Source organism: Cryptomeria japonica, chromosome 3 (genome assembly GCF_030272615.1).
Source record: "Cryptomeria japonica chromosome 3, Sugi_1.0, whole genome shotgun sequence".
Classification (NCBI taxonomy): domain Eukaryota; kingdom Viridiplantae; phylum Streptophyta; class Pinopsida; order Cupressales; family Cupressaceae; genus Cryptomeria; species Cryptomeria japonica.
Window position 1 is genome coordinate 405,027,019 of NC_081407.1, and position 72,089 is coordinate 405,099,107.

The 72,089-nt window shown below is 36.5% G+C and overlaps 1 protein-coding gene across 1 annotated transcript; it reads right to left on the reverse strand.

Annotated features, from left to right (window-relative positions):
* Positions 1-7,764: 7,764 nt before the first annotated feature.
* LOC131035077 (uncharacterized) lies at positions 7,765-43,704 on the reverse strand. The gene is made up of 7 exons (XM_057966703.2): positions 43,558-43,704; positions 43,121-43,416; positions 22,678-22,760; positions 22,412-22,514; positions 22,065-22,278; positions 8,552-8,646; positions 7,765-8,379 (listed from the first exon to the last, which is right to left on the reverse strand). Exons 2-7 carry the CDS (start codon positions 43,317-43,319, stop codon positions 8,138-8,140), a joined length of 936 nt encoding a protein of 311 aa, XP_057822686.2. The 5' UTR covers positions 43,320-43,416; positions 43,558-43,704; the 3' UTR covers positions 7,765-8,137.
* Between the last annotated feature and the right edge of the window lie 28,385 nt (positions 43,705-72,089).

Genomic DNA, 72,089 nt, shown 5'->3' on the forward strand with positions numbered 1-72,089 from the left:
ATGTATGGATTAAAAAATTAGGGTTTAATTTCTCCTTCTGTAGAATGATTGAGAAAGGTTTATTTATTATTTTTTCAATTATAATAAGTCACAGGTGGAGGTCCTCCAAAAACAATTATGGGTTGTTGGTCAAACCACTTTCAGAGCCCTCAAATGGTCCTTTGATGCGATTAATGAAGAGATTTTGGCTCTCTTGCCCTCATTGGCTCCGAATTAAGAATTTGCCTCCCGTCTTCTAGAATTTCATCCCCTAGATTCTAGAATCCGTCGATAGAGTGATTAGGGTTGATCACTCCTCAAATCTTGTCCCCCACCTAGATGCCAGAGTCCTAGTCTCCATTAACCCTAGCATTGATATTCAAATATTTATTCAGATTAAACTCTAAGGCGACACATTCACATGTGTTATCAAAACCCTAGGAGGCCCGAATTCTTGCTTTCTGTGTAAATGAAAAGGACACATCAGAAAATTATGCCCTATCCTTTCGGCCAAGAATAAAAATGGTGTAAACCCTTCTAAAATCGTATGTAAGTCGAGTGTCGTTGCTTCCCCCAACTCAGCCGCTAAGACTGAAGGATCCCCTCCTATCCTAGATAAATTGGACTCTCTTAGAAAGGCCATTAATAATGCTATGGCTAGCTTTCCAAAAGAACAACTTGTGAACCCCCTGTTATTCAATAAGACTTCGCCTTTGGCTCCTTTAATGTCAACCCCCTCATTCGGCTATATCTGCTACCATCTCCCAAATGGAGGGAGTCAACGGCTCTAGCTTCCAGCTGGTCTCCAGAAAGAATAAGAAGACAAAGAAAAAAAATGCCCAACAATTGGCATTGAAGAAAACTAGGGCTAGAGGGCAACATAAGCCATGCTCTGTTGAGGCACCCATGGATGACGGTGCTAGTAGGCCCCCGCCTGAGATCTTATTAATGAATGATTCAGACAAGGACTCTCATGTTAAATCTATTATTAAGTCTTTTGAAGGGATTGATCGAGGAAGCTGTGATAGTAGAAGAAGGGATGTAACCTCCTCTCCCCCTTGTGATCCTCATTCTGCTCCTAACTCTAATCAATTCCAGGCCTTGGCTGACTTGTCCAATTCGACCATAGTACGGACTGGTTCTGAGGATCCTCGGGGGGATGGAGATTGCCCCCCTCCCTCTCATGCCATTGCCTCTTCGGGCTCTGTCCCTATGAAATCTAACTCCTTGGTTGATGATGATAATGTCTTCTATGAGGTTATCTCCGTTGCTCCAATGATTGAAAATCCTAAACTTAATTGCCCTTTTGAGTTAGGTCTATCTAAGGGTGATACCCCTGAGGAAGCCTCCTCAATAGACATTCAAGAGCCTGAGATTGAGACTGAGTTGAGATCCAACTTTTCGGTTACTTGTTGTGAAGGGACTAGGGAAATGATAATCCAAATGAGGAAATCTCTGAGTCTGAAGCACTCACTAGAAGGAAAAGAGGTAGACCACTAGGCTCTAAAAATAAGCACTCTCCCCTGCACAAAAAGTCTAACCAGAAGGCTAGCTTCCCCAAGTGTTTTAGCAGCTTTAAAGCTAACAAGAATGATAACTAACTACCTAGTTACCATGAAGTGCTTATCTTGGAATATCCGGGGGTTGGAGTCCCTCGATAGGAAATATGTGGTGAGAAGAATGTTTAATCAGCATAAGGATTTGGACTTAGACCTGTTACAGGAAGTTAAAGCCATTAGTTTTTCATTGGAAGTCAATCTTAATTTTGTGTAGAGAGATGCCCTCAAATTTTGCACTAAACATGAGAAAGGCGAAGGGGGGGCTGCTATTCTTATTAATCCTAAGTGGAGAAACTATATCATTTTCTCAGGGGTGTCCCCCTACAATAGGGTTGTATGGATCACCTTTGAGCATGGTGACTCTTCCTTTGGGCTCTGCACTGTGTACGCTCCCAATGATTATAGGGATAGATCTGACCTCTGGCAATGGCTTGCATCCCTTCTAGATATCCCATGGATCCTGGGGGGAGACTTTAACATGGTTGAACACAAGGAAGATAAGTTAGGGGGAGAGAAGTTACATTGGGAAAGACTAAAAAGCATTAAGAGACTCTTTGACCCCTTGGAAGGTTTAAAACAAGCCTATAAGGGCATCTGGTTTACCTGGTGCAATTATCAAAAAGCTGGAAACAGGATTTTCTCTAGATTGGATAGATTCTACACCAACAAGGATGCCTTCTCCTTTGTCCCGGATCAACAAGGGTGCCCGGTGATTGTGAGGCCTTCTTCCCTATCTGACCATCACCCCATTTTTGCCAATATTGTCTTCAAAAGCTCTAACAAAATTGATAACAAAAGTGGTGGCAAATTCATCCTTAACAGTAAATTATTGCAAGACCATGATGTTTTAGTTGCAATTCATATTGTGAGATTGTTCAATAAATGGGATTCTCAAGATATCTCTAATATTACTAGGTGGAATACCTCAGTGTCTAGCTGGCAGAAGGATCTTTGTAGCATTGGCAAGAAGAAGGCCAAGGATGCTAGACAGGTGGAGCTTATCCTCTCCTCTAATTTGCATAAGGCATAGCAAGACATTTAAAGAGACCCCAACAGTTCACATCTTACCCACTTGGTGGCGATGGCTAGAGATAAGCTAAGAAAATTTCAGCATGTTAGAGCCATGGGAGCTAGGACTAGAGCTAGGATGTTGTGGTTGTCTCAAGGAGATAAAGGGTCTAAATTCTTCTTCAACCTTCTAAAGCAGAAACAGTTCAAGGAGAAAATAGACAAGTTGTGGGTGGACGATAGGGAAGTCTCCGAAGAAGAAGAGATCATGGATGAATTCTTTAACTTTTACAAGATGTTGTTCTCCTCGGAGGATTCTCCCTCATCCATGCTTGCTAGAGACAAATGTCGTGCTCTTGTCCCCAAGATTCTATCTCTTGAAGAAGGTAAGACTCTCAGTAGACCTTTCTCGGTTGAGGAGATCAAAGGAGCCATCAACTCTTTGCATAATGATAAAGCCCCCAAGCCGGATGGGCTTACCATTGAATTCTATAAGGCTAATATTAGTTGGATTGCGGATGACTTACTAGAGGTCTATAAGGAAGCTACTAAGACAGGGTCTCTGGGTGTTGGCATTAATAGAGGCCTTATCAAACTTATTCCTAAAGAAGGGGACAAGGCTCTTATCAAAAACTGGCGTCCTATTACACTACTTAATGTATCGTATAAGATCCTTGTGAAGATGCTTGCTATTAGACTTGAAAATATCCTGCCTAAGTTTATTTGTACCACTCAGACTAGATTTATTAAAGGGAGATAAATCTTGGAGAACCTCATTACCAGTTGGGAGGCTACGGAGTGGGCTAGACTTTCGAATCAAAAGGTGGCCATGTTTCTGTTGGACTTTGAAAAGGCTTACAATAGGATTGAATGGAACTTTATTTCGATGATGCTTAAAGCTTTTGGTTTCCCTAAGGTTTTTTGTCAATATGTTCAGGTACTCCTTAGGGATGCTCATGCCCAGGTGGAAGTTAATGGGTTGATCTCGCAACCTTCAAGCTTAGTAGATCTATTCGGCAAGGGTGCCCTCTAGCCCCTGCTCTCTTTGTAATAGCCTTTGACGCTCTGTTTTACCTGCTTAGGGATTACTCTCTCTCCCCTAAGGTTAGAAGGTTCTCCCTTTCGGATAAATCTGAATTGCTTAACATTTAGTTTGCAGATGACACTGCACTTTTCTTTGAACTATCCAAGGAGAACATGAGTGCTTTATCTGCCAAGCTCACCTTGTTTTGTGACGCTTTAGGGGCAAAGATTTCCCAAACCAAATCTACTATGCTCAATTGGTTTGAGAGGCCACCAGATTGGCTCTCCACCTATGGGTTTCAATGGGGAGGACCTAACACAATTGTCAGATACCTGGGGATTCCTTTCGCAATCTCTCCTTGCCTCAAATATATGTGGGTATGGATTAAGGGCAAGATTGACACCAAACTTACCAAATGGAACAAAAACTACCTCTCACTAGCCGGGAGAGTACAAGTTTGTCAGAAGATTTTGTCATCCTACAGTATCTACTATGCCTCTGTATGGATGTTTAGTAATTATCAAATCAATGAGTTGCAAAAGATCATCAGAGATTTTTTGTGGTCGGATGGTAGAGATCATAGAAAAGCACACTCAGTCAAATGGGAGTGGTGTTGTATGGACAAAACTATTAGAGGACTAGGCTTTAAGGATCTTAAAGTGCAAGGGATTGCACTTGCTGCTAAATGGATCTTCCATGCATTGGAAGACAATGAACCTTGGAAAGTGCTCATTTGGAACAACATCAGACTGGGTGTTCCCAAGAAGGCTAAATCCTGGAAATCCCTTCCCATTAGTGACCTTTTAGCTGGAACCTTCTCAGTCTCTACCGCAGGCTTTGTTGTCTTTAAGTCTATTTGGAAGGCATGAGAGAGTGTTAGGTTTAGTATTGGCAATAATTGGATCAACCGAGATAACCAAATCTGTGGGGAAAGATCAATCTGGTGGAACTTAACCCACAATGGTAAACCCCTCGCTCTCACTCGAGGATGTTCGGCCAAGAAATGGGCCAAGAAATGTATTTGTTGTCTTAAAGATATTATTGTTAATGGTGCTCTCATCTCATGGGATGATCTTTCCAGTAAATATCAGGTTCCTTTGTCTAATAAAAGAACATATAATATTATGTACAATGTATGTGATCTCTTGCAGCTTCTTAAAGGATGCGATGTGAATGAAGACAGGTTTGTATCCTTCTCATGGGTTGATGGCAGCCCACTCTGTAATGTGAAATCAATTTCTATCTATAAAACTCTATCATATAATGCTAATATTCTTAATCATGTTAATGCTAACTGGTACTCGAATCTATCACCTGCTCAATGGGGCAAAATGTTTAAGGCTCTTTGGAGCTCTCCTCTGACTCCTAAAAAGAAAACTTTTAGATGGTTGTTAATGCTTGATAAACTACCCATCAGTTTTGATTATAGTAAAGAAGATCTTTGTAATATTTGTAATGTTAAGGACTCTAGTAGACATATCTTCTTCGACTGTATTATTGCTAAGGAAGTTTGGCTCATTTTTTGTTTGATTATACCGATGCATATTAACATAGTTGATGTTGTTACTGGATTTATTGAAGGCATTAAAAAAGACACTAATCTTTTTTGGAATCTATTATCTTGTGAAATTCTTTGGTATCTATGGAGAATTAGGAATATAGAAAGATTTCAAGGGGAAGAAAGGGCCCTTACTAAGTCTTTTCATAGACTCACCTTTCATTTTATCTTCTCGCAAGTTACTATGGTTATCAAGTTGAATAAGGAGAAATTTCGTAGGTTCCTTACTAACGAGCATACAAGAATATTTATCTTTGAGCTCTCTCATGGCTATACCTGAGGGAGAATGAATGCAGAAAGAACTCCCTTTGTCAACACCATGGATGCTCTTATGGAGGAAATGGATAGTTGGTTCGCCAACAAATGGTACACTTTGCCAAAATGTTGGATGATCGGAGGTTGGTTTGGGTGGAAAGCCTCTTAGGATTGATTGCTTGGATCTAGCACAGAGCTGTCTCATGATGGATGTATATAGCTGGATAGCTTCTTGTATATGCCTCTTTAGCTGTATAGGCATGCATATGTTTTTAATATATCTCGATTTAGGACTATATAGGCTTTTTGTATATGTTGACGAGTATTTTGTATAAGCCCATATGTCAATATCCTAATCTTTACACACTCTTTGATGTTGATACCTACTTAGAAGGCTGGCATGAATTGTTGATACAACTTTAACTGTTTAGTAATTCAGTCTACTCTCTATTATCAATATTAAAAAAAAGACGATATATGTAGTGTATTTTTTTATTGTTCATGAAGATAATGACCTTTCTTATTAGTTGTTGCTATTACAAAAATAAAAAATTATTATAAATGATAATTCAAATAATTGACTCATTTTTATTTTTTTATATGCTAGATTGGTCATATATAACAAAACAAAATGTGCTTTAATGTTTCTTTTATTGACATAAAGAACTTTTACAACTTAAAAAATTGCCTTTTGTTTCTTAATAATTTAACTTATACTAGTTTCAACTTCTATCCATGTTATGCTATCTTATTAATCAATATAAAATCCATGTTATGATATCTTATCAATCAATATAAAATTTCAAATAATTTAACTAATAATAATATCAACATTGAATGTGGCATTTATATGCAGATTTGTGTTAATGCCTTAATCATTAGTGTAGTCGAAAAGAATTGTAATTTAAATACTATTTTATGAAATATAAATAACATTTTCTTATTCCCCTTTATCAAAAGTGGTTTTGGACTAAAGTTAGGTTTATCTTTTCTAATTAATTAAAAAAATATTAAATTAAATATGAAAAAAGTTATAAAATAAAATCTTTAAAAATCTGATTTTATGATTAATATTAAGTATATTCCATTTTAAATTATTTAATTTAATTTAAAGATGATTAAATTTATTTGCATAAAACAAAATATAATATATTAATTTTGAATAAATCAAGTTTTTATTTTTTTAATTTCACTCTTCAGCTCATCGTTCCAAATGCTTTTCTATTTTCTACTCTAAACTAACCACACTATTGAGAGGAACCTTGTTTAATTGAGTGGACCCTTGAAAAAGCCTTTGAATTTATAACTTACATAACGGATTCCTTGTAAGTGCATAAAGTGGAATGTGATTAGTTAACATTTTTCCAAATTTTAAGAATTAACAACAAAAAAATATTATAGCAAAAAATGAAAAAATTGGACAAAATAAAATTTTCACGACATTTGTTAGAAAGTTTAAAACAAAATATAATCTTGAGTTACTAAACATTGTATAATACAATTTAATTAACAAGAACAAAGACAGCAAGCAAATGAAATTGACCAAACATAATATCATCAGTGATAGATGTTGATCACAGGATCTCCCTTCCTAATTTTCTCTCAATGTACTTAAAAAGACAGAACTTAAATAGAGCATAACTTGTGTTGTTCAAATATTATTTAACCCCAGATATGGTTATTTTTGGCATGTCGTTTACTTTAGCCGTTTCATGGGTTAACTGACCTTCCAAATCTGTAGGAAGCTCAGCTTTATAAGTAGAATAAGTCTTTAGCAAGCTCACCTTTCTTGTCTGTTCTAATTAGCTCTAACTATTTATTAAGCAGACCCTTCTTTGTTATATGTTATTACAAAAATCCAGATTATAGTATTAAAAGATTTCTTTTAAAGAATTAATAAATTAAAACTCATTTTTCATCAGCAAAATTTACTGTTTTCCATTTAAACCACTGGTGGACATCACAATGTTTGGAGCTGTTGTCAGACCACCAAATTTGTAATCAAGGTATCCAACCCATCAAATGCAAACTGAAACATAAAGAAAGAAGACCTTAACGTCATAAAAATACCTCGACAAATGCCATCGGGAGAAGAAAGATTTAAACTCAAATAGAAGATAAGCATGGACTTCTATTGAATTCCTGACCTTGTGATTTTAAAAACAAACCACGGTTATTGTGATCTAGGATTTAAGACATTAATAATAACTAAAAATAAATCAACAATAAAACCGAATTATCTCAGAAACTGCAAGGATAATATCAGTACATGCTTCTGCTAATATTCATCAGAAATTTATGTATGCTATGAGAGGTAGAATATATGCAGCAGAAAATGTTAATATAATATGCTCTACACCTAGACCTACTTCCCCCTCTCGTGAGCTTACAACACTGGTTTATTAGGTTCATTAGCTGAAAATGTTACACCAAATAGTTCAATGACACATCAACAAGTATACAATCAGCAAGATTCTTGTTAAAATACTTGCTTACACTTCACAAAAAAGGACTGCATAAATGCTATGTTGTGTTCAAAATAATGAAGTAAAGTTGTAACACTGCACCGTTCGTAAGCATGAATTAATTATTTCACAATGGAAGACATGGAAATGCTCAGGTACAAGGACTATAAATATTTTCTATTGCTGCTGACTTATCTATACTACAAAATGCCAAAACATAAAAGGTGAGCGATAAACCACTGACATAAAAATTCAGCACAGAAGACTCTGTTTAAGGTTTAATTAAAATTTAAGCAGCCTCCTCAACTGACCTCACAGTCCGGGGAAGCATAAACTCTGCATATAATGGGTAATGATCAGATGGATAAAAACCATCAATGTTATCATTTACAACTTCACAAGAAACTGGAGCCAATGATCGTCCCCTAAATAGAATCCAATCCATGTGCAAGTCCTGATTTTGGCGATCCCAACACAGGCAAAGAGCTCTGAAAAATAGCTTTAGGAATTCTAGAGTCCCCTGCTTATCCCCTGAAATCAGTCAAAGTGGTTACATGACTCTCCATATGCATTTTCACATGGGAAGGGCATGGATTGTATGCATATAACAGGGAAAGTAAAACAGTAATCAGAAATTGATTCTAGCTAATATGACAGCCATACAATTGACCGAATCCTCCAAACTGAGCCAAAGAACATGTACCTTTAAATCCATGGTATGTATGTATAAGGGAGACATTTTTCCTCATGCGAGCATTTGCCCATGCATCTCTCATATCACCTACGACTCCATGTTCTCTGTAAACAAAAGGAATTATGATAGAGTCGGAGATATCGGAAATAAAATATGTTCTATTAAAATAGTGAACTCGAAATTTTCAAGAGAAAATTTTAACTTTCCTTCAGTGTAACATTGTATGGTGATGCTTAGTTACAAACAAGAAAGAATTCAGTAAGCTAAATAAAACTGAGACTTCAAGAACTCAAAGAAAATGTAAGTTCAATTTGTTGTTTGCTCAACAGAAATGATGTAAACTATTAGAGAAATGAGGAAATATGTTTTGAAGATTTTATTACACTGATCAGAAACACTGCTTAATGCAAGTATCTAACTAAAAAGTGCCACTTGGTTCTAGTACACGAGTAAATAGTAATAAATAACCACAATCTGAGGCATCATAATTTCCATGGAAATTGTTTTTGAAACTTTTATTACATTTATCAGAAGCACTGCATGGTGAAGGTACCTAACTGAAAAGCACCACTTAATTCAAGTACAAGAGTGAATACATAGTCAAAAGATCTGAGGCGTCATAATTTCCATCATAGCTTGTCAAGAATAAATGGTAGTAAGTTTCTTTTATTAATGAGTGAATGCAATTGATGAGGAGAGGAAGGTTCAGGCAATGAAACATGTGAATCTTCTATTACACTGATCAAAATCCCAGATAGTGTGAACACAAGAGCAACAGAAATACACTATATGGTGTGACTACAAAACAAACTGAAAACCATCATGTAGCGTGCATACAAAAGAAACAAAAAAAACTAAGATATAGGCATTATAAGTTATTTCGGTAGTACTACCACCTCTAATGAGGATGTATAATAAATTAAGTATAAATCTGATCTATTATTATGATCAAATGCAATCTTATTGACATTGCTTCTTTGTATGTCTTTATAACAGAATATACAATTACTTGTACTACAATTATATATATAAATGCAGACATAACACAACATAAATGAACAAGTATATGATCATAAGCACAATACAGCATACCAGTCTGCTGCTCTGCTGCTGATAATATTTTAATCCTGATTTCCTCTTTATAGTATTATACAGACTCCACATATTTTATTCTTTTCTCCTTAGATGATCCCTTCAATGGATGATGGGCTGCATATATATCTCCTTAATGTTAATGGAGGGTTATGTCCTTCCCAAACGGTCATCTCCCCTGCAAGGGTGGCGTCCTTTAGTTTAGCAACTTTGCCTTTTTAATTTTGATTAATTGATTGTTATTGCATCTCCTCTAAGCATGGTATTTATCTGTTATCGTTATCGCTTTTAATCCTGGTTAATCCTGGATTAGTAGCCCGTACTAATGTGGGTAATGCATTATTCACTGCATCTCTATTTTGTATGTGGATCGCTGTATCCCCCAAGTGTATGTATCGATGATATTGATAATGCTAGCCTTTTGGGCCTACTTTATGAAGACGTCTATTACTTGAAGCATTAGTTACTTTAGAAAATTGTTAAGTCTCATAAATGAGACAATTTTCTGAATAACAGACTCTCTTGATTTATTTATTTCTGTTTTCTTCCTGCTAGAAGGTGAGTAAGAAGCTGTTGATAGGTGGAGCATAACATTTGACTGTATCTAAACAATAGTAATTGGGCCAAATCTAAGTCTTGAAGATGTCAACTATCTTTGGGTTAAGTTCATAAAGCATGCTAACCAGGATTATTGCAGGTAGATTTTCTATACTAATTAAGAAATGCATTCTCAGGCCCCTAACAGTATTACAAATTTGAATTATTTGTAATGGATAAAACAAACTAAAAGTGAAAACTGAATAGTTGATAGGAAAGTTTCAAAGACTTATTAGAGAGGATTAACCAACACAAAAATGACTAATTTGCTGCTTGACTTAAGCAACCCATCAATAAAATCCACGAGGATGTTTGTTCATTCTATAGTTGGAATGGGTAATGGTTGTAGAGCGCTCATAATCCTAGCAGTTTCTCCTTTGCGGCATTGACACATATCACACTCAACATATTTTTTGACATCTTGTTTCTTGTTTCATGCCAGTCCAGACGAAATTTATTTTCGCTTGTTCATACACCTATAAGAAGCTAGAATTCACAACAAATAATTAAGCATGTAATTCCTATAACAATTTGTCCTGAAGAGTAGAATTCACAAAAACCACAATATGCCCTTTCTTATGCAAGTATTGACCGTTCCAAAGTACCTTGCTTTAGCTATGGGATTGGTTGTTAGCTGATAAATGAATTGTTGAACATATGCATCATGTTGCCACTTTTGTTCGCCTCCTAAAGCTAGGCTTGAGTTGATAAGGATAAAATACATAATGTCCCATGATTTTCTAATTTGTGAAATAAAGAATCTGCCATAACATTCTCTTTCCCCTTCTTGTCGATAATTTTATAATCATAACCTACTAATTTCCAATTTATGTTGTTCAAGCAAAGAGACTCATTCCATGAAATACTTAAGGTTGTGATCATCCATCTCGGTGTAGAAATGTTGCCCAGAAAGCAAGGGTGTCAATGAGTTACAGCATGAAGAATGGCTAACCTTTCCTTCTCATAGGTAAATTTTAATAGACTTTTGCCTGCTAGTGCCTTGCTAGTGAACACCAAGGGTCTTTCTTCTCGCATCAACACTATGACAATTCCTACCCCCCGAAGCATCACTTTCAATGACAAACAGGTTGGATAAATTGGGAATGGCAAGTACAGGTGTGGTAAAAATGGCATGTTTGAAAAGGTGAAGGCATCCTAATAGCCATAAGATTGTGTAAAACTCCATGCCAGGTAAAATGTGTACTTGGTCAAATGTGTAGGAAGAGCCCTATAGAATAAGTGCAATAATGATGGACCAATAGGTCTAGGTGAGGTCCATACCATGAGGTCTTCTAGGCCCAATATACCTTGTAAAGCATTCCTGAGTTGTCATAGGCTTTGAGAAGTTCGTGCAAACCTCGAACAGTAAAATGAATGTTGGAACTGCTAATCTGCTATGCCCAGTAAGGATCAGAAGTGAATTATATGACTCGGTGATGATCAGAAATTGCAGGAAAGTTAGTATGACATCAAAGTATCATCATAGAACATACATCTCCTCGCACAAGGTAAGACATGCAACTGTGGTGAAACACACTTGGATCTATAGTGACTAACTAGTTGCTAGAATGTAAATGAAAACAAGCAATAAAAGTAAATATTTTCAGTTGATGCAAGAATTCTCTTACACCTAGGATGCTCCTACATCACGTGAAACTCACCAAAACACGAGATCTCGGTTTTCAAAGATTTTATATATTGTATTTTGCAATTTCAAGGCCCCTCAAGGTGTTCTTAGGGTTCCAGACCTTTCTAAATGCTTGTCATTTTGCCTGAATAGTTGTATAGCACATCCTAAGCTTTCCAACACACTGGTGAAGATGTTACACCCTAAAAGATGACCTGCTACTTTTTTGGTATTTTAATAAAATTTTGTTTGGACTAGAACTTCAATCAATACATGCTGACTTCACCTTATTGGTGTGTAAAGACGTAAAACGTTCTTGTTGAGACATGGACCAGCTAGGACTTGAACCTAGGACATTCCATACGCTGCTGGAGTGCTCTACCACTGAGCTACTGGCCCCTCTTGGACCAGTCCATCATCAGTCCGGGTGTGGCTTATTTCCAACACCAACACCCCCCCTTAAGCCACACCTCTCGTGTGCTTGGGGCTCCTAGCCTGGACCTGGCTCTGATACCAGTTGAGACATGGACCAGCTAGGACATGAACCTAGGACCTTCCATACGCTGCTGGAGTGCTCTCCCACTGAGCTACTGGCCCCTCTTGGACCAGTCCATCGTCGGTCCGAGTGTGGCTGATTTCCAACACCAACAGTTCTAAATTCAATAATAAAACGAAATACTAAAGAATCTTTACCTCTTTATAGAAATCTCTTGTTTATTGTGATATCATTGGAATGATCATTTAGAGCTAAGGATGGAATAGTGGAAGTAAATAGAATTATTAAGGGAATTACGAGTTTATTTAAGAATAAAGAGTATTTCGTGTTATTATTGAATTTAGAACGTTTTACGTCTTTACATTTTGGTATCAGAGCGCTAGGTTTATAACACTAGGGCCTATGACCATAATGCTAAAGAAACATTCTCTGACACAAGAATTGTTGAATTCCAATTGGTTCTAGAACTACTAGAGCTAGGTCAAGCAACGAGAATGAAAGACTTGACCAGATTCTTGATCTTTTGAATCAGCAGAATGCTAGGATGGATGGAATTGAACAAGAAGTTCGAAGAGTTGGTAAGGTTCAGAATGAACAACCTTGACAGGAAGAGCAACCTAGAAATGAAATTCCTAGAGCTGAGGAACAACTTGATCATCAAGCTAGGATTGAAGGGGAGCTAGCCAAAGACTTGAAAAGGATAGCCCCACCTAAGTTCGATGGTAAGACCATTGGTGATGGTGCTAAAGCTTGGGTAATTGAGATGGAGAAGTCTTTTGAACTTCTTAACATGTCGAATGAAACTAAAGCAGTATGGGCTGCTTATCAGCTTATTGGAGAAGCTGCGACATGGTGGAACAATGAGAAATCTGAGAAAAAGTTACAGCTTGGTGATATTACTTGGGAACTGTTTCTGCAATCATTTAGGAAGAGGTGGCTTCCTCAATTATTCTTCGACAGGAAGATGACAGAGTTCCAGAATCTGACACAGGGTGGTATGACAGTTACTCAATACTGGGAGAAGTTCACCAATCTCCTAAAGTATGTTCCGCAATACTAGATGGATGAACGATTCCGCATTCGGAAGTTCATCTTGGGTTTGAGGACTCACATTGGAGCAGAAGTAGATATTCATAATCCATTGACTATGGATGAAGTCTTTGAGAAAGCAACTAAACAGGAACAGAAGTTGCAACAATTGGCAAATTTTCGAAAAAATGTGAATACCAAATCAAGTTTTGGGAATAGGAATTTTCAAAACAATGATCATCAGAAGGGCAACCGACAGATAAGGAATCTGAAAAGAGGTCCTAACACTCAGGAGAAAGGAGGAGTGAACCAGGTTGGAAACAAGAAAGTGAACAATAACACGAACTTCACTAATCTTAATACTAGGCAAAACTTTGACAAGAATAGACCAAGTGGACACCCAAGACCTAGAGACGGATGTTACAATTGTGGGGGAAATCATTATGCTTCAAACTATCCACAGCTCAAAAAGGAGGAAATCAGCAAGGAGCTTCACAGTATCAGATTCATGCAGCAGTTAACAACTGTCAGGCTGACTCTCAGGCTTCACCTATCCAGATGACGGGTAAGCTTTTTGGTCAATCAGTTTCTATTTTGATAGATATAGGAGCTAATGAATGCTTTATTGATCCTAAAGTAACTTCTGGATTATCTATTAGACCTAGTTATATGTCACATGCATGGATGGTTCAATATGGAAATCGAGCAGAGAAGAGGCTAGATTCATGTCTATTTTGTAGTGATCTAGAGCTTCCTAATTTTTAAACTCAGGTTAATCTATATGTAGCACCACTGGCATCATATGATGTGATCTTAGGTATCAATTGGTTAACTGAGCACAAAGCTGTAGTAAACTGTGAGGATAAGATTGTTAGTTGCATAGATGATTCTGGAAATCCGATTGAAATTCATGGGTCTAAAAGGCCTCTTGAATTGAGACTCATCTCAGCTATGCAACTCAAAAGCCCAAAGGAAGGGATGTTCCATTTTTGTTGTCATTGTAAGTGACTAGGATAATGCCAAGAAGAGCCCTAAGGATTATCCAATTCTCAGAAAGTTCTTGGATGTTTTTCCAAAAGATCTTACTGAGTTACCACCAAAAAGAAAATTTGACTTCTCTATAGAACTCTTACCTGGAACCGAGCCACAATCCAAAGCTCCTTACAGAATGACAACCACGGAATTGTATGAGCTTTAAGGCTCAATTGCAAGAGTTGCTTAGGCAAGGTTTCATAAGACCCAATGTATCCTCGTGGGGTGCGCCAGTAATCTTCGTGAAGAAGAAGGATGGTACCTTGAGGTTATGTATGTACTATTAAGAATAGATATCCTTTGCCAAGGATATATGAACCTTTTGATCAAATGAAGGGTGCTACAGTATTCTCTAATAAGATCGATCTTTGTTCAGGTTATCACCAGCTAAGGATTAACGATGAGGATATTCCTAAGACAACATTTTGAACTCGCTATGGACACTACGAGTTCACGGTCGTATCTTTTGGTCTAACCAATGCACCAACAGCGTTCATGAACCTTATGAACAGCATTTTTACAGATTACCTGGATGATTTTGTGCTTATATTCATTGATGACATATTGATCTATTCCAAGAATGAAGAGGAACACAAGAAGCACTTAAGGATAGTTTTGCAACAGATAAGAGATCAAAAGCTTTTTGGTAAGTTTTCGAAGTGTGCTTTCTTTCAGGAAAAGGTGCACTACTTAGGACATGTAATATCTGCTGAAGGAATTTCAATTGATCCTGCAAAGATAGAGGCAACTGTAGATTGGCCAACACCTCAGAGTGTTACAGAGGTCAGAAGTTTTATGGGTCAGATTAAAGGATACTACAGGAAGTATGTGGATGGTTTTTCTAGGATAGCAGCACCTATTACTTCTCTTCAAAAGAAGGAAAAGAAATTTGAATGGACTGAGAAGTGCGAAGAGGCACTTCAGCTTTTGAAGCAGAAGTTGACAACAACACTAGTCTTGACTATACCAGATCCTAATGGACACTTCATAGTGATTACAGATGCCTCAGGTGAAGGTGTAGGAGTAGTGTTGATGCAAGAAGGAAAAGTGATTGCTTTTGCGTCTAGAAAATTGAAGCAATATGAATTGAACTATGCAACGCATGATTTAGAACTTTTAGCTATAGTTCATGCATTACAAATGTGGAGGCATTACCTTCTAGGGAAGCCATTTGAGTTGAAGACAGACCACTTAGGCATGAAATATATTTTTACACAGCCTAAACTTAATGCAAGACAGAGAAGGTGGCTTGAATTCCTAAGTGAGTATGATTTTGGTATTGAATATATCAAAGGAAAGGAAAACAGGGTAGAAGATGCTCTCAGCAGAAGAAGACATCTATCTATTATGTTTACTATGAGGTCAAACTTGAAGCAGCGGATGTTGCAGAATCTTTCTGAAGATGAGCATTACCTAAAGGTTAATGCAAGCCTTGGGAGTAGATCCTTCAGATCACCAATTTGATGGATATGAGGTGGAACCTGATGGTATTTTGAGATTCCAAAGAAGGATGTAAATTCCTGAAGGTGGAGACTTAAGAAAGTTGATATTGCATGAGGTGCACAATACACCCTATTTAGGACATCCTGGGGTGACAAAGATGGTAGCTGAATTAAGAACTTTGTATTTTTGGCCTAAACTCAGGAAAGAGGTGATTGATTATGTGGCACAGTGTTTGGAATGTCAGCGAGTGAAAGTTGAGCATGTTCATCCTACAGGACTTTTGTACCAACATCACATACCTAAGCATAAGTGGCAAGTAATCAGTATGGATTTTATCCAAGAATTACCTTTGAGTAAGAACAAATATGATACCATCTTGGTAAATGTCGATAAGTTGACCGAAGTTGCACATTTTGTACCTGGAAATTTTAAGGACGGATCATCGACTCTTGCGAAGAAATTTGTGCAAGAGATATTCCAATTGCATGGTGTACCAGAAACCATTATTTCAAATAGGGATACCAGGATGACATCTAGACTTTGGACAACATTGAATGCAGCTTTTGGGAAGCAGACTAAACTTTAGTTCGGCATATCATCCTCAAACTGATGGCCAAACGGAAAGGGTTAATCAGATAGTGGAGGATCTTCTACGGATGTATTGCATGGATCAACAGTACAAGTGGGAGGAGTATTTGCCTTTGGTTGAGTTTGCATATAACAACTCCTTTCATGCATCTTTAGGGATGGCACCTTTTGAGGCACTCTACGGACGAAAGTGTCGCACACCCATTAGTTGGGATAGAATGGAAGATAGAATCATTATTGGTCTTGATTTGCTCAAAGAAATGGATGAGCAGATGAAGTTGATCAGGACAAGATTGAAAGAGGCAGCCGATAGACAAAAAAGCTATGCTGATAGAAACAAGACTTTCGGACGGTTTGCTGCAGGAGATAAAGTCTTTTTGAGGGTCAAGCCTCATAAGAGCTCTATCTCATTTGGGAAATCATCAAAGTTGGCACCAAGTTATGTGGGACCCTTTGATGTGCTGGAAGTTATTAATCCAGTTGCATATAGATTAGCTTTACCACCTGCTCTAGCTCGAATCTATAATGTCTTCCATGTTTCTTTGTTGAAGCCTTATCGTCCTGATGCATCTCATATTCTTGATTGACGATCTTTATAGGTACAGGATCCGGGGGTGGTGCTAGTGGAGCCCATCTGAATCCTAGATCAACGTAGCATGAAGCTACGTAGCAGAGATTTCACTCAGTATAAGGTCCAGTGGGACCAATATTCTGAGGATAGTGCTACATGGGAGGATGCTGAGACGATTGACCGTCATTTTCCTCATTTGCTTTCTTAGAGTAGTATTTGCTTATTGCACGAGATACCTTGATACTCTGATTTGATTCACATGTTGTGAACTTGGATTGCATGGATGCTATTGTTATTGTTTATGTTTTGATTTGAGACTATGATGTGTGGTTGTTATTTCATGATGTGTGAGATACTATTTGCTTTGATGTTTAATAAGACATCGGGACGATGTCTCTTCCAAGTGGGGAAAGATGTCACGAACCATATTATCTATAATTATTTGATTAAAAAAATAATGCTTATTTTTCATTTATGAAATGAAACGGAAATGGAATTGTAAGTAAAATTGGATGATAATGAAATGAAGATTTAAATGCAATGGAATGACTTAAATTGTTTTCCTTTTTGAAATGTAAATGCAATTGAATGATCAGTATTATTTTTATTATGAAATTGGGGATCGTCATTGATAATGAGCAATTGAGTGCAAATGAATGCAGGAACAGGTGAACACAAATGAAGACGAGAACATGGCTCAGGTAGAGTTGCTTTAGCTCATGGACTTCGCTAGAATAGATGGAATCTCACACCCCACTTTAGAATAAATATATGTATCTGTTGCATGTTTTGATATGACAATTTAATTAAATCTGAATTTTCACAAGTGATTGCAAAAATGATATGTTTTATTTTAAAGTAAGTTTTACTTTTAAAGTATTAGATTTAAAATGATAATTGATTGTAGATTTATATGTTTTTGTGTGCAGATGTGTGTGAATGGATGAAATAATGTACTTATTTGTTTACTTGTGTATATATATGTGTGTGTGTGTGTGTATGAATTCGAATATTGAGACGATCATATACATGTATATATGTATATAATTATGATATATATATATATATATATATATATATATATATATATATTTTTTTTAATCATGAAAGTTTATATATTATTTTATGTATTTATATATACATAAACATTAGCTTTTGATATATATATATATATGTATAATAGCAGTGAAAGTCGATAGTAATATCGACTTCCCATGTAGCAAAAATCCATGTGAATGGAGGCAAATACCCCACATAACCTGTGCATGAATAAATGCAGTGGGAGTCGATGTGTAGGATCGACTAAGCATTTGCCTAGCCTGCCGAATTCATGGAGTTCGAAGCAAATTATGACTGTATTGTTAACTGAGCCTACGTGGTAGGATTGAATACCGCATGCCATACGAATGCTTTGGGACTGTTAGACATGTTGCCCTGGTGGTATAACAAACAGTTGGAATAAGCACGAATCAAGAAAATTGTAGTTGGGAAAAACAGCATAAATAAGACTTGTTTTGGGTAAAACACACAAAACGACAATATTGGAAACAGAGAGAAAAGAAGAATATTGAAAAAACTTAGAAGAAGGCAGAGAAAGAACACAGTCAGTGGATTTTCAAAAAGAACTAGCGTCTATCATCTCATATTTGGCACCGAAATTCACAAGTAGGCTCTATTTCGAGCATTGTTTTATATTAGAAATCCAAGGAGAAAAGATTGATTTGTTTTGAATAGATTTAGACGATAACATAGAAAGGAATTAGAGTCCTCATATGAAACCATATAGATTTGTTATTAGAATACGTTCATATAAAGGTATATGCAATAATAAGATATTTTCTTTAAATATGTGTCATTAAAGTGTAAATCTTAGAATTAGATAATTAAAAACATGTAGAAAGATAGAGAACTTATGCATTGTGAACTTGGAAATTTTAAAACCATAGAAAATGGAATACAAGTTAATGTATGATTACGCTATTTGGATTTTATGAGAAATATATAAAAGAATGTGTACTCATAACTTCTATTTCTGAATTTTATTTTTGTTTATATGCTAAATATACATTCATGTGTTACACCTTCTGGCTTTAAATTTGTTTTTCAAAATTGTTTGTAAATGTTGAAAAACGAAAAGATTGTATTCTTTTATATTATATTATTATCATGCGAGAAACAGGAAGCTAGAGCTGAAAAGTGAAAGATTGTCTTCTTTTATATTCATTTTTTATATCATACGAACAATAGGAAAGTTAGATATGTTTGTGTTTGAGGGAAAGTTACCTTCCGGGACGGGTGTCGAATGTGGAATTATAGACAGAATAGTTTGTTTTTCCAAACTATATTTTATTGCTATGCATGGCATTATACTCGATCGAGTAATTTATTGACCATTGAAATAGATGGATATACATATTTACACTCTACCATATCCTTGATTGATCTTCCTTGTTTCTTAATGGACTTAGAAAATTGAAAATGCATCTATCATTCTAGGCACGCACCAGATTCCATCTTGTTTAGCGAATTCCTTTTGCTAAGTAATTCGTGCAGGGTCGGGTATGCTAAATTGATTAAGAATTCCGGGGAAGTATATCTTCAAGGTTGGGTGGAAAAACATTAAACCTCGAACAGTAAACTGAATCTTGGAACTGCTAATCTGCTATGCCCGATAAGGATCAGAAGTGAATTATATGACTCAGTGATGATCAGAATTGCAGGAAAGTGAGTATGACATCAAAGTATCATCATAGAACATACATCTCCTCGCAGAAGGTAAGACATGCAACTGTGGTGAAACACACTTGGATCTTTAGTGACTAACTAGTTGCTGGAATGTAAATGAAAACAAGCAATAAAAGTAAATATTTTCAGTTGATGCAAGAATTCTCTTTCACCTAGGATGCTCCTACATCACGTGAAACTCACCAAAACACGAGATCTCGGTCTTCAAAGATTTTATATATTGTATTTTGCAATTTCAAGGCCCCTCAAGGTGTTCTTAGGGTTCCAGACCTTTCTAAATGCTTGTCATTTTGCCTGAATAGTTGTATAGCACATCCTAAGCTTTCCAACACACTGGTGAAGATGTTACGCCCTACAAGATGACCTGCTACTTTTTTGGTATTTTAATAAAATTTTGTTTGGACTAGAACTTCAATCAATACTTGCTGACTTCACCTTATTGGTGGAACATTTCAAGTTGGAATAACTAGAAATCGAGATTAGCACCAGGGAAGAAAATACACTTCCAACAAGATGATCAAATTTCCTGATATTTTATCAAAAGTTTATCCCAAATACCAATTGGATCAACACATCTAAATTCCACCCAGCCAATAGAGGAATTCAAGTTGCAATAATTAGAAACCAAAGGTGCCTAGTAGACTCTTCACTATTAGCTTTGGTAGAAAAAAATATTGGAGGAGGGTGGCATGTTATGACCCTTCGTACTAATGTAATGAAAGCCTATTTTGTTATTAACTCAACAATGGTTGTAGAGTTTATGGTAGCATAGTTTATAAGGCACATCATGCTATAAATGACAATTTAGTCCTCATGTGATCATCGAATATGTAGTGACTTGGAGGTGCCCCCCTCTCGAATAGGGTAGTAATATTATTCCATCGTGCAACTTGTGATTAATGGCTGCTATTCTAGAATGTTCCATTGAAAGGTAAACACTAAATCTACATATCTATTCCCACAATCCTAAAACTACAACCTCAATTCAGTGAGTCTTTCACCATATTTATGCATTTCACTAGGTTCAAGTTTGAAAAAATTGTATGCAGCTTTAATCCACCCATGCTGCATTTGACTTTGCAAAGATTTTACCAGAGCATCGCCATGTCATGGAAGGAAAACAATTATTGAAAACTGCCATGCCAATAAGACAACAAGCTTTATCAACCTAAAATAACCATTCGAGTCTTGTCATTTCATCATGTTGTGGCCATTTCTCATTCCGAACAGTAATACACTACAACATTGCATTAGAGAATCATGAAGAAGGTCAAGGGGATTGGTTAATACTAGTGGCAGAGACTCAGAAGCATACTTTGCAAATAGAGGGTCCACAACAAGACAATCAGATAAGGGGAAATGAGAAATTAATGAAATGTTTTCTTTGGATCTTCCCCCCTTTCTCTAATGTAGTGCATTCTTCGCCACCTTCCATAATGTCATTCTCTCCACCATTGGTTGTTCCTCCTGTTGTGTCTCTTCATTAGCTCGATGTTGGTTCATATGTTGGCCCCCAACAGTATAGCTTGGTTTGAGGGAAGGCTCTTCAATACAAAAACTCAACAGATTCACGATTCTCAAGATATTGCTGCTTCTCCTTGACCTTCTATTTCAGCTTCATCAGATATGTCAGAGTGTGTAGATGATGATTGCCTTGTTGGATAGGCTCTTGTTTCATATGGGAAGGCAGTCTTTAAAAAAATGCTCTTAATGATATGATCCTCCAGTCCCACGAGAAGAGGGTGTTGATCTAAGTTCTTGGTTGAGGCCTTTCCTTGGTATTAAGTTTGGTAAATCTTTTCTTGTTTGTTCTCATAAATCCATCTGTAGATTATAAAAAAAACAACAACAATAACCTTCAAAATTTGACTTGGTCTAACCCTAAGCTTAAGCACTTAGAGTTGACATTACAATCAATTAGTCCACAATAGTACTTTTAGTAATTACATAGACACTAAGAATTCCCAACCTGTAACTTGGGCCCAACAAAAAAAATTCCTTCAGCTTGCATAAAAGTTCAAACATTGTAACTAACTCAGCACCCCTAACTGTTAATGATATCAATGGGCCAATTTGATATTAAGAAATAAAGAAACATGTATAGTCAACAATACAAACAAAAATCTGTCAGATTTTGGATACACAATCTTGGCATCCTATGGCAATTAGAGTGACATAAGTAAATGTATGAAGTTTTTCATCAGATAAATTTCCAGTGTTCATCCAAAAAAACAGCACATTCCCCTCATAAAATAATCCATTACTTGCATTATTAAGCAGGCCAGAAGGAGATGTTTACTACCTTGATCTTCCAAGCAAGAAGCGTCCAGCGGTTGACTCCTTTTGCGTGTTAAATCCTCCACAATAAACAACGGGTAAGCTTGGAGGCAAGGATGCTATATGCTGCCATGTTAGCAACGCACCTCGTCGTCGGGCACGAGCACTCACTTCATCCATGTTTGTATTCACAATTTGAAAAGTAAACCCAGGTGGCTCAACTCCTTTGAGTTGAAATGTGTGGAAATTATGTTAAGTAAACAGATAAAAAAAGTTTGGCAAAAGCTACAGATTTTATAAGATACCAATTACAATACACTAACTCAACACAATGAGTTAAGGATTTCAACCAGATGTAATAGAAGTAGGATATCACCCATGTGGCAATGCTGGGTACAGTTGCACCCCATGAAGTACTTCCTGCAACAGATGGAGACTCTGATAACCAAAAGGTCCCACCCTCCATACGCTCAACCTGAAAATCCATTCAATGTTATCATGCCATTCTTGGAGGACCTGAAAAGTAAAAGATGCATTGCTAATGTCAATTAAAAAAATACTAGTTGCCAGATCTCCAACATTATTTTACTCCCTTGAATACATGTTCTATTTAAAGAAGCATTACTGTGTCATCATACCTTCTCTTTATCGTAGAAAATAGTGCAGTGCTCATCTGTATTATCCTGAGATCCTTTCCTCGAAATACCAAATTGCTCATAACCTTACAAAACAATTGAGTGAATCAGTACTCAAGTCTCGTATATTTACATCATGCCAATGCATATCTACAACCAGCAGGCCAGTGCAGTGGTTTGAAAAGGTGTGAATGGCAGAGAAAGCTACCGTTTATTAAGATCTTGATATGGCCCCTATTGAACCTTAAAAGTTTTCCCAAACAGAAAATATGGCAATCAGCATGTAGAAGTGTTATTACTAAGTGGTAACTAAAGCAGGCTCATTATCATGATTGTCTATACCCAATTCCAATGGGACCACTCAGATCTTTATTCATGGAGAGCAATCTCAGGAATAATGAAAATGTCTCCAACATAGATTATTATAAAATGAATGATGCAACAAAAAAAGCACCCATCCATCACACATCCCTTTGAATTCCATAAACAGCTGACAATAGGCTGAAAACTTGTTTGAGTGCAAAAATTGCAAGCATAAAAAACCTATAACACAAAGCTACACACTTCATTAAATGCTTGATTAGAAAACCAAGCTAAAATGTCCCACATCATTTGTCTTGATGTAGACACAAATCCATGATTTGCAGGATTGCCACAAATATTCTAATTGTGACCTTTTTAGCATAATGCCGTAATCTGATTAAAAAAATTGATATTATTGCCACTGACATTTGGGCGTTGGCAACATAACTGGGCAATTCACTGTTAATTTATTTAGACCACTTCTTTGCAATATCTAATTAAGAATATGAAACCATGCACAATATAAAGAATCGGAAACTATGTCTTTAACTTTTTCTGCAAATAAAAGATATATTTTATTTATGCCAATAGGCTCATATTCACCCCAAAGAATATATCAATGCAACTTCTATATGGGTCAAAATTTCCTTGAGTTTAACACAGTTAAGGTACGGTCTCACCATCTTTAACTTACGACGGATCATCATATTCAGAGGGAGTCATACTAGCATACTTTGTCACTTGGAACTGGACTTAGAGATACGTTCATTTTCAGATGCCTTCTTTACCATGAGAAAGAAGGTAGATTCTAATGCTTATGTAGGAAAGCCCAAGATTCCCCAAACACATCATACAAATCTCAAATAGAAATAGCTGATTTTGTACAAACATGAAACAATACATCATTGACAAAGGCTACTAGGGGATACATACAATCAAATTTACAGCTTCAGGCCCATCACATCATACTTTCAGCATCTGGATGGTGCAGCTGTCTTGTCAACATGTCACTCCTATGAGATTAGTCCAACTGAAAAAATTAAAAGAACAACAGGAATTAGGAGCTATGCTACTCATAAATAACTTTTTTGGAAAGCATTATAGAGTCAAATCTTGTAAAAGAGCCTTCAGGTTCAAGTATCTGGCATGGCTGCTCCCAGATGGAACAGTAACAAATTGTACATCTTACTTATGGGAATAATGAATAGCATGCATCCTTTGAGTACATCCATGTCTCGATATTATTTCTTTTGGTTGCAAATCATGTCAACACTGGCTTTGGACAATGTGAACGTAATGATAATGCATATGATTTTCTGGCCAACAAATGTCTTCATTACTGTTAATCAAAGGTACCCAATCTATGGTTCTGAAAAATATAGGCTACTCCGTTTCCAAGGCACTGACCCAAGCTCAAATCCTCTCGGGCATGCTTTCAATGTAATAAGCAGCCATGATAATGCTGGCCAAAAACAGTTAAGGCCAGCTGCAAAATCCAGCTGAGTTTTAATAGAATAGATACCCATTGGTTGTAATTTCTTATTAGGCAAAAGATCATTTTCCATGTTTCCAGCTCTCAGGCAGCTGGAATAAATCATTTGGTTATCCCAACCAAACAAAAAATCATCATTTGGTCTATCTTTGCATTTGAACTTGATGACAATAAAATTCAATTAACGCAAAAAAACACTGACAACATTTGCCATAATGTTCTACAAAGAGAAACAGTAAATTGTTTTACAGCAATGAACTTGGACAATAATCCATTGTCTTAAATAGAAATAAGTTTAAAACCTTTAATATTATTTATCATTGTTATCCTTTGGACTCCAATTTTTATAGAATTGAAGGAAAGTTTTGCATAACTGAAATCCACATATAAAGTAAACTAATGAAACACTATACAATGTATGCCTTTGAGTTTAATTTAAGGATTATTAAAATAAAATTTAATCTGACCAAAGATTATCACGAATAAATTGTATTGTCTTACTTTAAACTGGATGACCATACGCCTTTGATTTTTAAATTTTTTTAAATCTACGTACATTGAAATCTTAATTGAATGCAATAGGAAGAGAAATCAAAAACTTCAAATATAATAACTTTAAGAGCAATTCTCAACTCACAAGATTCCATTTGACAATAAATGGCTTTCCTAGGGAAATGACTCGCCTTTTGCCTTCATTCCTAGTAAACAGCTTCATTTGGTGCATCAAGGCCTACCAACTAAGGGTAGAAAAAAAGAAAAGAAACTATATTAATGTCCACCAATAACCAAAATATGTCAATCTAACTCAAAAAGAACCTGCACTTATAAAAGATGAGTATCAAATACAAAGACCCTAGGTTATACAAAAAAGAAAGCTGAACACGGTAAGAGGGGCCTAAAACAGTCAAACCCCAAGTCATAAGACATATAAATAACCATGTGAAGGAAGGATCCCTCAAAGAAGCATGGCGCTAATGAAGATCAAGCATGACATAACAAAAGGAAACCACCCTTGCCACATGTCTACAAGTAAAGCTCAAACTGAAGAACCAACAACATCAACATGTGTCACCACAAGAGGTTCCAAGCAAGATTTGAGCATGCTCATATAGAAATCTCCAAGTTTGAGAGAATCTAACAAGACAAACCAAAGCCAGTGAAGATTTTATAGAAGAGAAAAAACTAGTAACTATTGTTTATCTCTACGACACCAACACAAAAACATATCCACTCCATTTGGAATGAAACAAAGGCAATTAGGGTGTTTAGATAGTAATACACAAAGAGGAACACAATCCTATTGACTCATCTCCTTCTACACATAAATAGGTTGACTCTAGGGGTGCAGAACACTTCCAATACCTACTATAGTGGATTGAAATAAGTAATCGTCATGACAGCTCTAGCAGGGCCTACAATGGTTAAAGCCCAAGCCATAAGACATACCATACATATAAATAGCCCTGCGAAGAAAGGACCCCTCAAAGAAACATAGAGTTGATGGTGAAGCATGACACCACAAAAGGAGACCAACATTGCCAAGTGTCTACAAGGCAATGTGGAAATGAAGAAAAAGCATGCAACAAGTAATGAAATAATGTGAAATAAGACCAAAATAAATGAAAGAAGTGGGGTAGAAATATATTTATTTGGATGTACTTATAAGCAAATGAATTGCCCTCTTGGCAGAAGCATTGATGGAGAGATGATTATCAGTATAGTTGAGATGTACAAATGAAGCCCTAGTTGACCACAATGAGGAGCATTCAAGACTTGGCATACCTTAGGAGTAGATCTTCCCTTATCTTCAATGGTTCTTGTGTGCAACTTATTATCCTTGGTGTCCCTTAGTCCACTAAAAATCTCCTGACGATGGATGGACAAATGCATGCACAAGCAGGACAAACCATAATTTCTACTTTCTGTAATGGTATTAGGAACCCATATAAATTGCATTCTCAACTCTAAAAACAAAATGCCAAAACACCGGACACCACCAAACAAGGACAAGCATAGTTGATGATGTCAATCAGATAAGGAAAATTGCAAATCATCATCCATAGATGATAATGTTGTGTAATGTCCCCTACCCGATCTATTTAAATATACTAAAATTGATAGATTTTCTTCAATAAGTTATTAACAAGTGCTTGTCTATTTTCCTCATTAGCTGATTAATTTCATTATTCATAGTTCTTAATATAGATATCAAACCCTGCTCCTACTTAAGTTTTAAGGGAGAAGGGTTTACATATGTTACCAAAGCGCTTAAAAACCAACTACAATAGGTTCCCTCAAAGTTTAAAGATCCAAGCCCTTACCTATCTTGGGTCTATACCCTCAAGGCTTATGGGTCGCTGATCCCCACCCTATCTTGGGACTTAACCTATTGCTTGGATTTAGACAGCCCCTCTTTGGAACATCTCAATCCCATCTTTTTAAATACGGAAAGTAATAACATGATTTAGACTATAAGAATATATATTTCTTATGTATCATGAATATATATATGAAATTAAGTATGACTGTCATACATATTGCAGTCCATATTAGTATTACTATTAATTCTGCATAACAACATTATTGGGCTTCATATATTAAGCATACTTATTAAACACATCCCCATGCATACCACCAAGAACAATGATGTCACTGCCTGTAAATTAATAACAGTTCTGATCTGATCTGATCCATAATGATCTTACTAGATGCTTTTGATTCCTTTCCTTTATATCTCTCAATGTGAGGGAGAGGTCACACCTCTTCATCATGTATACCCTTTGGCAAGAGACACACCCTTTCACCATTAGTACCCTTTGAAAGAGTGCAACTCTTCATTATTTCTGCCCTTTTAAAGGGACACAACCTCTCATAATCAGATCTGCACTTATTATTTAAATCAGATCTGCACTTCTCATTTCCAAATTATGTTAAGGAATCTGGACCAGAGATAGAGAAGATAGCAGTCTGATAATATTTAGGAAGGATGGACTTTAATGAGATCACTGCAATGAATATGATTTCCTCCACCGCGTATCTATATAACTCTGTTATATTAATCTTCTATGATAATGTCAACAGCTTTCTGGGTCATGATATTGCCACGGTTATTGAATTCAATTACGATCAAGTTTTTGACGCCTTTGCATATATAAGGATGGAGAGTCATGTCCACGTAGGGGCATGACTTCTACGTGGCTTATGTCACGTAGAGTCATGACCCTACAAGGACATGAGCCTCCATCCCTTGTTCACCACTGATGTTCATTAATTAACAATGATGGTGCTCGGGCTCACTAACTAATTCGACCCCGATGGCTATCGAGATTATTCTGAACCATATCGATTATTATATAAAGTAATATATATATACGTATATACAAATTGCTTCAATCCAAATGAAGCTATATCCTTAACACTCCCTCTTAGCAAAAGAGGATTGAATTTCATAATTGAGTTTTAAGGAACAACCTTCTAGATATACATATTCATTTGACATGATCATTCACTCAGTAACACTTACTAGTGAAATACTTCATATCTCAGGGAGATATGGATTATCTGATATCCAGCACTCTGGGACAACAACTGCTTGAAGTCTTATCAGATTACAACCTTGATTTTAGTGACAATTGTAACATTGTCGTTATCATAGGTGAAATAATTTTAGTATCATGATATCCAGCACATTCCGGGACAGCAAAGTAATGTAGTCAATCATGATATGATTGTTATCATAATTTCCGACATATTTCGGAACAACCATTTAATGATAACAATTCAATAACTCATCATAGAAAAATTTAGTATCAAGATTTCCGACACATTTCAGGACAACAACTTAATGTAGTCAATCTTGACAACAGATTAGGCTATTGTGAAAGTCGTCACCTTACAATAGCGATCTTACACTTACATCACATGAAAGATCGTCACCTTTCATGACATAGCACATACATGCAATATTGCATCCAAGATATTCATGAATATATCAAATTACATATGAATCATATTAATATCAGAAATTTCCATTATAATTTAGTCATACCAAGTTTACCTCTAAAGTATTCCACTTTCAACTTTGCAAGAGGTTTGGTGAATATGTTGGCACTTTGTTCTTCAGTGCTGACGTAGGTCAATTTGATAACATCTCTATCTACCATATCTCTTATGTAATGGTATGGGATTTCTATATGCTTGGATCAATTATGAAAGACTAGATTTACAGAAAGTTTGATGCAGCTTTGATTATCACAATGAATCACAGTGGGGTCTAGGGGTTTTCCAAATAGTCCAACTAGCAATTTCCTTAACCATACTGCCTCACGTGCTCCCATGGAGGCAGCCATATATTCGGCTTCAATGGAACTCTGAGCAACAAGCTGATTGTTTTCTGCTAAACCAAGATATCATAGCTGATCCAAGACTAAAAAAACACCCCATTGTATTTTTACGATCAATGGAACTGCCTACCCAGTCGGAATCAGAATACCCTTGGAGTTGTATCTCAACATTTTTATATTTCAGGCCAAGTCTAATAGTGCCACACAAGTATCTCAGAATATGCTTGGCCGCCATTAGGTAAATCTTCTTAGGTTCGGACATGAAGTGATTTAACACATTGGTAGTGTAACAAATATCAAGGCGAGTGTTTACCAGGTACATGAGAGATCCAATAATTTGTCTATAGTATGTAGGATCGGTAGGTTTTGAATCTACCGCTTCACTTTTGAGCTTATGAAGATTTGCTTCCATTGGAATGGAGAGAGATTTACAATCCATCATACCAAATCTGGTCACGATATCAGTGGTGTATTTTCCTTGATTTAGGAAAATATAATTCTCGTTTTGCCATACTTCTAGGCCCAGAAAATAGTGCAGTAGACCTAGATCTTTCATATCGAATTCAGCCACAAGATCTTGTTTGCATTTTGCAATGAGGTGACCTTCTCCTGTTATCAACAAGTCATCAACATAGAGAACAAGTATTATCATGTCACCATCCGATATTTTGAAGTATATGTTAGAATTTGCTTCATTTTTGGAATATCCTAGTTTGGAGATATAGCTATCTATCCTTCCGTACCATGCCCTGGGAGCTTGCTTAAGGCCATAAAGAGCTCTTTTTAGTCCACACACATAGAGGTTTCTATCATGTGTAGCAAAGCCTTCAGGTTGTTCTATATATACTTCTTCCTCAATAATACCATTCAAAAATGCGGTCTTTACATCCATTTGGTGTATCTTCCACCCTTTGGAAGCTGCAATGGCAATGATGGTTCTCACAGAAGTATATTGGGCAACTGGAGCAAATGTCTCTTCGTAATCAATGCCAGCCTTTTGAGAGAACCTCCTGGCAACAAATCTGGCTTTGTGTTTTTCAATACTACCATCTGGTGCATATTTGATTTTGAATAACCACTTTGATGAGACAATTGATTTGTCTTTTGGTCTAGGTACAATGTCCTAGACATCATTCTTTAAGATAGATTGGTATTCCTCAAACATTGCATCTTTCCAAGCTTGACATGTTAAGGCTTCTTCAACATTTGATGGTTTAGATTTTGTGAGTTCGGTCATGAGTGCAACATAGCATGATTGACTTCTTGTTTTCTTATTCTCTTTGAAGATTTCATCAGGTTCCACATTATTTTCTTCAATCATCTTTTTTGCCCATAGTGGTCTTTTCTTGTTAGGATTTTCAGCATTCTCGAAATTAGGTGATTGAAGTTCATGACTTTCTATGCTATTCTCCCTCTGATTCTCAATTGTAAGATTTTCATCTGATTCTGTGGTTAGATCATCTTCTGCACTTAGAGAGAGTTTATAAGCAATATCTTCTTCAAATTTGACATCTCTACTAATTTCAATAGATCTTCGTCCTGGAATATAGACTCTGTATCCTTTAGTGGTTTCACTGTAACCAACAAATATGCCTTTCTTCTCGGAGGTTTCTAATTTGGTTCTCTTTTCTTTAGGAATGTGAATATACACGTGGCAACCAAAGATTCTTAGATGGCTTAAATCTGGGTTATTTCCTATAAAGGCTTCTTCAGGTGTTATATTCTCTAGGATTGAATGAGGGCATCTGTTTTGAATTTACACAGTTGTATTTGAGGCTTCAGCCCAAAATGAGATATGTAGATTTTGATCATGCATCATGGCTTTGGCGGCTTCGATGATAGTTCTGTTTTTTCTTTCTGCGACTCCATTTTGTTGAGGATTATAAGGTACAGTACACTCCCTCTTAATCCCAACAGAAATGCAGAATTCTTTAAAATTTTCAGAGATGTATTCACCCCCATTATCTGATCTTAGAGTCTTTATTTTCTTCCCAATTTGATTTTCCACTAAGGCTTTAAATTCTTTGAATTTTAATAACACTTCATTTGATTCCTTGAGTTTTATGAAATAGATCCATGTTTTCCAAGAGTAGTCATCAACAAATATCACGTAATACAAGAATCCCCCTAGTGATGGTAATGACATTGGACCACACAAATCAGTGTGGACAAGTTCTAGTACAACTTTTGATTTGTGTTCACTTGAGGGAAAGGACCCTTTTGAGTTTTTCCCTAGTGCACATCCTTTACAAGTTCCAACATGATCAGATTTTAGATTGGGTAATCCTATGGTAATCTTTCCTATAGAAGGTAGGGCACTAAATCGAAGATGTCCTAATCTTCTATGCCAAATTTTATTAAAGTTTGATACTTAATGATTTAGTGCTTGTTTTGTAATATTACATAATTTGTATAAACTACCATCTCTAGATCCTATAGAAATAGCATTCTTTATGTTAGAATTTTTAGGCCAAAGTAGCACTTTATCTTCATGGAAGGTGACACGGTATCCCTGATCAGCTAGTCTTGAAATAGAGACCAAATTCCTTTTGATACCTGGTACAAAAAGAACATCTTTCAATTGTAATGTAACTCTTATTCTTAATTGAATTGAGCAGGTCCCAATTCCTTTCACTGGATAGGTAGAATTCTCTCCTATTGTAACTTCTTCAATTGAGTGGCCTTCAAAGGTTTCGAATTGATCTCTAAATCCAGTTATGTGTCTTGATGATCCACTGTCAATTATCCACATATGTTTGTTTGAGTTTAGTTCACTTGATAAGGCTAAGAAAAATAGAGGATTCTCTACTTCCTTGACTTCAGCTATGGTAGCTTGAGCTTTCTTTCTTTCTGGACAGAATCTGTGAGTGTGTCCAAATTTATCACACTTGTACCATTGGATCTTGGAGAAGTCTCTGCTTTTGTGGTTATTTCCTCTCTTCCGTTTGAACTTCATTTTCTTCCCTTTGTTGCTTGTGTTAGCATGTAGTGCTTGAATTTCTCCCTCTTTGTTTGGACCCAATCCTCTTGTGATTAGTCGAGATTCTTCTTGAGTGCAATCATTCTTGAGTTGATCGAATTTTGGTAGTGTCGGACGAGCACTAATGCCTTGAATAAAGGATTCCCAACTAGATGGTAATCCCTTAAGTGCTATTAGAGATAGCTCCATATCATCTACATTATTTCCAATAGTTGATAATTGGTCTTTCAACTCTGAAATCCTCATGAAATAGGATGTAATTGTTTCTCCTTTGTTCACGTAGATATGCATTAATTGCTGCTTTAAAGTGAGCAATCTGCTTGCATTATTTATTTCATGAGTTTTGAATGGTCTTGAACATATCATAAGCTATAGTTAGTTTTGAGATGGTTGGGAGAATGTGATCTTTGACAACATCAATTATGATTTTCTTAGCCTTGTTGTTGTGTCTTTTCCAGGTTGTTTTCTCTGGCTCGTCTTTGGGCATCTTAGTGTCTTCTTCTATGTATGCATCTAGTTCGAGTTCTTGAAGAATTGTTGTTATTTGAATTCTCCATGAGACAAAGCTGGATGCGCCTTCAAGTCTATCCTCCACTCTAACACTGTTCACCATAATTGTTCTGAATGCAAGTCTGAATTTTTTTTTTGGAAAAGAGGTGTTTCTATTTTATTATTTCTCTACCAACTTGGCTCTAATACCATGTTAAGGAATCTGGACCAGATATAGAGAAGATAACAGTCTGATAATATTTAGGAAGAATGGACTTTAATGAGATCACTACAATGAATATGTTTTCCTCCACTGCGTATCTATATAACTCTGTTATATTAATCTTCTACGATAATGTCGACAGCTTGTTGGGTCATGAGATTGCCACAGTTATTGAATTCAATTACGAGCAAGTTGTCGACACCTTTGCATATATAAGGATGGAGAGTCATGTCCACATAGGGGCATGACTTCTACGTGGCTTATGTCACATAGAGTCATGACCCTACGGGAACATGACCCTCCATCCCTTGTTCACCGCTGATGTTCATTAGTTAACAATGATGGTGCTTGGGCTCACTAACCAATTCGACCCCGATGGCTATCGGGATTATTTTGAACCATATCGATTATTATATAAAGTAATAAATATGTATATATATGTGTGTGTGTGTGTGTGTGTGTGTGTGTGTGTGTGTGTGTGTACCATAGTTCCCAGACTCGGACTCGGCTCGGACTTGGCAAGGCCGACTCGACTCGTGACTCGGCTATGACTCGGCAACGACTCGGCCATGACTTGGCAAAATTAAAAAAAACCTTGAAATTAAGAGATTTTTAACGATTTAAAAATTATTTCATGCACCCATTATTGAATAAAGCCCAATTATAATGTGTGCTGGCTTGTTATGCCATGAAAGGCATGCTGGTAGAGTATCTACTTGTTTGGGGCTTCTGTTTAGTATTTTCTTTGGCCAAACTGAAATTCTGGGAGCACCAACATGAGACATCATGAACATCTTCACTTGGAAACTATAAGGAGTGCTTGTGTATGGTAGCATTAAATAGTGTGCTTGTTGAACTTAAGTTTTACCTTGGGACTATAGTTGACCTTGGGGTATATATATGTTGGATGGAAGGGGGAATTGTGAGGCCAAAAGGGTTTGAAAATATGCTCCTCAGAGACATGTCCCTTGCCAAAAATAACCTTGTGCCCCATGGGGGGATTTTTTGGGATGTGGAGACAGGTAGGAAATGTCCCCAACTCACCCCCTTTTTTCAAAATTTTAAGAAACATCCCTGTTGTGAGGTACTCACACATCAACCCATTGCAAATGAAGACCCCCACTTTTTGCTTTCTAGGGTTAGCTCTTTTAGTTTTGTTGTTGGTCGTTTTAGTGTCTTAGCCTTTGCATTGAAGGGATTAAGTTTCTCAAAGGTCATCAAGTCAGGTGGATCTCCTCAAGGTGGAGTGAAGGAGGTTAGGTCAGTTGAGTGATTAGGGGTTATTTAGATCATTCCTAGGGTTTTTGTGTACTATCCGGTCACGCTTCAAATTGCTAAATCAAACCTTGGTTGAATGCATAGTGTCCTCCTAGGTCCCGTCCCTTACATCAAGATCAGAGTGAACTCGCCTTAAAAGTCTGGAATGTCATCCTGATCCTGAAATGGCCTGAAATTTGACTAAGTTTGGAAATTTGAAGGATCCTCCAAAAACTAGATTTTGCATTATAACTCATGGAGGTCCGAAACCACTCTCAAACATCCTGACAATATATATGGAATATAACTTAAAGTATAAGAAAGAGAAAAGACATAAAGAAATGTCACTTATACTTAAATGTTATATTCCATATATGAATCCTGACGGAGAGACTAACTTGTCAAACAACTTCATGTTTTTTTTTGTTTTTTGCAAGTCAAAACATTGACCTGTCGTGGCCGAGTCTTAGAGCTCGGACTTGGCGAGTTTTGCCATAACTCGCTTGACTCGCGAGTCAGGCGAGTTATGGTCAAAACTCGCCGAGTCCGAGTCTCGAGTAAGCAAAACTCGCCGAGTCCGAGTCTCGAGTAAGCAAAACTCGCCGAGCTTGGCTCGACTCGCCAACTCGGTGAACTCGCCTGACTCGTGGCGAGTCTAGGAACTCTAGACTAATTCTATATGTACGTATATACAGATTGCTTCAATCCGAATGAAGCTATATCCTTAACAAATTATTCCCCCTCTCAAATGAGGTTCTCTTCTCCCTTTTATATCTCATTGTTGAGGGAGTCGCAACTTTTCCTTTCATGTCTTTTGGATTTTCATTAACTTAATTGATTTTTAATTAATCATATTTAATTATATTATTTTATATTTTAATTTAATTTTAAATATTTTAATTTTATTATTATCATTTATTATTAAATTTTATTTCAAAGTGGGGACATTACATGTTGGCTACCAAATTAAGGATTAAAAAGGCATTCAAAGGGATCTAAGGAACCCAATAAAGATTTCTTAATGTCAAGAGGCCAAAATGAGGACAATATAAGGAATTCAAGGGGACAAGTATCATTTTGCAAGGGGTACAAATCTACCAAAAAGAAGGCAATAAAATTGAGATACAATGCACCTCTTGACAGGAACTTAAACCTACCCACTCCAATCCCAAAATCGGGATGTTAATGCATCCATAAATCTTGACAAAACAAAATGTTATTAAGAACATTTTCAAATGTATACAGATTGAGAGATAAGAAAATTCTAAATAAGTGAAATCAAGGACGTACTACAACAACATAGTCCACCACACTATAACCCAACTATGAGGGAAGCAAGCAAAGTTGTCGGAGGTCAAAAATCAACATAGCTCATTAAGATGTGAAAACCATGTGAGTCGCCCAACTAGAAAAAAGTGTCTCCCACGAGCTATGGCAGGCTCACCCTTATCAGCTAGGGACCTTTGTAAAACAAACTCCTTGAAGTTTGTTTTCTAATGGCACAACTTCCCCTTTATGACATCATATATAAGTATCTTGTGAAGACTGATGCAATCATTAGAACCACCCAACAAAATGATGTCATCTAAAGGGAATAGTAGGCAATCTCTGGATAAAGATGAGACAAGTCACCATTAACGTGCACAAAGAGGGGAATAAAGTTGGGAAAATAACAAACTGAAATGAAGATATCCTAGAGATGGGATGGGTCCCTCTAAACTCAAAGCCAAATGTACATGGAATAAATGTCTACAACTAACAATGACACCTTAGATCAAAGGAATTCATGAACATGGCAAGCTACACCTCAAGAAACATGAAAATCCCTTGATCTATGAACTTCACACCAAAAGGCCAAGACCCAAAAGTATCCCTGCAACTGGGGGGAGGGCATGGTATTCACTCTGATGGGTCTTTGTAGATAAGGTAAGATCTCATGATGCAACAACATTCCAAAGACAACTTAAGAAGACCACAATACACCATTGTAGTGCTTGTAAGAAATGGACACACCAACATCATCTACTAAAATCAAAAAGCACTGTCATTCAAATAAGCTACTTGATATCTAACAGTTCAAAACTCTTTCATGCCCCTTAATTGAATTTCCACGCTGTCGAAGCACCTAATGCATCCAATATAATTTGGAGAAGACTCGAAATAAATGCTATTCTTATAGGCTAAGCATGTAAGTAAGAACCTAAAGAAACATAAGGCAACAATCCACACTCAAATGAAAAATGTTTGAACTTTGAGGTTGAAACCTTGCACCAGGCAGAAAAAACGTATACGTATACATGCATGACCATATTCATGTGCCAATGTTCCAGACTCATATATTCACAACCACACAAAGATCATATGGTGTGGTTACAATATAGTTGTGTTATCAGTTCTATTCACCAAATTAAGGAGGGTTGATGCAATGTCCCGTTCTAAAACATTTCTTATTTTTGCCTTTAAAAAAGCATTCTAACTCAAAAATGATAATAGTAATTATATTTATAAATATATATTATAACTTAATCAAATAATTATGAATTTTATTATAATATTCAGTTCTATCACTTTGACATAATTCTGAGAAATAGGCTTATCTTGATTTTCTGCTATAATTCTCCTTCCTATTTGCAGCTAGTTTTCCTTGAATGTTTGCCCTTGATATCTAGAGAAATTATGGGTTTTCGTCCAATAACTTGATAGGAGAAGTAAGGGTTTTCATCCTCAAGTCTGTTAATTTCCTTGGAGGGTTTTCATCCTCTTTGGCTGTAATATTTACTTGCAAAGTCACATAATATTCTGCCCCTCTCATTGAAATGATTTATCTTTAATATTGTATTGTTGGAAGGAGTCACAACCCTTCCATAAGTCGCTACCCTTGGTAATTATAATATAATAAAAAACACCCCTTCATACAATGCTGCCTTTCGTAATGAATAATTGAATCTGAATTTAACTGTTTAACCCTAAGTGCTAGCATTAAACTAATGTTTCTGTTTTTTTTAAACATGATATTCATCAATTGCCATCCTTATTTCCTTTAATCGGTATAATTATTGGCTACATGTTGACGGCAGAAAATTACATTGGTTCATCTGCGATCTGTTTTGGAAGTTAATTCTGGCAGAGGCATGACAGTTGACCAGAATGAGTTGTACTGCCTTATGCAATCATGCATGTGTATATTCCATTTCCTCATCAATAAATATGTGTATTGGCTGTTACCCTACCCTTTACCATTTATAAATTATTCTTACCAGGCATCTCTCACAAGTGACAAAATATAAGACCAATAATCTAGATTCGTCATCATATCGCAAATGTCTCATATTCAAAACCATCAATAAGCATATACTCTTCTAGTATTGCATTTATCAGTTGATAATAGGCATCAGATCATTTATAACATCATTTCCCATCCAAAGTATGAGTTCATGGTAAATCATAAATGGCACATTTCAAAAAGAAAAGAGGGATGAGGGTGAGAATATCAAATTGATAGAAAACTAGGCAAGCTACCTTCAACCTTAAGGTCTTATAACCAGTGTTCCACGGGGACGCATCCCCCCCCTTTTTGGGCGCATCCCCCCGTCAGAGACGTCTCGGGGACGGGGGGACGGGGACGCGACGTCCCCCGCCGTCCCGCCACCACCACCCAAACACCGTCGGGACGTGGAGACGTCTCCTCGGAGACGTCTGGGCGTCTCCCACGTTCCCACGTCTAAACAAACCGAAAAAGCCATTTTTTAAAAAACATGTGCCTTTTGGGGGGGTTAAGGGGTAACCCTAATTGGACGTGGGCCCCACGCAACCCCCCAAAACAACACAAAAGTATGTTTCTTTTAGATTTAACTCTCATTTTGGAAAACTGATTTTTTTTCCAGCAAGCTGAAGAAGAGGAAAAACTTGAAGAAGACTCGTTGAAGGGGTGAGAAAAGCTGATTGCAAGCGTGATAGGAGCTAGAAGAAGCAAGAATAAGAGGAAGAAGAAGATTCTTCTACATTTTGGAGAGATTTTTCAAGCACAAGGTAGGTTTTTCAACTTTTTCTTGTTTTTTTTTTTGTTTTATTTTCTGATTTTCATTGTTCTATGTCATTTTTGGATTTTTTTTCCCTATTCATTTCAAGACTCAAAATGAGATTTGATGTTGAATCTTGAGGGCAAAATGATGATGAATCATTTTGCCCTCAAGATTCAACATCAAATCTCATTTTGAGTCTTGAAATGAATAGGTTAAAAATTTAAAATATATTGTTAAACTGGGATGATTTTATTTTTATTTTTATTTTGTGAAATGCAGTGTCAATTTCACAATGAGCTCCCAAGGCATGAGTGAAGATGACACAGAAATCCATTCTCATAGTGAGAATGATTCAGAATATGAACCTGAAAATGAGGTGGGTGACCATGGGGCTGATCCTGGAGCCCAATCTAGTTCTATGGCAAGTGCATCAGCTAGTACAGGTTGCCCTTCAGAGTTGTTGGCACCATATGTTAGGGGTCATTTTGATCCTAAGTCTCCTCTAAAACAATTTGCTTCACGAATATCAGTACAAGGCACATCACATTCAAGTGGGGGAACAAGGAAGTGGAAGTGCAATATTTGTGACACAGAATGGTTCGGTAGCATTAGTAGGGTGAATGCACACTTTCTGTTTTGGAGAGGAAAAGGCGTGAACATTGTAAGTTTTTGGAGGAAGCCAAAAATATACAGTACAGAATTGAGTTTAACAGGCTTTGGGGGGTTCCAGATGAGACAAATATTTCAATGCCTACTACTTTGTCTGCTAGGGCAGCACTTCAGGGCAACCAAAATGTGCCACATACTTCTCATGCTTCACAGACGGGAGGAATGATGTTTGGATCTCCATCCACTTCCACTTCTACTGTCGCCAGGGCTGGGAAACGTAGGTTGCAGACACCACAGAGCAACCCCATTGCTGATATGTTTAATGTGCAGCTCAGAGATGAGATAGATGAATCCATTGGCAAGTTCTTCTTTGCCAATGGCATTCCATTTCATGTTACATGGTCTCCTTATTATAGAGAGATGATGGCTATGGTGGCCAAGGGAGGACCATCTTATGTGCCACCAGGGGAGACGAAAATGAGGACCTCGATCTTGGATAAATGCTATTCCAAGATCAATATTTTGATGGAGAAGATGAAGGCATGTTGGGTGGCATCAGGGTGTAGCATAGTTATGGATGGGTGGACGGACATTAGCCATCGTCCACTCATCAACGTCATGGTCACATGTGCAGAGGGCCCATACTTCCTTAGAGCAGTTGATTGTACAGGGCATCGTAAAGATGCTGATTTCCAATTTCAGGTCCTCAAGGAGGCTATTGACGAGGTTGGGCCACAAAATGTGGTCCAAGTAGTGACAGATGCAGGCCATGTGTGTAGAGCAGCAGGGAGACTCATTGAGGCAGCCTATAGACACATTTGGTGGACCCTATGTTGTGTGCATGCCATGAACAATGCACTCAAGGACATGGGGAAGATATACTGGATTAGAGGAGTGGTCACCGATGCGAGAGATGTGCAGATGTTTATCTGCAACCACCACACTTCACATGCACTCTTCAGGACCTTCACGAAGGAGGAGTTCTTGAAACCAGTTGAGACTAGATATGCATCCTATTTCATTTTCTTGGAGAGAATGATTGAGTTGCAAGAGGCATTGCAACTCATGGTTATGACTAATGAGTGGAATAGGTGGGCTGAGGCCAAGACAGAGCAAGGGAGAAGGGTGAAGGAGATAGTGAAGAGTGATGTGTTTTGGACTGATGCGAAATACATTGTCTCTATCATTTCTCAGTATTCCAGGTGATCAGATATGGGGATGGGGATGCACCTAACCTTGGAGAGGTGTATGAGTGCATTGACTCTATGCTTGACCAGATGAGGGCTGCTGTGCAAGTGAAGGACCCCTCTTTAGCATTCTACAATGAGCAAATCCAGCCTATCATTCAGCGTAGATGGGACAAGTTGAACACTCCATTGCATATGGCTGCCTTTGCCTTGAATCCTAAGTGGTACAAGGCTAGACCGAGTAGACTGACACCAATTCAGGATGATGAGGTGAAGGCGGGTTTCTTTAGGTGCATAGAGAAGATGCTTGATTCCAGAGATGTTGGTACAATGCGCACTGAATGGGGAAGATTTGCCACTCTTAGAGGTTGTTCAAATGCGGCAAAGATGGATATAGACAGCATGGCACAGGAGGACCCACTTTTATGGTGGAATTGTCATGGCCCGAAATCTTTGACCACCACTCTAGCCATCCGTCTACTATCCCAGGTTTCCAGTTCTTCAGCTGCTGAGAGGAACTGGTCTACATATAGCTTCATCCACTCTCTTAAGAGAAACAGACTTACCTCTAAGAGAGCAGAGAAGCTTGTGGCTGTACACAGTGCTTTGCGTCTCATGGACCGCAAGACACTTGTGTACAAGGAGAGTCCAGCAGCACGATGGGATGTAGAGCCAGAGGAGCCTTCACAGATTGATGAGGATGATCCTACCACTTCAGATGCAGGGCTAGTTGGTGTGAGCTTGAGGGACCTTGATCTTCAGGAGTCTAGCAGTTCTAGTGAGGAGGAGTTCGCACATGATTAGAGGCCTCCATTAGCTACATTTTGAGTTTTGTCATTTTGTATTTGACTCTAGTCTCTTTTGTAATGCTATTGCTACAAGTATTTGTATTTGGCTACTCATTGTAATGATGAATCATGTAATCATCTTTATTATCATAGACTTTGCAATGGCATCAGATATTCGTATTTTCATTTTCCTTTTTCGATATTCATATGATAGAAATGAGAAATCTCCAATTTGACAATTTCATTTGTCAAATTTTATTTACTTTTAGCAATTAGTATTACTAATCTAAGTAATCTTGGTATTTCCTATAGTTTCATTTGAAATCTAATTCTTATACTGTTATACTGTTATACATCTTTTCAAAACTAGTTTTTCAAGTACTATATGTATAAGTATAAGTATATGAGCACCACCACCCCGCCGTCGTCCCCAAATTTAGACCCTTGGTCCCCCCGTCCCGGAGACGCGTCCCCCCATCCCCAACGCCCATGGAACACTGCTTATAACCAAAATCAATGGAAAAGCACCCTACTGATCTACATTTCGACAAATTTTTGACCCAAAAATATACCTGTCCTGTAAATCTCTGCATTAGAAGAAGGGGAAGTACCATTTCAGGATTAATCACAGCTGTATTTTCCAACTATTGAACCAATGTTGGTCTGCAACCCTTGGAGACTCTCTCATTAGGAAAACTATAACTTCCTGCCTGTAAATCATAATTGACTATCATTTGCTTTGTTTGGAAATGTAGATCGAGGCAGTGTGGTTAAAGCATATTTTTTAACTTTTTCATAAATATTGGAGGATAATGAACCGTCAAGTTCCACCACAATTGTTACAATGCTTAGTAGTAATAAGCATTAAGCATAGTATCTTGTGGATCTATTTGGGGTTTGGTTGGATTTGGTTCGTTAGGTGTATTTTTTGTTTGTCAAAAAGATAAAAGTAACTTAAGTTATCCCACGGTAACAAAGTGAAAAGTTTACAAGGTGGAAATTCATTATAAAAGGCATCCCTAGGCTGAAAGAATATTATGTTTCAGGTAAGGAAGTGATCATGCAGAGGTTTCATATCTGTATTTGACCAAGGCAGCCTCCATATTATCTTAAATTTGACCAGTCAATATTTACACCTTCTATGGAAAGCTATTTTTCAATCATATATAACAAATTAAATAAAAAACAGTAATTTTATTTTATCATCTATCTCAATTTTTGAAAAACAAATATATAGGATTTATTTAAGCAACAACAGACTTCATTACTTCAGATCTTTTGAATTTGAATGACCAGTATTTGTAGCAGTTTTAGTTTATGTTGTGTCAAACAATTTTAAATTATATAGATCACATTTATTTCAGGTTTTAAAGCATTTCAGCAACTTAATTCTATACTTGACGGATTTTCTGTTAAGTGCTGATTTATATTGCAATGCTCCAGTTGTTCATTTCAGAAAAGTCAAAACCCTTTTTCTTCAGAGATAAATTTCCGATCTGAGCTATCAAGTTTCAGTCTGTTGGCAGATTCTGGATTTGGAAACATAGCAACAATCCCAGCGTATACATGTCACACTACAGACTAAAAGCTACAATAGCTATACAACTGATCTGATATTTATGGGATATAGGAAATAACAACAGAGAACAAAGCTTCATATAACTGTATTACACTTTCCTCATAAAGCTTAAATGGCTAGAAATCTCCCCATATGAGCTGTTAGCCAGAACCTAAAGTTTGTTTGTTTTTTAATGAAAATCAAGTTGGATTACATAGATGTCAGCATCATTGCTTTTATGTAGCAAATTACGACAATGCGAGTAAGCATAAATCTAGACCAAAAAGTCAGCCTTCAGCTAAGAAGCCATGTGAAGGGGTCAGTGCACTCCATCAAAGCCACCCAGGTGTCAAACCTGACACGAAGGCGCCTCTGAGGGTTTGAACCTTGGTGGACAGCTTTCCTATCACAAACCATCATCTTCACTAATTGTGCTCATTCAATTGAACAACAACCCTTTCACAAAATACAAAGTTTTAGGAATTAAGGAACTGACCAGTACCTAGATGCTGTACAAATGAGCTCATGACATGAACAAATAATAATAAACGAATTTGGGCTATTATCCTGTCCTTTAATAAATTTGTGTCCATAAAACGAGCCCAATATAAACTATTAGCCAAAATCGTAAGTTGAAGATGATCGAGCGGTTAGAGATGTGTACCAATATCTAGAAGCTGTAAGAGTGAGTTGATACCGTAAACAACTAATGATACACAAATTTGAGGAGATTATAGTACCCTTTTATAAATGTGCGACCATGAAATGGACCCAATAAGCTCAACAAGGAGATGCTAGACCGGCCTATGTTACCATTATACAACCACATGTTCCACCCAGGCCATGGTCTAGGAACGTTTATGGGGAGCTTTCACATTTAAACTCTATATGGTTCGTCTGGCGCAATCATGCTGTCAAGGACCATTTCAAAGGTCATTAAGCAATGTGGTTGACAATATGAATTTCGACTGCCTTTTTCTAAGCCTTATGATATGGAAGCGAGCAAGTTAATTAATTGGAGTGCTAAGAAAGGATTTGATGGGCAGGGCCAATATTTCTGAGTAAAAAGGCCGTATGCTTGAAATGGGCAGGCCATTTTTCTATGATTGAAGAAAATGGATAAATAAACTGAAGCACCTTATTTCTGAAAATGCAAAGTTACGAGTCGTTAGGTATTAATAGATCCAGCAAATACCTGGTAATGCGCGTTGCAAGTCATCTAACTGGGTTTTTAGGGCTTGTTGAGTGCAGAGAATCATGGGGGAATATTTAGTGATAAGGGCGATGCAGATATCTCGGCGTTTTTCCCAGCTATGGCTGCTATCTTCATCCTCTGCCGCCGCCTCTGCACTCTCCCCGTGCAAATTGAAGCTCATACAACTCAAAATGGTCATTATGAATGGTTCTGAAATCACCCAGCCCCTCTCTTCACCTTCTATCTCTGCGTGTGATCGCAATCTCGCCCCCCCAAATTACCGTGGAAATCTTCATCTGAATTACACGTCAAGTAACGCCCCACAGGTTAACAGGACAGCTAGGAGCAATCAATTAATTATTCAATTCAGAACACCTAATTTTCCCCCAATTCAATACCTACTTCGATATGATAAGACTAATATATTCAAACCAAACCTTTTTCCTTTGAATGGATTGCAGCAGCGGCACATTGCACATGCTTTCCGCTCTACATAACGCAATGAGCAAGATTATCAGGCATAGCATGGTAAAAGAGGCTTACAACTTAATTTTGTGGCAAATGAATCTTGCAAAGTAAACAGTGTTTTGTTTTTAAGAGGATAAAAGTGCTTACTTAGACTTTCAGATCTATCACTTTTAGTTGGATATGGTTGATGTGTGATTTTAACATTTGATTTGGTTTTTTAGTGGATATTCTTAATAAATGATTTTGATATATTTAATTTATGATTTTAATATTTAATTTATAATTTTAAATTTAATAGTCTTATACAAAACATTTTATGAAATTAATATTTATATTTATTTAAATTTTAAAGATTTCATTTTTTTTTTAATTATTGAGTGAGACTTGAATTTTAGATATTTAAATTTTAAGGTTGACTATCTTAGGATATAATTATTATTCATGAATATATGCACTAAAAGTTTCAAATTGTTTATTTAGAGTTGTGTATTTAAAATCATTTTCAAACACTTTCAATATTAATTACAATCATCTTAATTTACATATTCAAGTGTTATATAATTAAACTGTGTTAGTTTTTGTAGACATTGAAGTCATTCTCCTAATTCATCTTAATTAGTACTTATCACTTGTTAATTATTTTTATTTTTTATTCTCATTTTATCTATTTAATAAAATAATATTTTATTATTTAATTGAATGTGAATAATTTTATTTAATTATTTTTATTTTTTATTCTCACTTTATCTATTTAATAAAATATTATTTTATTATTTAATAATATTCTTTCAGCACTATCGGTTTTTTCCATGGCTTGCCTGAGATTACTGGTGGCAATTGAAGATGAATTGATTTCTCTAATGAGAAATTTCCTTTGGAATGGTTCAGATGACAAAGGTAAATTCCCTTTGATAGCTTGGAAAAAGATTTGTCAACCAAAAAAGGCAGGAGGTGTTGGCATTCGCCAAATCTCGATTATGAATTTAGCAATGGGTGCTAAACTGGTTTGGGAAATTTGTAGCGGCGGGAAGCAAAAATGGGCAAGGCTCCTGAAACATATATATCTAGACTCCCTGAAGCCTAAAAGGATTCTGACTATCAATAATCCTCCCAGAGGCTCGGCTATCTAGAATTTCATTATGGACAGCAGGGAAATCATTAGCGATCAGGTTACCTGGGATGCTAGGAATGGCAGGGATGCCTCCTTTTGGTTTGATTCTTGGTCTGGTGAAGATGCCCTATGTCACAACCCCTCTCTGCAACCTATTATGGCAGAAACTTGTCGCCTTTGGGGGCATAATATCTGTGAGTATGGTTATCCGATCCAAGAAAATGGTATTGCTAAATGGAAATGGAACTCTTTGGATCAGTTGGACTTGCATCAGCTTTAGAAGGACTTGTTTACTGACATTCTTAACAAAAGGATTATTTTCCCTTCCCCTAATAAGGACACTATTAGGTGGTGCGGTTCCTCTGATGGCAAATACAAAGTATGTTTTGGTTACAAACTGAAAGAAGCGGCTATTGATAAAAAAAGACTGGCCTTTTAATCTTTTTTGGCATCAACACCTCCTTCCCAAAGTAGGCTCCTTTGCTTGGTTGGCTTGTCAGAGAAAAATCTTAACTCAAGAAAGATTCCAGTCAATGGGTATCAATGGACCCAGTAGATGTACTTTATGTCTAGAACAAGAAGAGACTACGGATCATCTTCTTCTCCACCGCAAATTCTCCAGTCACTATTGGTGGCATTTCATGGGAAAACTGAGAATCTTCGGCCCCTTCCCAGCAAGGCTGGATAAGTGATTTTTGCAATGGCCTAAACCGGCAGGTAAGGTTGTTTTTGTTGATTTGCTTTTTATCCTCCCATCACTTTTGATTTGGGAAATTTGGAAAGAAAGGAACCGCAAAATCTTCCAAGGTAAAGAAATGAGCCTTTTGTCTCTTTGTGAGAAAATTGAGAACCACGCGACTGAGCTCCTGAATGAGGCTGCCCAATCCAAAACATTAAAGAAAAATTTGTTCATGGACTGGGATTGTAAGATTAAGTTGGTTCTTCCAAACCTACTCATCCCACCGATCTTTGGACTGGGCACCCCAGTGGATTAGACCAATCCAAGAGTGGGGGTGAAATGGGATGCGCCAGAGGATGGGTGGAGCAAGGTAAACTTTGATGGTGCTTCTGCAGGAAATCCGAGTCAAAGTGGTATTGGTTGTATTCTGAGGGACTCTAATGGTCTTTGTATAAAAGAAATCTCTGAAAAGATTGGTGTGGCTACTAATAATGAAGCGGAATTCAAAGCGGCTTTAAGAGGTCTTCAGTTAGGGAAGGAGCTAGGGATGCAGAGAATTCATTTGGAGGGAGACTCATTAAATGTTATTAATGTGATCCACTATAATAACATCCCTAGTTGGTGCCTTAACCAGTGGCTTCAACCGATCCTAGCGCTGCTAGCTTCCTTTGATGAATTTCAGGTTAGCCACATCTACAGGGAAGGTAATGGTGAAGCTGATAGACTTTCTAAATTGGCTTTAGCCGTGGGTGACCCGACCTGAATATCCACCGATGATAATTTTCTGTTGGGTCGGTTGGTGATGTGGCATTGGTTCCACCAGTTGACATGCTATCCTCACTTTCCATTGAGGGGGACGCTCTTTGTTGGGTCTATTGATGGTTGCGCGCTCTTCGGTTCTTTCTGCAACTTCTGGTTGTGGAGAAAAACGACGCTTTGCTCCTCGGTAGCCACTTTACCCCCTCTCCACTTTATGGTCATGGTTTCTGATGGAGAGATCAACTATCTGCCATGTTAACCTATTAAGGTTTCTTCTTACCAACGAGATGTGACGCATTGTCGGCATCATTGATTAGTGTCAGTTTTTGGCCTCGTGGAATTAAATATGTGTACTTTATTAATATCTAGTTATGACTAGATCCTCTCAAGATTTGTTTATGATCACTTGATGCTTAAAGTCGGTCGACACCAAGTTGAGGAGCTTTGGCGCAGATGGTTTTTGGATACTGGCAACTCACGCGTATGGGTATTTATTGGGTATGAATTGCTTGCAGGGTGTCATATTCTCTGGTTTGACGTTATGTTATTTAACAATGGTATACCCTTTCTTTCCATTAAACAATTGCTTTCCTTTCTTGGCGACTCACTATGGAGACCTCAATCCTCCTTGAAGCTACTTGTCGCCAGATGGCTTTCCTAGGCGAAATCATGGACAGGCATCTACAAGAGGTCCTCCTCTCTCGGCATCCTCTTATTCTCCACAGCCTTAAGAGGATTCTGGGAAAGGAATTCCTTATGGCTTACCACAGGTACAGAGCCAATGTCGATATCCGATCTTTTTTTCTTGTAATGATAATTTACATGGGGACTAGTAAGCAGAAAGCAAAACTGTTAACGCAAATGATGTTTAAGCATCGCCTGTTGGGGGAAATAGATATTGTATTGGACAATATTGATGCCAATCTTAGAATTCTGCTTCCCCGAAATTACTATATGTCACTAAGCAATGGAGCGGAGGTGAAGAAGCTTGTGATTGTTAATTCTCTAGATTTCGAGTCTCTCCAAGCAACCTGGCCTGTCATCTCCAGGAACATTGATTTCCTGCTTAAAGCGGCTGGCATTCAAAGTGGTTTCGCGTCGGAATGGTGGGCAAAATTTATGTGATGAAGATCTAGTGGGTACTGATGACTTTGGGATTTTGGAGAACGAAGATCTGGTGGATGGAAATGATTGGGGTTTTGGGTTGGGCGAAGAGTGGTTCCCAAATGACTACCGACTCCCAAAGGAGAAGGCAGAATTGGCAACTCATTCGAACTATGGCATGGAATGTCCCATTATCCTGGATGCGGCTAATGTGCTTGTGGATGATGCTTCTGAAGACTCTCTTTGACTCTGATTGTCTTTAGGCCCTTCGGTCTCTCTATTTTTTTAGATTGTCCATTTTTTTCTTAAAACCTTTGTATCCTTAAGAGGTTGGTATATGTTTGTACTCATCCAACCTTCAGGGCTAGTCTTTCTTATCTCAGGAATAGAGCTAAGGTAGGGGGTTTTCTTCCTGATTCTTTCCCCCTACCACTCTTATTGAATCAGGCCTTGTATTCTCTTTTTTGTTTAATACAAGGGTGTTGCCCCTCTGCAGGTATTTACTTATTTAAAAAATAATTATCGCTCAGAATTTCAATCCCTCTTAAGTCTTCATTTAGAAACATAATCTTAATCCATAAATCAACTCTTCTTCATTTTGGAAACTTAATCTACAAACATCAATTAACTCTCTTTTTTTTGGAAGCTTGTTTTTCTTCATTTTAGAAACCTTTTTTTTTCTCACAAGTTGTAGCATCATAAAATCATGACCCTGCAATTTTTTACTGCATTTGGGTCTTCACATTGGCGAAACGAATCCCTAAGCCTGATTGGAGACCCGAGATATGCTCACACCTCCCGAAACATGCATCCTGCACTTTCCTCCTACACTTTGTGTCATGGATTAGAGCAAGACAGGGGCATGGCACCCTTGTCCTTGCCCTATTTTGGGCCCCCTCCACTTAGGTCCTGCATTGATTTTGTCAATGAGAAGCAGGAAAAAGGTTTTCTATGTCGGCCTGAGATGGAAAATTAGTTACAAACCCTAATTGGTAGGTATATAAGACATTTTTCCCCTCTTATTTGCATAAGTCAAGAGGTCAACGAGTTCAATAGGTTCAAGCAATCAAGCATTGAGCATCTCAAGTCTCCTTTCAAGGCTAGGTGTTGCATTCAAGTCAAGGATTCAACCATTGAAGAGGAGATCCCTATCAACATTCAAAGCATTCGATTCTACATATCCTTTCAAACAAACTCTATCAACATTCCAATTGCATTCTCTCTTGAAGTTAATTCTATTTCAATCATTTACTTTCATTTACTTGCAAGTACTTTTTATTATTTGGTTAATTCCAAAACTGGGGTTTGACTTGAAGGCAAACCCTCAATCCCAACAACATTTTCTCTCTTTTCTGTGTGTAGGTTGCAGGTGCATAGCTATATTTGCATATTTAAGCTTCATTTTCAGAGACAGACAAACCCTTTTCGGGGCACGGATTTATCGGAGGACCAAGTACACTTTTAGCATGATCTCAACAACTTTCGCTCAAATTTACAAGGGAGCTTTGTCACGACATTTCACTACTAATTTCAGGTGCACGACTTCATCCTACATTTCTATCTTGAGTTATAATCATTTCTTTGTTGTCTTTACACTTAGTCTCAATTCACTTAATTCATCCTATCCATTCTAAAAGAGGGGTTACTTTTACTTTCCAAATTTATTGCCAATTCACTTAGCATTCAGTCTCTCTCCATTGATATTGGATCTAGTGAATTCAACCCCCCTCTCTTTAAATATAATGCGTGAAAGAGGTTGAAGATGGATCCTTTGTGAAACTTTCACTCCATTCTTGAGGAGGGTAAAGCTTTCCACTTGATCCCCTCCTCCCATTTTCACCATTACATTTTGGTGAACCCAACGTCTTGCATGCTTGACATTTCACATTATTGCATATTTTTCATTTACAAGTTTAATTTTTCTTGCAAAACTTAGTGGTTAATTCATTCAAAACCCTAGTTGTTAAAATTGGAATTGAACTTGTGTTTTGTAAAAATTGCTATCTATTGTTTTAGATCTAAAGATTGCATTAAATTCAATTTATTGTTTGTCTTGTTCAATTTGCAAATCAATTTTACAAAATTAAGTGGTTAATTGTCAAAACCCTAATTTTCAAAAATCAACTTGAATTTGTGCAAACATTGGATTTACATTTAATTTTCATATTTAGAACTATTTTTCAGTTTTGTCTTCTTGCCTAAAATTCAAATTTTCAATTTCCCTCCCTTTTCCAAAATTCAAAATTTAAAAATTCAGTGGTTAGGTCCTAAAACCCTAATTTTCAAATTTACTTGGATTTTGTACAAATTTCAATCAAATTCAACCAATTTCAGTTTTCAAAATATTATCCAAGGTGGCTTTATCCATTAGGTTTGACCTCTTTCAAAATTGCAATTCAATTTCTTGTCTTTTTCAAAACCCTAATAGGGTCCTATTTTCACATCCAAACCTTCATTTCGCATATCTAAACTTCATAAAATTAACCAATTTTTTAAGGTTAGCTCTAAAATCATTGTAGCTTTCATCCCTGAAAATTTCCAAAAAAGTTGGGCGGACCGTGTGCAACTTCAACACGGTCCCTGGCTTTTTTTTTCTGAAATTTCGGGACACTGTTATGACTGTATTTAATTGCTTAAATCCAGAAAATTGGTTAATTTTGTCAAATTTTGATTCCTCTAAAATAAAAAAATACTTCACAAATTCAACATCACAACTTTCAAGAAAAAATTTAAAATTAAGAGGTTAACTGTAATCTACCCTGATTTTAAAAATTTTGTCAATTTTAATTTTAAAGTTAAGTGGTATCCCATAGGCCCTCATTTTAAAATTTCAAATCATTATTTTGGAAATTGTGTCATTTCTTCTTTCAACAAAGTTCAAATTGTATAATCATCATTTGTGCATTATTCAATTTTGCAAACTTTGTTCCCCAAATTCAAAACTCAAATTCAAATTTTCCCTCTAGTGTATGAGTTTTACCACTATTAGTCCTACCTCTACTATCCTCATTAGACGAAGAATTAGAATTAAGGCTTCCCAAGGTTTAATTCCCGGAGAGATGGAGCCTAATTTGGGTGACTTCTTCAATGAGGATAATGCTAATTCTTCTCACCCTAATAACATCCATGTCTACCCAATTGATGATTCCAATGATGAAGAAGAAGCTTTGACTAGAGTTTCCATAGATCAACTTCCAAAATTGGACAATCAATTTGACAACCTTCAACAATGGATGTCCCAAGAATATCCTAGTAGTGAAGCTCTTCCATTAATTGAAGGTCTAAAACACATGCTTCAAAGTGATAAGAATGGAATTGATATATTGTGTGGCATTTCCCATATTGTTGAATCTAATGTCATGCCTATAAAGAGTTGTGTTGAGAACTTAGGTTATTCAAAACCTCCTACACAAGTCAATCATTCTATTCCTTTGACCACTTCAATGACTAGCATTCCTACTTCCACTTCAAACATCATGACTACATCAACTCAAAATGTCATACCTACAACCATTAGTCATGGAGGCGATCCCTCTTCTTCATTCAATCCTTCATCTTTATCTATGATGATAGGGAAGGAAAGTGCTGGGTGGTTGTTAGGTGATTAGTATGTTTGCTTGTCAAAAGTTCCTTACTGTTTTCAAGGTGTGAAAACCAAGGTCAGAGTGCAAATAGATCAAAGGCAGTCTAACAACTCACCTTGCTCCACCTCCCTATGTCAAACTCTTCTTGGCTACTCAAAAGCTCCAACTCCCTAGTTTGATGACATCCTTCCAAGGGCTCCAAAACCATCTTATAAAGCCAAACTCACCAAATAGGTTGAATTCATGTTAGATTGACCTGTTTCAACTTGTTTTGTTGGATTTCATGCTTTGCAACCTTCACTTGCTTACCCGATTTGACAAAAACTTGGTTTTAGGCCTAAAACAGGCTACTAGGCAATTAGCCCTCCATTAGGGGTTTTGTGCTCACCCTGTTCAACCGATGGACTTCCAAAAAAAAAGCTTTATATTTTTGGATACCCTTTTGGGAATACTTGAATATTCATGAAGTTTTAGGGTCTCTTAGGCCTTCTCCATGACTGTCCCAAAAATGGGTGAAAAAGGAGGGTTTTGAAGGGTTTTGATGGTGAAAAAACCAAGATCCAAACTATAAACCTCCAATATTGACAAGAGACCTTAGTTCCACCCTACTAATGACTATTTAGGCCACAAATAAGAAGATTTACACTTCAAAGGTTGAAAAACAAGTTTTTACAAAAAGTTGCTTATAAGGAAAATGCAACATTTTACAACTTTTCCAATATTGCCCCTTTCAAACACATCATTTGCAAACAAAACCAATTACATTCAACATTTGAACATGTCTACCATCTAGAAGAAAAGAAGAGTCATGTTAGCCCTGCATACAAGCATTAGGCAATTACAAAATGGAATTAATTCACTGTTCAAGTTGACTGTTGCTGCCCTTTGTCTTTCGCTGTTTTTTTGTAGTTCGCTGTGACCTGCACTTTCACTATTAGAACTCCTCACAAAAAGTCTATTTAGTGCTCCTTAACAAGGCTCAATCTTTTTTTACTTATTGTCCTTCATACCTATCATTTGGAAGGAGAAGAATACATGTATAACTTCAAGGAAAAAGTAAAAACTCAGTCCTAATTGACCGTGACAGCAAGTTTGCATTTCAAGTCTTGCCTCAAAGATCATTGATTGATCTTGGCAACTTCAAAACCTTAGTTAACATCAAGAACACTCCTTGTTCATGTTCACAAGCAATTAGAAGGAGGTATAACAACCTTACAAGCTCCAATGCATGATGGAGAGTAGGCTAATGCAAGAAAATTGACTCTAAAATAGTGACTCGTTGTTTTTTACATTATTTTCACAAAGTAAACTTGCAAACAATTTCCTCATGGCTTAGAAAGCCTCTTTTCCTTGGCATACGAACTTCTTCATCAAGGCAAGTCTGTTCAACTTTTAAATGCACTTGCTATAGTAAAGAAAAGCATTAAATTCCTTCAAGACCCTAGCCAAATGGCACACTTGCCTAGGGCTTAATGGCCACAAAACTCCTTACACCTACATTCTTGAAAACAAAACATGCATTTACATAGTCTAAAAGTTTACCAACTAGTTCTTGGGAAGACATGAGCATTTTAGGACTCCAAGAAACCAAGTTGGTCAAGCATCCTTGCCAATTCCTAAACAATGCAGTGAAACTGTCAAATCAAACTAATTTTGCCACAAACTCAAAACTTGATAAAATCAAATGACACCAAAGGGAAAAGTTTAAGGAAACATATTAGAAACTGAAAATGCAAGAATAGTACGGCCAAGTACAACTGGTGTACAGACTGTTGTTCACATGGAGCCAAAAACTAGAGAAAAACCCAAAAAACTAGTGTAAGTTTGCAAAATGCTTCTTAACTTCGAATGATCAACCCTTACAATAGTTAAAACAAGAGATTAAATACCTCTCCAAGTTGGTTAACATCCTGTACGGACAGGTACATGTCCAAGGGCACTTAATTTTGACATTTTGATGCCTAAATGACAACTTTTGGTGCCTAGAAAATGCAAGATTGACCTCCAAAACTAACCCTCACCTAAAAATACTTCTCATACCTTAAACCCAAGCATAAAACATGTCTAAAACCTTTTCAAAACAAAAAGCACAAAAAAACCTCATTTTTCCATCATTTTGCCAGGCAACACCAAACTGGCAACTTTGAGCAAAAAGATGAAAACAAGAAACCAAAACCCCATAATGAGTTCAAAACTCATCAAAACAACCTAGAACAACTTCAAAAACATCCTAAACCACTTTCCAACTTAAAACAACAAAAATCAAACCTGAGATGAAAATGAAGCTGAGAATGAAGCTAGGTGCTCTTGCACCATATGCCTTCAATGAGTATTCATATTGTCTTTCAACCAATCATTGTGACACAAGGGAGCAATTCATCTAATCATTCTATCCCTCCTTTTAGTGTCACATTTCCTACTCAATCATCACCTATGCCTACTTACCATAGTGTTCCACCACCCTATTCTCAATCAATGCCTTCTTTCAATAACATCACACCACCTTCTCAATCAAACATGTCAACATAAATTCTTCAACTAAAGCAACCATTAATAGCCTTGCCCAAACTGTATCATCATTGCAACAACAAATTGCTTCTATGAGTCAATCCAAGTTTAGTGTGCCCACATTTGATGTTGTGAGTTCTCTTTCTCTTGATATTGTTAGAGTTGTCCCTCCTAAACACATTGAAGTCTCTCATTTGGAACTCTATAATGAAAAAAGTGATCATTTAACACATGTCAAGACATTCCAAACTTTGTGTACTGACTTTGCATATGATCAACAATTGCTTACCAAACTATTTACTAGAACACTAAGAGATAAGGCTTTACAATGGTATTTCTCTTTGTCTACCTATTCTATTGCTTGTTTTCAACAATTAGCAAATGCTTTTATTCAACAATTTCAAAACAACATAGGTCCTAAAATCACTTTGACTGATTTAATGCATTGTAAATAATGTGTTAAAGAAAAAGTGACTAATTTCATTGGTAGATATAAGCATTTGTATTCTCAAATTTCTTTTCCAGTACCTGATAATGATATTCAAATAATTTTCATTTCTATTTTGCAAAATGACATTAGGGACAAACATCTCCTTTCTGAGTTTACTTCCTTTCTGCAGTTGTGCGCAACACTTCACAATTATCAACTGATTGTGAGTCAACTGGAGCAATCTACTCCTATGGCTCTGAGTGATAAGGGTGAGAGTGCTTAGTAATCATTTGCAAAGTCAAACTGAATAAATGCTTCATCAAATTTAATGATGCCATCAACAACAACAATGTGAATGCTATAGGTGTGCCTCCTATTTCTAAAATTTTCAGAAGAGAAAGACAATTTACTCCTTTGAATGAATCTTTACATAGCATTATTTCTCAGTTGTTACAAATAAATGTTATCACACTTCCTGCAATAAAACCAGTTGACCCCTTCTAAGGCAGCCTCACCTTACTTTAATAATAATTCTTTTTGTCAATTTCATCGTCAACCTAGTCATGATACTGAGAAATGTTTCGCATTAAAAAGTAATATTCAAGACCTGATTGATAATAATACTATATATGTGGTAGGTGTGAATGATAAGGGAAACAAATCAGTAGCTCCTCCTAATCAAAATCTTTAGATTTTTACTGATCCTTTACCTTCTCATACCTCTAATGTGATTGAGACTGAACATACCTCTTTCTCTCCCTCTGATCTTACTACCACGGCTCCAAATTTGGTGAATATGGTAGAGAAACAAGAAATGCCTAAGGATTAATGTATCACATTTAACTCTGGTGAGACCATTAGAGCACCCGATGGACCTTTATACATGGTTGCGAATATTCAAGATAAACCTTGCCGTGGTGTGCTTATTGATCCCTCTTCCCTGGTTCATGTCATCACTAAGGAGTATCTTTTCACTTTGCATTTGCATAAACCAATCTATGATGATACTAATGTGGTCATTAAGTTATTTGATGGATTTTCTTGTCCTACCATTTGTTCTATCACACTCCCTATCGAGGTTCACACTAAATCTTTGGATGTCAACTTTGTTGTCATTCCTTCATCTGAACAATTCTATGTGAAGTTAGGCTACCCTTGGCTATCCTCCATGAAGGCTATTGCCTCTCCAATATATAAGTGTTTGAAATTTCCCCACAATTGAGATATCATAACTGTTAACCATAGCTTATTTCGACCAGCTGAAAGAAGCCCAGGTGTTCCTATCGATTACTTTTGGCCTCAACAATTTCAATCTCTTCCACCAAGAAGCAATTCTCTCTTTCAATCTTATCAGAAATGGAAGAAAGATATGATCTTATCCTTAAGCCAAACTATAACTCCAACACTTGATATTCCCATCATTCTTGAAGATGAAGTTCTTCCTCTAACTGATAGAAATAATTTTCCTCCTAAGGACGATTCCCAACTTATTCCTATGGATGAAACTATGCCTTCTCCTAAGAAGACCAATAATATTCCCCCTAAGGTTAGACCTGTACCTCCTCCTCATGATGGGCTTGGTATCCTTCCTACAACATTCCTCCTTTATATGGTGTAGTTTCGCCTCCTTGCTCTTATAGAGAGAAGAGACCCATCTCTCCTCTTGTTCAACCTAAGAGACCTCAACCTAAACCTCCAACTACCAAAGATGAGAATATTTTTCCTTCAAAAAATATTCCTCCTTTCATAAATATTCCTCCTTCTTCTCAATCTTCCGCTAAGACCCAACAAAATCGTTGTGCAAGAGATCGCCGACAAAAACATCGTGCTAGAGCTCGTGAAGTTGTTTCTCAAACTATTCAATCTCCCAAAACACCAACATTTGGCATGATTCCATTTTCTCCTAAATAATATGTTGAACCTAAATCTCTAAATCATAAGTTACAAAAAACATGTCACGGTTTTACTTCTATTCATGTTAGAGCTCCTCTTTCCATAAATCTTGATGAAGAAATAGGTGAAAATGTTATTCATGATGGCAATACAACTCCTCATGCTTCTGATAGTGAATATGAATATGTGGATGTTAACAAACATCTATCTACAAAATTTTCAAAAGCCTTAATCCTAGCTCCTAGAATCGAACAAAGTGACTTAGTACATGAGCATAGTCTTTGTTTGGATCTTGTGATATCTCCATCTACTGTGCTCGATGTCGCTCCTCTAGTGTGTTTCCCATCTTCTTGAAATAGTGATCAGCAAGATCAGGAGGTGGATGTCATGCTAGACTAGCTGCATTAGCACTATAGATCCTCTACCTCTCTCTCTTTTCTTTCTCTTTTGTGACCATTCTTCTATGTGTATCCATGTTATTCTATTTTTTGTCCCTATTAATGTCTACTCGAGGATGATGCAAATCATTGAGATCTCTTTTGGTCCCTTTTATGTTGACTCAAAAGACACCCGTGTTCCCTTTCTTCCAAGGTAGCTTCCTTTCTTTGGGGAATGACGACTATTCTATGCATATATGTATACATGATATACATGAGTTATCATACAGCATACTGACCCCGAGGAAAGCGAAACTACCTCGTGCTTTGTGTTCATTATCCTTGGGTTTATTCCTTGATTGGGGGCTAAATCCTTGTGATAATGTGATCTCTCTCTCTCTCTCTCTCTCTCTCTCTCTCTCTCTCTCTCCCTCTCTTTGGTGTATCCTACCTTAAATCAATCGCTCCTGATAAGGCATGTGTGATCGCTTTAACGTGGGGGCATACACTCCGCTCATATTTTCCTTCTTGATACTTAAAGTTAGTGAACTTGACCTTACTTTGTAATTTTTTGGTATCTTTTCTTTTCCATGACTCATAGTGAGGGGAACCTTACTACTTGCAATCATGGTTTTCTCCTTCTCGATCTTCCCTTTTACTTTGTCAATTGAAGTCGTAAGATCCTTAGTCCACTGGGGGCTTGGTGTATCTTGCCTCCTTGACGTGGTGAAAGTCTTTCAATCTTGTTTCCTTGTACTTTACCGGTAGTATTGGTGTACACTTATACTCTCGCTAAAATGGGAGCTAAATGTAGCATCATAAAATCATGACCTTGCAATTTTTTACTGCATTTGGGTCTTCACATTGGCGAAATGAATCCCTAAGCCTATTAGAGACCTGAGATATGCTCGCTCCTCCCAAAACATGCATTTCCTTGTATCCTGCACTTTCCTCCTGCACTTCTTGTCCTGGATTAGGGAAGGACAGGGGCATGGCGCCCTTGTCCTTGCCCTATTTTGGGCCCCCTCCACTTAGGTCCTGCATTAGGCTTGTCAATGAGAAGCGAGAAAAAGGTTTTCTATGTCGTCCTAAGATGAAAAATCAGTTACAAACCCTAATTGACAGGTATATAAGATATTTTCCCCCTCTCATTTGCATAACTCAAGAGGTCATTGAGTTCAATAGGATCAAGCATTCAATCAATCAAGCATTCCTTTCAAGAGTTGAGCATCTCAAGTCTCCTTTCAAGGCTAGGTGTTGCATTCAAGTCAAGGATTCAACCATTGAAGAGGAGATCCCTGTCAACATTCAAAGCATTTGATTATACATATCCTTTCAAACAAACTCTATCAACATTCCAATTGCATCCTCTCTTGAGGTTAATTATATTTCAATCATTTACTTTCATTTACTTGCAAGTACTTTTCATCATTTGGTTAATTCCAAAACCGTGGTTTGACCTGAAGGCAAACCCCCAATCCCAACAACATTTCCTCTATTTTTTGTGTGTAGGTTGCAGGTGCACAACTGAATTTGCATATTTAAGCTTCATTTTCAGAGACAAAAAAAACCCTTTTCGACGCATTGATTTTTCAGAGGACCAAGTACACTTTCAGAATGGTCCTGACAACTTTCGCTTAAATTTACAGGGGAGTTCCATCTCGACATTTCACTGCTAATTCCAGGTGCAGAGCTTCATCCCGCATTTCTATCTCAAGTTATAATCATTTCTTTGTTGTCTTTACACTTAGTCTCAATTCACTTAATTCATCATATCCATTCTAAAAGAGGGGTTACTTTTACTTTCCAAATTTATTGCCAATTCAATTAGCATTCAGTCTCTCTCCATTGATATTGGATTTAGTGAATTCAACCCCCCTCTTTTAAATGTAATGTGTGAAAGAGGTTGAAGATGGATCCTTTGTGAAACTTTCACTCCATTCTTGAGGAGGGTAAAGCTTTCCACTTGATCCCCTCCTCCCATTTTCACCATTACACAAGTTAAATTCATCTTTGAATGAAAAGTTTGTGTGCATACTTATCAATTATTTAAATGAATAATCCTCCTCTCATGTTCTCAAATTGGTAGGTTTATATTTTCAGTTAACACCACTAATTCTTCAATTAACTCAAGTGATCATTCTTATCTTCATCTTTTAAGTCTATAAAATCAATATTTTCCTCATCTTTTTGGAAAAATCTCACATCATATACAAATCCATTATGTTGAAATCTAAAATAAATCCTCATCAAATCATATTATTATGTTGTAGAGATTTAGCATCGAGATCTAAAGGGAAAGCGACATCTTTCTTTTTGAGGTTTGCAGTGAGATTGTTAAGACTACAAAATAGGATTTGATTTCTATTTTATGCTACATCTTTCTTTTTGAGGATTACAGTAAGATTGTTAAGACTAAAAAATAGGATTTGTTTTCTATTTTATGCTTTCAAGTTTATTGTATTTTCTTATTTTCCAATTTCAACACTTACATTTTCAATTTGCATCGAGTGGAATTACTCAAGCATCCACAACTTATGCTTCTTCTTTTTTTATTTTGTTAAATCAATCTAGAACCTTAAATGTCAACAAGGAACTCAAATTTTCTTTCCTCTTATAAGTTCTCAAATGTAGGTGTACTCAATGTAAATAATATTCTATAATAAACATGCATTGTACATAAAATCACGTGGACTAGACTTAATAATGTAAAGTGAAGCAAATTATGATTGCAATATAGCCCCAAGTCTCTTGAAGCTTAGGATTTGTTTCCTAATCCTCGATCTAATTCAAATTTTAGTTCCTACCCAATCCATAAGGATCATGAAATGTTAAATTTCATTAGTGTAAAGGTTTCCAAATTGGTCAACAATACAAAATGCATAATTTTATCCATGGAACAAAACTATCACGACAAGTTCAAAACCGTAAAAACATAAGACTCAGAACTAAGAGACTAGATGTGTTGTACACCTAACAAGTCCTAAGTCCAATCTAAGTAGTTAATACTTACAATATTATAAATAATGTACATACATATAAAATCATGTCTCACCGAGATGGAATCTTAAGATTATACACTTTGCACTCTCCACCACATGTCACTATTCTTATAGTTATTATAGGAAGAGATTGTATTATGGGGAGTTAGTAGATTATGAAGAATGAGTTATTTATAGAATGTGTAATAAATAATAACTACACCCACATGGAGGGTTTTGGAGTTAATTTTACCCCATGTGGTCTAGGTTGTCAAACCCGTTGGAGTTAGCTAGGAATTTGAAAGCACAAAACAAAACTTCCACTAGTGAAATGATAAACACAATATGATAATCTATCTTATGAAAAATGAGCATGTAAAATGTACATAGAAGCTTTAAATATATAGGTAAGGTAGATGAGGTACGAAGGTAGGACTCAAACATTAAGCAACCCTCAAAAGATGGAACGGTTATGAGCTCACTTGACCTTGGTGTGTAAACAAGTGTCAAATATGCATGCAATAGGTGTCTCAAGTGATGAGGACACATGTCTCAAACATATGAAAGACAAAATCATGAAAAAACTTAAGTAAACTTCATCTAAGTGTTAATAGGTCACTAACTAGAAAGATTTTTAACTAAATAGTTTGACAACGACTTTATTTACACTAACAGTCCCTCTTAAGTGCAACTTAGGGAGAAATATATGCAAAATGATGGGTTTTGGCTACTAGGCCATGTTAGGTATTCATGCACAAAGTTCTCATAAAATGGAGAAAATTAGAAAACTCGATGGGAACAAAAACCAAAATAAAAATAATGCATGAAAGAAATGTAAAAGTGTGAAGAAGAGAAGAGATAGAAGGAAGGACTCGTGATGATTCCCAAGGACTATTGATATCACAATGTACAAGTGTGAAGAAGAGAAATGATAGAATGAAGGAATTATGATGAACACCTAAGGACTATTGCTATCATAATGTACAAGAGTATTCCTCTCCATAGGAGATAAAATAGAGAGATTATGGAGCCCCCATAAGATAATATAACCTGTAGTGCTCAGTGATGCTCGAACAAGAATGTAGAATGTGATCCTTAAAATTCAAACAAAATATCTTCCTCATAAAAGAACGAGAACTACAAATAAGTACATGGAACCTTCCCATGTGAGAAGAATAAAAGTATGTAAATAATGCACAAGATCCAAAGACAATTAAGAAACGTCTAAAAGTTTCTCAACTGCTCTATGTAAAGGTTGGTGTATAACATGAACCAAAGATGTAGATGTGTTAAAAATAGCATTGAAGAGGTTGTTATCAAAAGCGTCGACCAACTCTATGAAATGGATTCACTAAACAAGTATAATATGTCATGTAAGTAATCATCCTAATCAACTGTAGTGGAAACATGCATGTGAATATCCTTCTACCCTAAATTATGAGAAATAAATGCTATAGGAACACTTAACACTATAGAAGAAAGAGGTGAAGGAGACATGATATCAATGAAATGTGTAGGAACCAATGAGGAGGATAAAAGTCCAATGTGTTGAACATCTGGAATACTGAGAGGGGGAGTGTGAATCAATACTCCCTTAAACAAATTAAAACCTTTAAACACCCATCCACATAATATAATTAACTACAGTAAAAGAAAGGAAACTACAAAAAAAACACATGACACTTGACACCAGTATTTTTACATGGAAACCCCTAAGGGAAAAATCACAGAGAGGGTTAACTCTCAATATCTTATAATGGGTTACAAAATATTACAATAGTTATCACTACACAACTCACTACCTAAATAAGGCTCACTATCAGAGGGCTTACAATGCTAAAATACATAAAAAATGAATTGTTGTAGTTGCATCTCAGACATGCATGGATTATAGTTCCAATTAGGCTTAGTAAACAAATTCTACACACTTCATCAACTCTTTTGTCACATATCACCGCATACCATTACTTTTGGTTCTTCTACATATTATTTGCACCAAAACATCATACATACATATATATCGATCCATATTTGATTCATGTCGAATGCGTATTCTTCATCCCAAAAATTGAGTCGGTCCAAAAACTCACTTTACATGCTACATGATTCATCCACATAAATCGGCCAAAACATGATGCAAGAGAGTTTCCACTGGAAATTAAATGTTATGACCAATCCTTAGTCTTGTCCCAAAAACCACAAAACAAAATGTGATCTTTTGACAAAATGCAGACCCTTTGAGCTAACTATCTTATTCCAGAGAAACAGGGTAACTACCGGATAGGGCTTCCAGACATGTATCTTTCAAACCTTTCAATGCCAACATGAGAAAAATTGAATATAGGTACCTTATGCATCTTCAGGCTTACTAACAAAACCGCAAATCGATACAATAAATTGTGGAGTGCAAACCAAAATAAAACTCATGTATATGTAGTCCATCTTGTCAGACTAACTCAAAAATGCCCAAGAGCATTAAGCTCATGCTACCAACAAGCATCAATGAAAAATTCCAACATTCTCCCCCTTTTTCATTGATGGAAATGTGCAAAATAAAAGTTGTACCATATCTATCTCCTTACATCTCCCAAAAATTACCAAAACCTATCTCCTTATGTCTCCCTCTTTGACATCAAAGACAAAGGGCGTATACAAAGAGAAGAAAAAATTGTATGAAATTCTCCCCCTAAGTAAAATACAAAAAGATTTTATACAACCAAAAATTTACATACTTTGTAAACAAGAAGATTGCCAATCAGATGTCGAGCCTTTGATTTTCTACAGATATGACTTCCAAGCATCCTTGTTTCCATCCTAGGCCTAGACAACGTCATCAAGGAAATTATTATGAATATCTAGTGTATTTAGTGTGTTTTCTCCTTCTTCAAAAAAGGTATGATCCAAGTCAGATTGATCAATTTATTGTGCCATCAGAAGGTCATGAGAGACTGGAGACATCTTCATTAATTAAATATTTGAGATGATCGAGAGGAAGAATGATGTTTTCCCTTTGTTTATGTAGCTCAAATAATCTTTTGTGCAATAGACAGGTCTTGTTCTGAATTAAAGTTATGATAGTTCGCATTGATCTAAGACTCAATAGAGTCATCTCCTATCTTAAATACTTTTGGTGGACTCGGACCATTGCAGACTATAGAAGTATAAGACTTTGGCTTCTTTAAGGCATGCTTTACCTTTAGATATGAGTTCTAGAAATCTTTTGCCTGCAGTCGCACACCTTCCCTTAAGCTCAACTAACTTCTTTTCTTTTTCCTTTTCAATTTCTTTTGCCACAACATCTTTAAGACCAGAATAATACACCTTGAAACAATTCATTATCAGTTTAAAAAAATTTGCATTGGAAAGAGATGGGTCAATATTGATGTCAAGTGTAACATTGTGTAGTACTTGAACTGCTTCCTCAAGCAATTTCTCTTTCATTTGTTTTTCATCCATCAAGTCCTTTCTATTAGATGTAATAAATGCATCTCCAATCTGGAATTTGTGTATATGATCCATCTTGCTTAAATCAAAGAGTACCTTAGAACGAGTAATGGGTTAAAAGCTTAGTTGCATGTTTAGCAAGTTATCCAAAGGATCTTCATTATTACCGGAGGAAGTATCGGCTTCCATCATTTTCATTTCTTCTCTTCTTTCCTCATTCTTTTTCTTCTCTTTGTCATTTTCACTTTTAGCTTCCCGTTTGTCTTCTTTGTCCTGTCTTTCAACTTCAATTTCTTTCTTATCACTATCTTTTTGTTCCTTGCTTTCAGACATTTCTCCTTTAGGAATATCAGAACCAACTGTCATGTCAATCTACTCATCCTTTGTCATAGCTTATGTGATTTTCGAAGGAGGGAGGGGTGTCTCACCCATAACAGTGTCCTTGGTTGTGAGAGACTCATGTTGCATAGTGGCTTATCCCCATCCTTGTGAGACAACATTCCAAGATTGCATGCCATATCTTGCAAAGCTTCAACCATCTCTCTTTGTAGCTTCTCAAATACTTCCTTATTTCTTTGTATCAGAATATCTTCTCTTTTTTTTTTTATCTAAACTCATTCGAGTAAACTTGCTTTAATGTATCTTTATCTGCTTCAAACAAGGTTGCACCTACAGTTTGTAGGGCATGTTGCTTGATCTTTTGTACATCATTTAATGCATCTTGTCTCATTTTTGACAATACATTCCATAGATCATCAGGAATATCATTTTTGAAATTTTCCATATATGCTTCTAAATTAATAAAATATTTTACAAATTCTTTGACAATTGTCATTTTGTCCAACTCATCAACTTTTCCATACATTTCATCAACCTCTTTCAACTTATCATCTGTTACTATGTAATTGAACAAAGTGTCCAACTTCAAAGGTTTCTTCTTCTTAACCTTCTTCTCCTTTTCTTCTATCTTCCTTTCTTGAAGTACACATTTTTCCTTTTCTACCTCAATAACTTCTTCATCTAAAGATTTTTCTATATGCACTTGCTTGCCCTTTTCAGTAAAAAATTCTTCTTTTCTTTCAAACTTCATTTATGTTTCTAATTATTCTTCTTCTTTTGATTTCTCTTCTTCTTCCTTAGAAAGCTTTGCTTTAGTGGCTTTCTGTTTTACTCTCCTTGGGGTAGAGGAAGGGGTTGCTCCTTTCTTCCTTTATCTAGACTTATCTTTAGATGTCAAAGGAGTCTTTTCCTCTACCTGAGTTGTCTTCTCCTTCTTCTCTGGGGTAAATAGAATAGTTCTAGAGGACGCATGTGCAATTGGAGAAGAGGAGATTTTGGTTCTCCTGGAGCTCATTGCAAGGCTGGCTTCTTGTCTTTTCTGATCAATATCTTCTTGGTAAAGGCCAGCTACTCTGGCCATTTCATCTACCTTCTTTTGGACCCTCTTCTCAATAATCTGCTTCATTTGTTCCTCATGCACTACTTTGGATTTCTCATCATATGTGTCATGCCTTTCTTGAGTTTCATCTTTAGGGATGCTTAAGAGTACTTCATTTAGATCAATCACTTCTTCCTCTGACACCTCATAACCAAGAGTCGGTATCCATTTGGTTCCAGGCTCTACCACCTCCATAATACATTCATCAGTAGTCATCAAAAAAGTGATATCATCGTGATATTTGTCAATAAAACTTTAGGGGATTATTTCCCTCTTCTATATCCATTGTTGAAAAATGACAAAGAAGGCAGTAAAAGCTTCATCTTCTATTGTCAAATCCTTAAAATTATTCATCTGCCCATGCATTTGATGTGCTGCTAGTATGTCAGGGGTCCAACCTACATTGTTATAACCAAGAAGTTCACCCAAAAATTAGAATAATATGCACAAAGCTAATGTGCCATACCCAAAATCATGTTTGTTCTCTTTTGACTCCTTCAAATTTTCCAGAAATTGTTGTCTCAACAATTCACATAGATCATATTTTGCATTTTTAATCACCATCTCGTAGGCTACATTGATAGTCGTTGCCGATACAAATCTCTCTCTGTTAGTGTAGACGTATAAAAATTACCATATTCCTAAATGAATATTTAATGTTCATTTTATTCTCATTCCTCTATTTAGTTAAATCTAATTTAATTAAATCACCCACATTCTTCTATTTAATTAAATAAATTATTCAATTTATTTATTTAAATTCACTTAAGTCCTTTATATCATTTAATTGAATAAATCATTTTATTTAATTAAATCCCTTCTCTCCACTTTTTAATTAAATTTACATTTAATTAAATAGTTCACCCCAATTAAATAAATCTAATTTATTTAAACCCCCAACTTGCAACCAAATTGGAATAAAAGAATTTATTTTAATTCTATTTTCCTCGTCCACTTGAATTTTCCTACATCTCCCACTTGCCTCCTAACCCCCTTCCTAAATTCTTCTAGAACCTATCTAATCCTAATCAATTAAGCTTAACCCATCAATTATCCCCTTTCCCTAAATTTGAGGAGGTCACTTCTCAAATTTGGAGTAAAGTCTTCAAAAGGCATTAAAGCCTTTATGCGTTCAACAAGCTAACTTGTTGAAACCCCCAAATTTGGAAGGACTCTTACAAATTTGTCCCCAAAGTCTTCAAACCATTAATGGTTAACTAGCCCTTAGTGGCATGGTTAGAGACTTTTTGCCTAACCCAACCCTCTTCTAACCCAGGGGTCTCATCAAGCATTTATTGCTTTGACCATGGTTATCCCTTTAACCTTTGCACAAGAGTTCATCCTTTGGGTAAAAGCTTTATCCAATGGATAACCTTAACCTAACCTTAACCCTTACCTTCTACGGTAACCATGAGGTTTTCTCAAGCATTTAATGCTTCTTACCTCTCCTCACAAGCAGTCTTATGTTGACAATTGTCACCATTTCATTGGTGGAAATTGTAAACATGGATTGATAACTTTCAATCCCGACCCTTGATTAAATCCTTCAATCCAGACCATCCATTGCCCTGTTTCTTCTATAAATAGAGCCCTCATTCCTCCATTTCAAGGATCCAAGCTTTTAGTATCACACTTATACTTAATTTTAGCATACATCTAGCCTCTCTTTTTGATAGGAATTAATCTAATAAGCATTTTAGAGCATTTCTATTTTCATTAGCTTAAATCATATAACTAGTATATCATGTTAGGATAGTATTGCTACTAACCTTGTCATCTTATAATCTAGTTTAGCTCATTTGTAGAATCATGCATAAATAGGATGCATTCATGTTAAAATCAATCAAAAGCATCCCTCGTTCTTGCATTCATCATCCCTAAGTCACTTTGCTCAGTGATTTGAGAGCAAAGGCATTGGCTTGAGGGACCTTGTGAGATAGAGAACCATGGGACCTACCTTGGGAAGTTGAGTCATTCCTCATGACTCCATAACTTGCACCAAGAAGTCTTGTGGGTGTGTGGACAAGCCCTTTGAACATCATTTTCACATTTTGAGTTTCATCGACCCGCTTTTCCCGCATACAGTTAGTGAAGAAAATTTTGTTTCCAATCAACAATGATGCATACTTCACTGCAGAGTTAGTAATTGTATTAACTGACATAGCTCTTCCATCCAGGGTAGCACCAGTTAAGATAGCTAAAATAGTGTTCTTCAATACCCTCATTACCAAAAGTGATTGATTAGACCATAATCCAATAATCCATTCAATTACTTCCTTAGTTATCCTGCAAGGTTGGACTAATCACACAAATTCATGAATGTAATCTTCTAATTTCCATGCGCACCCATTTATCGACATAATAGAAAAAGGGAAATCGATACCAGACATACAACTTCTTTTCTATCAGGGCATTGTATTCAAGCTTCAATTCATGATTGTCGTCAGTTAATTCTTTATCCTATAAGTTGAAGTGAGGTTTCTATGGTTGTATTTTTCCATTTTAACAAGTATGAATGTTGTAACATCTTCATTTGGAAAAACTCCATACAGAATGATCGACAACATGCCCATCAAATCATCCTTGATTGACTTGTTAGGGTATTGTTTGAACTTGGGACAAGGCTTAGCATTGATATCAACAACATTTGGTGTTGCCATTGAAAATAAACTTAGTTGCAGAATGCTAGGGTTTAGAAAACTAGGGGACAAAAATACCTCTTTGCACTTTGTCGGAAACTTCTAGACTTGTTCTCTTGATCCTTTTATCGCCTATATCTTTGAATGAATGAAATGACTTAGAGAAATCCCCTTTAAGTGTTTATCCAACTTGCCATTGCATACAATAAATGTTTTGCAAAAAAAGCTACTAATAAGTTTGTCTTACACAACCACCTCACAATATACCACAAATCACCGCACTCCAATGTTTCTTACTGCAATCTTTGCCAAAGGGTGAATTTCATCATTAGACACATTATATATTCATGTTGTGATGACAACATCACATTTTTCGGTAGGGGATAATAATTTTCATTTTAGCTCTTCCTGAGGTGAAGCTCTTTGACTTAATTTTCGGAGCTAATTTCGACACCAAAGCTGGGTGTAGCTACATCTTCCTCCTTCTTCCAAATATTTTTCATCTCCTTTTTAATTTCTTCCACATTGATCTTTTTCACACATTAATCTCTTTCCATCAGATTATCCTTCTTTATACTTTCATTTATGCAAAATTTTGCAAGATGTCCAAACTTGTTGTAATTGTAGCACTTATCATTCCTTTGTTCTATATTTCCTTTGTTCAATCTAGAACTACATAAATTATCCTTATGACCAAAACCATTGCATACATAATAGTGACCATTGAAGGAATTAATTCTTCCATATTTGTTCATAGTTTGACTTCTGCACTAATTACCCTTGTGACCAAATTTTTTGCAAGAAAACACTGACCAGAAAATGATCTGACATTTTGATTCATCCTATATATACATTCTATGGCTTTATGTCCAAATTTATTGCATGAAAAACAATAACCATTAAAGGATAAGTACCTTTGACCATTTGGCTACCAGATTGAGGGTTTTCCTTTTTGATCTTGGACTTGCTCTCCTTTAGTGGCTGAACAGGTTTTGTCTTCTTAGCTGAACTGGCTTTGATTTTGTCTTCGGTTTTCTAGTGTGAGCATTCACCAACTTCAAATCCTAATCTATTCTTATCTTTCGGAGTCTTCTGTATAGCTAACATCTCATCAAGCTTTGTTGTACTCATTCTAAATTTATCTTCTTGATTCTTTGCTTTCTCCAAATCTTCTCTTAGGGATAGTACTTGTTCTAGTTTCTTGCATTCCTTTGTTTTTCCTTCAACTATGTCATTTGGACAATCCTTATCCTTTTTCTCTTCTTCAATTTGGGTCTTCAGATTCACAATCATATCACTTTCTTGCTTTAATTCTTCGCTAACCACCTTGTGTCTTTCTTTAAATTTTTTGATATGTTCCCTCAGCTTCCTGATGCATTCGTTTGCTTCTTTTAAGTTTTCTTTCAGATCTTTGTTCTCATTTTTAGTATTTTCAAGAGTTGCTTTAAGTTCTCCTTTTTTGTCAAGTTGACATTCTCCAAGAAATTATTCTAGAACGGTCCTAAGTGCCATATATTCAACCTCTGAGATCTCCTTTAAGTTGTTAGGCTCATTCAAAGGACAAGGCTCTGATACCAATTGTTGAACATATAGAATATTGAGAGGGGGGGAGAATCAGTATTCCCTTAAATGAATTAAAACCTTTAAACAACCATTCACATAACATAATTAATTGTAGTAAAAGAAAGGAAACTATAAAATAAACACATAACACTTGACACCAATATTATTACGTGGAAACCCGTAAGAGAAAAACCACGGAGAGGGTTAACTCTCAATATCTTATAACCGGTTACAAAAGATTACAATAGTGGTCACTGCATGGTTCACTCCCAGAGGGCTCAATACCTAGATGAGGCTCACTATTGGAGGGCTTATAGCCCAAAAATACATACAAAAATGAACTATTATAGTTGCATCTCAAACATGCATGGAGTACAATTCCAATTAGGCTATGTAAATAGATTTTGTACACTTCATCAGCTCTGACGTCACATATCACGTCATATTGTTACTATTGCTTCTTCTACATGTTATTCACACTAAGATATCATACATACATATATATTGATCCATATTTGATTCATGTTGGCTACATATTCTTCATCCCAAAAATTGAGTTGGTCCAAAAACTCACTTTACACGCTACATGATTCATCCACATAAGTCGGCCAAAACATGATGTAAGAGAGTGTCCATTGGAAATTACACACTATGACCAATCCTTAGTCTTGTCCCAAAAACCATAAAATAAAATGTAATCTTTTGACAAAATGCAGACCCTTTGAGTTGACTATCCTATTCCAGAGAAACAAGGTAATTGCTAGACAAGGCTTCCAAACCTATATCTTTTAGACATTTCAATGCCAACATGAGAAAACTTGAATATAGGTACCTTGGGCATCTTTAGGCTTATTGACAAAACTGCAAATTGATACAATCAACTACGAAGGAGTGCGAAGCAAAATAGAACTCATGTATATGTGGTCCATCTTGTCGAACTAACCCAAAATTTCTCAAGAGCATCAAGCTCATGTTGCCAACAAGCATCGATGACAACATTCCAACATAATGTTCAATATAACCAAACCGTATCTCCTTCAACATGTTGAAGGTATCAATGTCATCTTGATGCAAAGGTAAGGAGGGGAAACAACTCAACATAGTGGAGGCATATTTAACAATGGGTTAATTCTTCAACATACTAAACTCTCTTCAACTTGGCATGACCTTAAGAAGGCTACACAACTTTGAATGGCCACTAACACTTTAATCTCTTCCACAAACAATTTAAACACCTTGAACTATGTGGGAATGACATGAGTAAGCCAATAAAACTCTCTTAGAACACTAGTTCTTCAATTCTTCCAACGCTCTCACCAAGAGACCTAATTGCTTGTAGTATTCCTAAAGGACAAAACTGGGTACAACTCCCAACGAAGGTGAGATCTCCAAAAACCAAATACATTTTAAGGTACCCATTAAGCCCTTTCATAACATATATCAAAAAATCATAGGGTTCATTTGGAACAAAACCCCCAAAATGATGTTGCTACACTTGCACAAAAGGCCTAATTAGGCTTCTACAACAAAGCACTTAATGATTTTACACATTCCAAACCTCAATTATTTGTTCCAATAACTTAGAAACATCAAATTAGGTTCGCGCATGCAATAACAATCCCCTAGAATGGTCTCCCATTAACTCTTCTACAAAACCCTACTTCTATGCATCATTTTCATTCAAAAATAATGAAGTTTCTAAACTAGGGCTCGCTAAAAAAACACCCCAAAATTCATCTTCTGCAAAAATCCTTCAAAACCCATTTGTAGCACCCCTATACCTCCCATTCCACTAATTTTGGCAAAATTTCAATGGTGGAATGGTGAGATATTCACATTTCTTCACTTCAAACCCTCACACAAGGGTTTCAGGGCAGTTTTCAAAGTTTCGCTTGTAAAACACTCAATACTTAATGAAACCTCACAAAATTGGTACCAAATGAAACACAATTCAATTCTCTTTTAAATAAATCCAGCCTCGAGTCATAATATTTCTGTAGCAGTATGGAATAAACGCTGCAACATGGAAAAAATCAGAAAATAAATGTTTGTTTTTATTTAGTTTCACTCCAAAATGCTTCAACGACCACGACCAACCCTTGGTTCGATCATACCAAGACCTTATAAAGCCTTTTTACATCTTTTCCCAACTATTAAAACCAATTTCAACCAACTTTTGAACTACATGATCGTTGGGATTCCACTTTTTACAATTTGTGTAATTTTGCACTTTTAAACATGACAACTTTGCATAAAACCTGCTATGGACCCTAAATAAGACCTCCTATGACTCCAAATGATTACAAATAGGTTCAAAGAGGTCAAATGAATTTTCATGCATGATCAAATGTCATTGGAAGCATATTGACTACTTTTTGCCCCCTTATGACAATATTGACAATTTCTTGACAACTTTTACAAAATACCCCCTAATCACCTATCATGAACCAAAACATACATAAATGGTCTTCAAATGGACTTATTACATGATCAAAACCTGTTACTCAATCCAAAATAACAAGATGGTCTCATGGAGGCATATAGTCTATTAGATGCTTCTGTAGCAAACTTCCAAAGAAAATAAAATTCAAGTCCTCTTGAATGCACTTCTGCTCCTTTTTCCTAGTCTTCCAATTCATCTTTGTATCTATCCCTGGGTCCTTCTTCCTCTTATTTTTCATATATCATCTCCTATTCAACATCCTTTTCAAATTTAAAGTTCCAAAATTCCATTTCTTATGCATATACCTCACTAGCATCATCATTTATGTCTTCATCATACAATATAGCAACATATTCACTAGCACCACAATCTGCATAATACCCTTGCAAATATGCATATGCCTCATCAAAAAACAAATATGCAACATCTTCATTAGCAACCTTATTATCAACAACAACTTGATAATTAATATCAATATCAACATGCATTTCCACTTGCTCATCTTGAACATTAGACTCAAATCACTAAAATTGAGACAGAGATTCATCCACAACTATGTTTACCTTGTCTTCTTTAATGCTTGATGTCAAAATAGTCATAGGTTTACTTACCATTTCATTTCTCACCTCTTCCTCTATTGATGGTGTCCTTGCTATTCTTTTCCTTCTTTGAATAATCTTTCTAATAGGCCACCTTACCTTTCTTTCTAGTAGTGAATGCCAACCACTGAACTATTGCATTTCTAGAGAAAAATCCTCTAAGGCTTGTCCCAATCTTTGTACTTCCTCCTTAAGACTTTCTAATTCTGCCTTGTCATCTTCCTTCTTCTTCACACTTGTCTCTTTCCTCTTCTTTTTCTTTTCCTTTGATTAACCCTCACCCTGCAAGTACCTCTTCACCAAATCCATCTCTTTAAGAAATTCCCTTTAACCTAGCTTCCACTTTGTCCATGCCTCACCTAGGTCTCTTCTCTTTTCCTCCACCTAGTCTTTTGGCCACTAGGTTCTCTTCTCAACTTGCATAAGACAACACACAAACACACACTTACAACTCACTTTACCCAAACCTTCTGAGATTTGATACCAATTGATGTAGAAGTAAGGAGGGGAAACAACTCAACATAGTGGGGGCATATTTAACAACAATGGGTTAATTCTTCAACATACTAAACTCTCTTCAACTTGGCATGACCTTAACAAGGCTACATAACTTCGAATGGCCACTAACACTTCAATCTCTTCCACAAACAATTGAAACACCTTTAACTATGTGGGAATGACATGAGTAAGCCAATAAAACTCTCTTAGAACATTGGTTCTTGAATTCTTCCAATGTTGTCACCAAGAGACCTAATTGCTTGTAGTATTCCTAAAGGACAAAACTGGGCACAACTCCCAATGAAGGTGAGATCTCTAGAAACCAAATACATTTTCAGGTACCCATTAAGCCCCTTCATAACATATATCAAAAATGTATAGGGTTTCTTTGTAACATAACCCCCAAAATTTTGCTACTACACTTGCACAAAGGCCCAATTAGGCTTCTACA

What these genes read in the sequence shown, in the direction of transcription:
- LOC131035077 (XM_057966703.2), bottom strand. Translation starts at nt 43,319, where the DNA reads ATGACCATTTTGAGTTGTATGAGCTTCAATTTGCACGGGGAGAGTGCA. An exon ending in CAGCATTGCCACATGGGTGA is followed by an intron (nt 22,279 to 22,411) that starts TATCCTACTTCT and finishes ATAATTTCCACA; the next exon opens with CATTTCAACTCAAAGGAGTT. An exon ending in TACATACCATGGATTTAAAG is followed by an intron (nt 8,380 to 8,551) that starts GTACATGTTCTT and finishes GACTGATTTCAG; the next exon opens with GGGATAAGCAGGGGACTCTA.